Source organism: Gordionus sp. m RMFG-2023, chromosome 2 (assembly GCF_954871325.1).
Source record: "Gordionus sp. m RMFG-2023 chromosome 2, tfGorSpeb1-WG-v2, whole genome shotgun sequence".
NCBI lineage: Eukaryota > Metazoa > Nematomorpha > Gordioida > Chordodea > Parachordodidae > Gordionus > Gordionus sp. m RMFG-2023.
The window spans coordinates 58,958,355-59,030,443 of NC_088776.1; the positions used below are offsets into that span (position 1 = coordinate 58,958,355).

Here is a 72,089-nt window from a genome sequence, read left to right on the forward strand (position 1 = left end):
TAATTAATTTTTGAGAACGTTATTTTCTAAATATAAAATAATCTAATTTTAACGAAAATGTATTCCATCATGTTTGGAATACCTACCCTGTTAATTTAGAAAAAAAATTTGTCACTTTGCGTTTTTTCCATAGATTTTTCATATGAAACATCGTTTTATAGAGATTACAAAAAAAATATATATTTAAGTGTATTGGGATAAATTTAATTAAATATTTATAGTTCTTTTGAAAATTTAACAATTCTATGTCCAAACACCTAACCCAATATCATAGAAAAAAAGGGGATAAAATACAATGATAGGAACACGGATTTAAAAAAAAACATTAAAAAAACTACTATTACAAATCTGCAAAAAAATAAACTTTTATAGCAGAAACATAATTTTATCAGGTAAATTTATGATAGTAAACTGGCTATTTGCATTTTGCCCTTTGTATCATTAATTTAAATTATTTTATCACTTTATTTTTATATAGCAGCAAATTTTGGAAATCCGTGCAATGCTAGCTCAGAATGCGTCACCAAATTTTGTTCCCAATTAGTTTGTAAGTGTGACCCGGCTTTCATGTATGAAGATAATATAACGTGTTTGCCAAGTTTATAAAACATTTTTAATTTCCCCTTCTATATAATTTGTTTCATTTTGTATTATTTAAAAATCGGACAAAAAAAAATAGCAACGGCTTTGCCCCCCTCAAATTCGAAAGGCGATGAAAAGCTCTAATTTATATTTATTTTTTTATGAATTTCAAAATATCTCATTACTTTTTTAATGGGGGTAGTAAAGCCATTATCGGGTTTAACAAATGTCTTAAGGATAATAAATTTGCAACCCTTGAAACATGAAAAATATATATTATAATAGATGGCATCTTGTGATAAAACGGCGATAAAAAGGTTAAAATGTTTTGTTCCGATGAAAAGCTATAAAAAAAATAAAGGATATCTTAGATATTATGGGACATTCCATGCGAAAATAAATCATTTAGCAAAAAAAAAGGAATAGTAATATTAGTACACTTCGGCCATTTTACCCTGGTTCAAGTATAAAATTACGAAATGATATATTTCGCCTAATATATCATAGCTTCTAAAGGATTGTAGGGCCCAGAGATCTAGGCTCTCTATTTATTTTGTAGGTCAGGAAATTGAGCTACTCAATGATTCATAATTTGTTCCCGTTTTTCTTTTATTTTTAGCTTTTAAGGTAAAAATACCAAATATTTACCATTTTACCCTGGTCCAATTATCACCCCCCCCCCTCATAAGCACTGAGAAGTAAAATTAATATTTGTAAAAAATATTAGTGTACGCTAATAAATACCCCCCCCCCCTACCTCCTTTTTTTTTTACAAGCACCCTGGGTATGGGGATTGTTTATTAAAGATTTCTTTTTAACATTATTTTATATTTGATATTAATGCTTATCATTCATTTAAACATTCAACCAATTATTTATTTTTACCACAGAAAAGTACTATAAAGACAGCTGTCAGAAAAATGAACAATGTTTATCAAATAATTGTACGGAAGGAAAGTGTGCTTGCCGTGATATTGAACACGAGGAAAATGGGGGTTGTGTTGTAGGTCAGATAAAATAATTTATTTTTGAAATACGTGCAAACTCTTGTTTTTACGAATAATACGAAAATAAGTCGTAAGAGACTCTAAATAACCTTAGAAGAGAAGAGAAGAGAAGAGAAGAGAAGAGAAGAGAAGAGAAGAGAAGAAGAAGAGAAGAGAAGAGAAGAGAAGAGAAGAGAAGAGAAGAGAAGAGAAGAAGAAGAGAAGAGAAGAGAAGAGAAGAAGAAGAGAAGAGAAGAGAAGAGAGAAGAGAAGAGAGGAAAGGAAAGGAAAGGAAAGGAAAGGAAAGGAAAGGAAAGGAAAGGAAAGGAAAGGAAAGCTCTTCTCTTCTCTTCTCTTCTCTTCTCTTCTCTTCTCTTCTCTCCTCTTCTCTTCTCTTCTCTTCTCTTCTTCTTCTCTTCTCTTCTCTTCTTCTTCTCTTCTCTTCTCTCTCTTCTCTTCTCTTCTCTTCTCTTCTCTTCTCTTCTCGGTTCTATCGCTCAGATCTCCGAGAAAATGTTTTAGTATACATTTGAAATTAATATTAATAGTTAATAGAGAAGTAAAAACGCTTGCTATGAAATCGAGTTTTTTTCAAAAATAAAATGGCTAAAAAATAGAGGAATCATATTAGAGATCTGCAAAGGTAGGCCCGGCCCGAACCCGGCTGATTTTATTTATCGAAAGTAGACGCCAAATAATATATATAGTCTTTTTTGAGTAATTATAAAAATTAATTTCTATATTTGAAAAATTTCGGATTCGGGCCGAGCCGGCTAAATCATATGCAAAAGCGATTTCGAATAATGTAAATTATACGAATAAAAAAAATGTAATGATTACGTATCAATTATTTGCAGCGGATTCGATGATTAGTTATTTTCTTCGTGTATTTGATTATTTTTTTTTTACTTATATTTAATATGTGAGGTCAATTAAGTTGACACTATTCCTTCCTTCCTTCCTTCCTTCCTTCCTTCCTTCCTTCCTTCCTTCCTTCCTTCCTTCCTTCCTTCCTTCCTTCCTTCCTTCCTTCCTTCCTTCCTTCCTTCCTTCCTTCCTTCCTTCCTTCCTTCCTTCCTTCCTTCCTTCCTTCCTTCCTTCCTTCCTTCCTTCCTTCCTTCCTTCCTTCCTTCCTTCCTTCCTTCTTTCCTTCCTTCCTTCCTTCCTTCTTTCCTTCCTTCCTTCCTTCCTTCCTTCCTTAATAATAAATACAGACACACCTTCCTATATAGGAATTATTTATTAATTTTTTTTTTACAAAACTTCCGGTTATATTTTTTTAAAGAGTTTCTTAGAAAACAAATTTTTTTTAAAAATTGATCCTCATCGTATTTTTATTCGAAATCGTAAGATAAGTGGTTCGCGACCCCCTGCAGTTCCGATTCGGATTGTAAAGCTCCCAATTCGATTTGCGACGACGTTAAAAAACGGTGCAAATGCGATAACGCAACCCACATGGAGGAGGGAAGATGCGCGCAAAGTTAAATGAAAAGAAGTTTCTTGATAAAATCTAAATTGCCGTAAACCGGAAGCGTATAATTCTTTAAAAAAGAGAAATTGTTTTGAGGAAAAAATAATAAACATATACTATATATTTTTCATATATTCCCAATGACATATATAATACCTAGACTGACGATTCATTCATTAAAATGCGTTTTTAAGCGTCGTTAAAAGGAAATCAGCTGGACCCGCCATTTTGGTAACACATATAGTACAATTATTCTCATGTTAAAAACTACTATTTAATTGATAACTTGTTGCTTCCTTATTATCTCGATGATCCGTTAATTCTTTAATAAAGTTCGCATCAGATATAGGAATAAATTAGGCTCTCGTTTAAAATTTTGATAAAGATTAGTGTAACCAAGATGGCGTCTCCAGCTGATTTGCATTGATGTACACTTTTAATGAATGAATCGTCAGTCTAGGTATTGTATATGTCATTGTATATTCCCCCCAAAAAAATAAACTATTTTTTTTTATCATTTAGAAAATTAAGTGAGCTACTGAGGAGTTTGGCAAATTAATTTCTAGGGTATCCATTTTAGAGGTTTGTAATGGCCGATTTTTTAACACCCTCGCCAACACCCGTCCATTCTCCGGATGGGTGTGGGGGGGGGGCAAGTAGAGTAGGGGTGCGAGCGGGTTAAAAAATATTTTTAAAAAACAAAGGGATGGCGTTATGCGGGTAAATTTTGAATATTTTTCATATCGCATTAAAACAAAATTTTTAGATGAATGCTTGGAAGAACAAATTTTTAAATTATTTTGGGCGGATTATCAGGGCCGGGCCACGAGTAAAATTTTGGCGGAGCAGGGAAAATACTAAATTCCCAGAATTTTGCCATTTACAGCCCACCAATTTGTGTATCTTACATCTGCAAAATAAAAAGAATTGTAAAATAGAAAAGTTCTGGAATTACATTTATTTGAGTAAGGTCTCGGCGAGAATGAAATAATATCATCTCGTTTGAGATTATCGGCAATTTTATATTTCGATCGGAGTTGATATACTTAGATGCTATTTAGAAAATTATACTTGTATCATACATTTTTGATAGATTTTCAAATTTCGACATTATGTAAGACCTATATTTTGTAGAAAAATACTATATCTGAATTTATATATCTTTTAAGGGCTCTGCATATCTTGTAAATTTTAAAATTTACATGTTGGAATTGTGTGATAGAAAAAAATGGATAGATTTAATTAAATTTTTAATTGATCACAAAGATAATCATGATAAATTTTGAAAAAAAAATTAAAGAGGAAATGTATTAGAATGAGAGATAAGACTCTTCTCTAGAATTTATTTGGACGTTTTAGCTAGATATTTTTAGGCTAAATTTTTTTTTTTTTGGCTAGAAAAATAAAATTAAATAGTTAATGTTTTTTTCTAAATGAAGTTGAGTAACAAATTTACGAATTTAAAATCAAATTTTTTTCTAAAAAAATTACCAAATAGACTAACTATAATTATATTCAAATCACTTAAACTCTTACATGTTTCTGGAAATAATTTTGCAATTTTTGAATGAGTAAAATAAAATATCATAAACATAATCTAGAAAAGGCTCTAGGTACACATTGCGATAGGGATGATGAGTGCCTAAATAACCGTTGCCTTAAAAAATTATGTACTTGCCCCTTCGGTACCTTTCTAACGGAAAATAAAGACTGCGTAAAAAGTAATATTTTATGTTTATTTACTGCACAAAACTTGTATAAAAAATATTATATCAAATCAATTCTCTGCTCTTAAAGAGGAGACAAGTCTGATTCATCATTTTCTTTCCTTAATCTCTGCAATGATTATCTTTCGCACATTACATTCCTCCGGTAATACCAAGTTTTTTTTAAAATCTTTTTTTTTGTGTATCACGTTTCTTCTCCTAATACGTATAATTGTGCGAATTTTTATCTTTACTTGGTTGTTACAGAATAATATTTTTTATAAAATCTATTCAAGTCTTCTCTCTATCTATATTTTGGTTCAAATAGTATACAATGAGAATGATATACCATAATTTAGAATATTAATTACCTAACACATTCAGTTCTAGGCTCTGTGTAAAATATGATAAACTTATAAGTCACAGTTCAGGAAAAATAAGTTCCTTAGTATGGCGCCTCCTCGTTCAACTTAAATCTTTTGGGTCCCTAACTCTGAGTTTTTGTCAGAAAAGAAATCTGGACATTATTTTTGAGGGTTTTTTTTTGATTTAAATAGGCTTAAAGGTGTATAACCTATTTCAAATTTTTACATCTAAAAATCACTATTCATAGTCAGAAATCTATTATTAACATACATGATTAGAATATTAATATATTTATAATTTTTAAATGAATATTTAGATATTATAAATCCACGAGGAATTCATTTAATTTTAAAATCATTGGATGAGGCCGATTTTTTTTGAAAAAAAAATCTGATTTGAACCTTAAATTTAAATAGGTTATTTCCCGCCCTTGTAGAGTATACCACCTATCCTATAAATTTTAGGTAACTTTTGCCATTAACTTTCTCTTTTGACAATTTTAAGTTAATATTTTTATATAAAATTAAGAAGTAACTTCCAACAAAGAACTTATATCGTTGTGAAATTCACAGTGCGGTGTATCAGATTTTTCAAATTTATAATCCCTCACTTCCCCTTCTCATTAATTGTTTTAAATAAATACCGCTTATATTACATAAATTTAATTAATTTTGAAATTTAAAAAAAAAAAAAAATTTATATTTAAAAAGTGTATATGATGTTTTTTTTCCGAAAATTTGACATTTCGCGATTTTTTAAAAATTTGAAGATTTTTTTTTTAAAAAATCTTTTTGGCATAATTTACCATCATTTATTCATAACGATAAGAAATCAGTTAGATTTTATTATACATTTTTTTAAAATTCATGCTTAGTTATAGTTACTTCTAAAAGCCGTTATAACCAAAATAAAACATTATGCAAGCTTTAAAGGTTTTGGCACATAGCTGGCGGAAATGCTCGGAGAATCTGTTTGTCGAAACTCGATGCTTTACATGCAATATTATTTTAGCTAAAATCTTGATAGGGCCGCCATTTTGAAAGATCAACGCAAATCGGGCTTTTTAACAACGCTAGTTTACTGCTTACCCCTCTCTGGCCCTAATAAACTTAGTTACGATCTCGTAAAATTTTTTTTATGTCTTTCCCAAAAAATCATTTAAACAATTTTGCGGTCTGAGTAAAAATCCAAAAATATCAATTTTTTCCCTTCCCACCCATATCTTGAAACTATTAGGATTAAATGCGTTTAATCTTTTGTTTTGTAAAGAGCGGCGTTTAGAAATGTTATATAGGACTTATCCAAATCACATCCGCTCGAAATCGGGTTTGTCGGTTCTGAAAAATATTTTTTTGTACACGGCCGGTTTATTTTAGACTGGGGTAGATTCGGACCTCTAATTTTTTTTTATATAAAAAAATCATGTAAAATTATCTTCGACTTAAAACTAAAAAAATTTTTTTTTATTAAACTTCAGGCCGTGTCCTAGGTAGACTTATTACTTAATAGTCGGCTATTTAGCCATCTTATAAGTATCGAGTAATTATCCAAAAACAGAAAAAAAACAAAAAAATAACAAAGCAACAAAACAAACTAAAAAAAACACACGGGAATAAAATACGATGAAGTAACAATGCCACCAAATACTTAAAATAACCCAAAATATGGGTGGGATCTCGATCAAATACTTAATTTAGTAATAAGCAATTAAGTATCCAAATTAAGCCGGCCCAGGACAAGGCCTCGGCGCTTATATATAAACAATCCAATACAAGATAAATAATAACGAGAGGAAATTTTTTTTTATTTTTTTTAGGTAAGGACATCGGTCAGGAGTGCTCGGACAGCGGAGAGTGTAATATTACCAACAAGCAAAGTTTTTGCGATGGCAAGTGCAAATGTAAAGATAGGTACGAAGTGGAAAAAGGAATTTACTGCGTGCCCGGTTTATTATATTTACACTTCGAAAAATAATTTAATCGTTGACTGACAGACATAAAGCTACTCACTTTGACAAACATTTTGTTCGCGTTACACCCCCCCCCCTTTTCCCACTGTAAACAAATTTTTTTTTTTTTTAGAAAAGCCATTTTCGATAATTTTTTATAAGCAAGGGACCCGGAACACAGGAGTTGCTGAAATGTTCCACAGATCGTTCCAGATCCAAATAAAAAAGACTCTAATTTTTATATATATTTTTGTATCAATTGAAAAAAATATCAATTTATATTTGCGCGGTGATGTCGATATAAGTTTGAAAGAGTTCGAAATAAAGATACTTTTTTAACACCTAATTTTGTAACTAAACTATGTATCGAAATTTAAAAAACTTTCATGTAGTTCCCTTTTTTCAAAATATTACATATTAATACTCTTAACTTATTAATGGGTGGAGATTATGAAGAAAATATCTTTAAAAAAAAAATTGAGCATTTCTTCAAAATGATGTGAATTACAAAAAAATTTTAAATAGTGTTATTAACAAGCCCCGATTAACATTTTAGCTCCCAAAAATAATGTTATAATTATAAGCGTCTTTGGCAAATCGAGGTCTAAACCTTTATGCTATTTTATATGAGAAAAATCTACAGGTTTAAATAATATTTATTTTGGCTAAAATCTTAATCACATATCCTCTTTAAAAAAATCCAAACTAATGGGGCTTTTTTTTAACAACTCTACTTATAAAAAAGATATTTTTTAAAAAAAAAATTTTCAGGCCCGACCCGGCCCGGCCCGGGTATATTTAAAAATTAAAAAATACGGCCCGGTTAGTTAAGGCTAGACCTGCACAGGTCTCCGACAATGATACAGTTATTAAAATAAGAAATTTTAAAGTAACATTTATCATATTTATAGTGTTAGGTCCTTATAGTGACATTTGTTTGTACTCGGGTAAACTCATGATACCTGAATTGCAGCACATTTTCATGAAATCGGAGGAGGAAGATTTTCAAAGACTAAAATTATTCGAACACGAGGTATATTTTAAAATTAAAAACACATGTATTTCATTTTTTTTCCTAAAAAAAAATATGTAATTTAAAGCTAGATTCTCTCTTTACTTCGCAATTCCGTGATACGTTTATGCACCATTATCTTGTCCAAACGTATGCAGTTTTCCCTTTTTTTTTCTTTTAAAATTTCATTTTAGTATTTATTATATGCCGACGCCGAGTAGTGTTGTTAAACGGCTCGTTTTGATCCGATTTTTTAAAAGCGGCTAGCTCAATATTTTATCCAGAAAAAAATATTACGCAAGCCTGAAGATTTTGCTAATAGAGGGCAACGAAGGTTTAGACATATATTATTGAAATCTCAAGACTTGGCCAATATATTTCTGGCTAAAATATTGAGTTACTAATGCCGAGAGATATTTAAAATTTAGTCATAGCTATTCACTTTTTAGTGAATAGCTAACCGCTATTTAGTCAAGGCGATTTTTAAAATATAGTTACCGCGTTTTTTTGGGATCAGATTTATATTTTGTGATTTTAAAAAAATAAATGATTCTAGATCTTTCGGTCAGGAAACTATGTACGAAATATTTCTTTACTTCAAATATCTCCCGAGCGAAGTTTCGAAAGAGATAGAAAGATTTTTCGTGGAAAAGGTCAGGATTCGTATCGACGAGAGTTCTCAAGATGTCTTGCTGTTTGGTAGAGAGGATGTCAGGGTGGTGTCAATCAAAGGTTTAAAAAAAAAATATAAACATGAGTAAAAATAAATGTATAAATATAATTATATATATAAAATGGATATAATTATTTGTAAAATATTTAGTAGAGGTTAGGGAAGGTGGAGGGGGGGGGGGGTGTAAGCCATATAGAAGTTTAGCAGTAGTGTTAGTAAACAGCTCGATTTGAGCCGATTAAATGGCTAACTCAATAGTATATCCAGAAAAATAGGCCTGAAGATTTTGCTCGTAGTTGGCGCAAAGTTTTAAACATCTATTAGTGAAAATCTCATGGCTTGGGTAATGTTTTTCTGGTTGAAATAATTAGTTAGCTGTTTCTAAATATCGGCTTAAATTAAGCCGTTTAACGATACTGTTTGTCAGGAAACAATGTTTTTTTTTTATGTCGAAGGCTTTTTTAAAGGTTGAGATAAGAAAATTATTTATGCGACTTTTATTTTGGTGTTACAAAATCGAGATAATTAAGCACAAATATTATGGCCTTTCCTAGACAAAATTGCTAAGCCTTGTGGAGCGAAATAGTTGTTTTTTTTGGCTATCCTCATAGTTTAGCCATTCTTTAGGAATAAAACCTCAAAGATGAATAAAAGCTATGAGTTGGAAAGTCTATTCCGCTGTTTTGAGATCGAACCTATCTGTTGTTAATAACTTGCAATATCAAATAAATTAATTTTTCTAAATTTTGGTGCCTTGTTGTAAATTTAAAATACGAGAAAAATTCAATTTAATGTGTGCAGTTGTTTCTGTATTGTTTTATAGTGTTCATAGGAGCCTTCTACCACGGGAGGGGGGGGGGGTGGTAAAGATCTAGAATGCCCAACAAAATTCTGGGAGGGGGTGGAGAGTAGTAGAACATTAAACGCAGGATCAATGTTATAGAAATTAGAGTGTTTTTTAGATTTTATTGAATTTCCTATGTCCTTATGGTGTATATAAAATTTATAGAATTTTTAAATCATAACACAACGCATTCTTTTTCCGTTTTTAGTACAGAAGGTTCGCTTTTTTTTATATGTTTCGAAAGCTTCCAGGGAAAAAAAAATATGATTTTATTTATATTTTATTAATTATAAAATTTTTATCCATTAATTCATATAAGATAGCTCAACTATTGCATCAGCAAGTATTAATTTAAGACATGCTTAGAAAGATAGTCATTTATATTTAGGTGGTAGTGTATAAATATATTTCAGTTTCTAAAAAAAACCCCTCCCAACCAATAACATGGTAACAAATTATCTTGAAATTTAAATATTTTATCCAATATTAAATTTTATAAACAGTTGTAATTATTTTAGGCTTGATTTCCAGGCGCGTACGCAGGAATTTGGTCTGGGGGGAATAAAATTTAAATTGTTAATAAAATATAAGATAAATTTATTAGGACTAATAATTTTCTAATACACAACTTTAAACTAATGCATTAAAAAATTATATATAAACAGGCATTGAAAACTACAAAATAAATGTGAATTGTAAAATATAAAGTGAATATAACCAACGATATGAATCTTAAATGACCAAAATTGAATTTGAATTTTTGACTTTTAAAATATATAAAGTATAAAATTTAAATGTTGGAATATAAATTAATACACAAAAAGTTTCTCTTAGGAATAATTGTATTTTGTATGTTTTGAGCTAATTTTTTAATTATCTATCCTTTGCTTGGCGTTAAATGCCTATGAATATTCAAAAGATCCAAATCATTCAATCTACTTTCAGATGTTGTATTTCATAGGTATGTTTTTCACAGACTCGTGGGCCCGGCCCCCTTGCCGGACCGTATTTTAATTTTTTTTAATATACCCGGGCTGGGCCCGTAATTTTTTTAAAAAAACACCCGTGCTGGGCCTGAAAATTTTTTAGAAAAAATATCCGGGCCGAGCTGTATATTTTAAAACCAAATATTTGAAATCGCCATTATTAGCTATAAATATCAAAAATAAATATAATTTATTTTAAAAAATTTGGGCTAAGCCAGCCGGGCCAGGCCTGAAAATTTTTTTAAAAAAAAACCCGGGCTGGAAAAAATTTTAAAATAAAATCTGGGCCTAGTCCTGCAAATGGTACCTCTGCAAGGCTCTGTTATTCTTCTTAAAAAAGTGAATGTTCTCTCATTAGTTTACTAAAGAGCTAATAATATATATATATAACTATTTTAATACATTGGGAGTATAATCTAAAATGTGTTTGAAATAATGCAAAGCATCCATAGCATTTTTTGGGACTGTATCAACTATAGTTAATCTTTTAATCATAGTTATTCAGCTATGATAAAAATCTAACGCATATTTATATTTTTTTTCTATCACCATATGAAAAAGGTTGGGAGAGGGGACATTTGTAATACTCTTCTACTGATCCTATATTAATGTTTTAACGATGAGCTTGCCTTGCTGCAAGTCGAGGGGAACAAATATTAAACACGTATAGCTCTGCCTTTGACTCAACAATAACATATAAAATATGAAATTCTTCATCAACATTAGCTCTAATTTCCTTGATTGCTAATAAAATGCTCTCCGCTATTCTCATCTTCTTAATCAAGTGAATGTTATGTTTTTGAAAAGTATTCCATAAAATAGTTGTATAATTAAATAATATATTCTAATGAGAAAAATTTGGAATAAGTGTTGAATCCAATAAATTCCTTGCTTCTGAGGAAATATTTCTTTCAAGCCATTGTGATATTTCAGTAATAGCATTAATAATCGGCTCTTCTAACTCCATAAAAGCTGTTACTGCCTGATGGCGGAGACTCGATCTCGTTTGACAAGCTTGCAATTTCTTTTTTCTTTCTCCCTGTTGGACAAGGAGTTTCAGAGATAATTATTATTTGACTAGAAATTTAGATAAATATTACGCCACTAAAATTTGAAAATAATAGGTAAATTACGCCAAGGAAAACTTGAAATCGAAATTAATTGATAAAATAACTTAGTAGATGAATGTGATAAATAAATGTAATTAAATATATATATGAGATAGGAATAAATATTAAGAAATATAAATTAATATTAACAATAATATATTTGAAAAATATAAACCGGCATCTGCATCTTTTGGATTTGGAAGGGGATTTGTCCCCCTGCCCCCCTCGCTGCGTACGCCAATGTTGATTTCAAATGTGTTTTATGATCTTAAAAATCACATAATAGTCTACTAAAATAAATATAAGGTAATAACATTTTGTTAACGCAAAAAATGAAATTAAAGCAATGAAAACGAATAAAAATCTTGTAATAAATTAAATAAAAATTTTGATATTATTTTTCGGAAAGAATCAGAAACCGCCAACTTTTCATTATTTATTCTAAGTTCAATTGTCGGAAGGTGTTTGGGAACATTGTATTCCATGTTCTTGATTTACTTTAAATCTATCGAATCTGCTTCATCCTTGACAGTGATTTCTACTTAGAGAGGTCACCAGCGTCTACATGACAGGATTTTTACTGGATGCAAACTCCTTCAAAAACCTTTGCCTACCCCCCCTAATAAAAGTATTAATTTTTACAGCAATAAATTTTGTCCTATTTCATCTCAAAATTTAATAAATAACCCCCCAAAAAATACCCTACCCCCATTAAAACAGCTTACCCCATACCCCCTCAAAAAATAGGATGCAACTGTTCCTACCCCCTCCGCTCATGTAGACACTGGAGGTCACCATTAAAATTGGAAGGGGTAGGTAGTTATCATGATGATATTGTCATTTGTATAACATTGGAGGGCTATCTTCCTTGTATCAATCGCTAATAATTAGTTTCAAGTGAAAAGTGATTTTTCTGGAGGAGGGAGGGGTTACCATTTCATTGGGGAACTCCTCAACTTGAGCGTTGAATTGTTTTGAGATTTCTTTGTATATCTGTAAATAAAATTATTTTTTTATTTTATATGTTTTTCGTAGCCCCCCTCTTCCCCTCCCTGCAAATATCTATATGAAGGAAAAAAAATATATGATAAATATATTTGGAAATGTAAAATTATCCTATAAAATTTGTGAGATTCATAAATTACTTCAATAAATCCAGAAGCCAATTTATCCCGCATACATCTATTACCAAACTCATTATTTAACCTAAATAAAACTATACATATATATCAGGACGATGTGGAAGGGTATTGATGATGCATCAAGAAGAGCGAAACAATAATCTCATAATAGCTATAGGTGCTGGTACCGTGATATTAATAGTTCTTGTAGGTATAATTGTCACTCTTCAATACAAAAGTAATTTTTTTTTAAAGATTTCTCCCATACTTTTTGCATTATTATTATCTTTAAAAAAAAGAAAAGTATATTACTTTAAAACAGATGATAATGATATATATATGTACTCAGATAGCAATTCTAAAAAAAAATCAAATTTCATAAACAAACAACCAAATTTTATTAAAATGGAATAAGAACCCAATTTTATTTAATACAAATGTCGTTAAAAAAAATTTAAAATCCTATTTAACCGGAAATGGATTCTAGTATGTGTAGAGTATTTACCTTATAAATTTCAGCCAATTTCAGCCATAGATATTTTAGTATTTTTTTTAAATTATATGAAAAATCCATATAAAAATTAATATAAATTAGAAGTATAGTTCTAAATTTCATGGCAAAATTGGCTCAAATTTATAGGGTAAATACTCTACACATGCTAGAATACATTTCCGGTTAAATTGGATTTTAAAATTTTTTAAATCGCCTTCGGTAAAAGATTTAAAATGAAGAGATTTCTCCCCATACGACATATATATATTAACATAATCACATTGTTGATTCCGATATTCTATAAATCAATCACACCCCGTAGCCAAGAACCACCTAGATGGCTTTAAAAATTTTTTTTGGTTCCTTGCTGGATTCGAACCGACATCTATCGGGTAGGTGATATCAGAGACCTGCAGAGGCACCATTTGCACGGCCCGGCCCGGTTTTAAATTTTTTAGGCCCGGCCCGGCCGGATATTTTTTTAAAAATTTTTTACGGCCCGGCCCGGATTTAAAAATTTAAGGCCCGGCCCGGATATTTTTTAAAAAATTTCAGGCCCGGCTCGGAATTTTTTAAAATTATATTCGACCTGGTATATACAAAAATTCACCCATGAGGTATTTTCCATATTTTTCAGCGAGTATTATCGCTTATTATTTACAAAATACATGAAAAAAGTTAATATTTTGAGAATATTATATACGAATTTATAAAAATTATAAAACTGTTATTTGTAAAAATGGATATTTTGAGCATATACTATATTTTTTGCATTTATAAAATTAAAACTAATATTCATAAAAATGGTAATAATATTTTGAGCATATACTATATTTTATATTGCATTTAAAAAAAATTAAAACTAATATTTAATTTATAAAAATGGAAAATATTTTGAGAATATAATATATTGTATTTAATTTACTATTTAATTTATAAAATAAAAATAAATCGCTATTTAAAAAAATGCATGTATAATAAATAGTATTTTGAAAATATAATCTAATTGCACAATATTAATATAATTTATTTTATAATTTTTAAATATTTTATAATACATTTATAGGAAGGTTTTTAAGGTGTAAAAAAAATTATTAATTTTCATGGATTTACCATCACATTTATGTCTTTTTAGATGTGATGTACCATGTTTATAATTATAAGATAATATACTTGAACAATTCTTACATTGTACGTAGCCAATGTTTTTTTTATTTTCATCTATGATGATGTTAAATTTAGCCCATATTTCAGATTTTAAATTATTATTTGTATTTCTAAAAGAATAAATATTATTTTTAATTTTATTAATTATATCATCAGTATTTTGTGCCATGATATTCTTTTATTTGATTGTTTTGGTAAATATTCTAAAAATTTAGATATGAATTATAAAAAATATATATTAATAATACTTGAATATTGGGGCTTATTTAAGATATTCCTTTATTTGATTGTTTTGGTAAAATATGTTGTAAAAATTTAGATATGAATTATAAAAAAATATATTAATACTTTGAATAAATTTGCAGGAAATTAATAATTAGATCGATCTGTGGGTGTTAGGTAGTGTTAACCATCACCCAATATTATATTAATCATAACTATAATATAATATAATCTTATAACCATTAACTCATAATGTAAAAATTTTTATAAAAAATATTAAGGCCCGGCCCGGCGGATATATTTAAAAAACAATTCTTTAGGCCCGGCCCGGATATATTTTAGAAAAATTTATATTACGGCCCGGGCCGGGGTATACTTAAAAGATCTCTGAATGATACGGATACACTTACCGACTAAACGACAGATGCAATTTTTTTTTAAAAAAAATACAATTTTATTTTGTATTTATAAGGATAAAATTATGGACGCTATATAAAATTTTTGATAAAAACACATAAAAAATCAATACAACGTTATACATCATTAACCTTTTTAAAATTAAAATTCTATAATTTTTTTCAGGTAAATGTCTTTATTTTTTTTTCGAAAAAGTATTCGTGACAATCAGAGATAGTATTGTTAAAAAGCCCGATTCGCCATTTTTAAAAAAAATCACCCGATTAAGATATTAGCCAAAGATTTGGCAAAAATAGAGGTCAATTACATATAATAATACCTAGACTGAACGATGCATTCATTAAAAGTGTACATCAATGAAAACAGCTGGGGAAGCCATTTTGATTACCAATATGATTATTAAAAATATTTAAAAGAGAGGTCTGAACGCAAATTTTATTAAAAAATTGCCTGATCATCGAGATAAATAAGGAAGCATGTTATCAATTTAATAGTAGTTTTTTTTTAACATGAGAATAATTACTATATTGGTTACCAATATAGCGGGTCCAGCTGATTTGCATTCAACGACGCTTTCAAATGCCTTATTATGAATGAATCGTCAGTCTAGGTATTATCATATGTCATTGATAGAGGTCCAAACCGTTCTGCCATATATGAGGAAAGATCTCCGGGCTTACATTATTTATATTAAAGTTCTCAAATCGAATCGACCGGAAATAGGGATGTTTAAAAACCCTAATTCAGAGGCTAAAATAAAATAATTCAAATACGTTAAAATACTACTGTCACTCACCAATTGTTCCTAAAAGTAAAGAATGAATTTTTTTTTCTATCAGGAACATAATAATTTATTAATAAATAATTTAGGTACAACAAAATTCGATTCTTTCATCCCCTGGAAACAAGCAGAATTCGTGAGGGCGGCGAGAATTCCTAAAGACATAACAAAATTAAGAGACATCTTAAGTCATTATGATCCACTGCGCAAATTTCATACTGGTCATTTTTCTTTTTATCATTGTACTCTAATTTTGATATACTTTTTAAATAATATTGTCATTTGAGGTAAGAGATACTCCGTGAAAATATTTTGTGGAAGGGAATTTTTAAGCCCCGGATCATAATGATTTTTTTTTATTGAAGGGAAAAGATATTCATATGTCTAGTAGTTCGAGAAAAAATTGCGTACTTCTGGCAAGGCCCATACAAATATTTTGAACGAGTTGTCAGCCCAAGAGTATTTTCTCTCGGGCGCTAACCTCTAATAGTCAGATGAATAAAAAATTTTCAAAAATTCCAGCCTAACCTGGATTTTGTGCCTAAAAAAGTAAATTAAAGCCTGGCCCAGCCATATTCATTTTACTGTTTTGAGACTAAAATTATTATTTTATTTTTTTAAAAAAATATGCAAGCATTTTAATAATTATCGCAAATACTTTTTTTAAAAAAAATTGTTCGCGAACAGATAATACGGATCCGAAAGAGATGAAGATTCAATACTTGAACTTCTTTTACAACCATTACTACGACTTTGATTACAACTATACCTACGACACCAAATACAGGTACATGGAATCCGTAGTTCCTAGCGTTATGGCGGACCCATCCTGGAGACTGTTTCAGGCCAACGAATTCGGCGAAGAGACCGATTATGCAGATTATGACGGACAATACGACGCAAGATACGAGGGAGGGCAATACGACGGAAAATATGAATATGATAAAGCCGGACCATATTATGTGAATGATAAAGCTGGTGCATATTACACGAAATAAACATGATAGATCAAAATACGCGTGGAAATTTATCATAAATGGAACTGTCTATTAGTCGATGTTAGAATATTTTCGAAAAGAAAACGTACATAAAAAAAATCAAATTGTGTTAATTATTTTTATATATGGATCTAGACTTTGAATAACTTTTCAAAACTTATTGATAAGTGACGTATTTTTTTATATATTTCTTTTTGAAGTAAAATTTGGAATAAATCAAAAAAAATAATAAATTCGTGACTTTATAAAATAATTAAACAGAGATTTACCGATAATATATTATTAAGCGATGCCGAGACTCATTCTATTACTATCCGATATCCGGTGGATATCGCCGAAACTACCAGTATACAGCAGATACTGCCCCAGCATCCGGCCGATATCACCGAGATGAAATACAGATACAAGAAAGTTAGAAACAAGGTGCCGTCAATTTTTCCAACTTTGAATCAGCATGTGTAGAAAACCTACTCTACGATTTTTAGAAAATTTTGCTATAACTTTTGAAACTAATAGAATTTATAACAGTCTTAAAATGACTCAAAAGTTACGGGTAAAATTGTGCGAAATTCATAGGGTAGGTATTCTAAACTAGATTTTTGCACTAGTTGTAGGACTTGGTTCGTACCTTTTACAAAGGCCATAATTTTTTGAAAATTTACACGGCCCGGTGCTATAATTATTTTTAAAATTATACGAAATCTCAGGCCAGGTTGTTATAAGATTTACGAATAGTCCGCCCCGACATGTTAAATTTTGTTTGGAGGAATTTTCCGGCATCTCATATGTGTATCTAATTTTTTTTCCCCCCAATGTCAATTAATAATAACTCTTATATCTCTTCTCAACGGCAATTCATTTCTACAACAACCGTTTTTGTATCTGTATAAGTGTATTTTGTAATTGCATATCATAAATAAATTGTATAATTTTTTGTGAATTTAATTATATTATTTATAGATTTCGTATTTTAATTGGACATCTCTGAGAATACTAAGAAATAAGCATGCTGTGTAATCTATTTTCAAATAGTAAAAATCATACATTTAACTTGAAATCCATAAAAAAAAATGTTAATGCCCGGGCCTATTAAAATACGAAAAATCAGAGATTCACTAGCCCATGACTGATATTTTATGTGTAAATTGTCCGGGCCAGACCCACGTGCTATTGAATGGGACAAGACTTTGCAAAATATCAAATATGGGGTCTTTCTCGGTTTTTTAGTACTATCAGATGCATAATCTGAAGGGTGAGAATGTTGCCTGCTGCTATCAATGGCGGTTGCTACGTTTATCCAGCTTTGCCATAATCATTATTACCTTAAGGAGAAAGGCATTGGACGCAGGAGATGTATCGTGCAAAAAAATCTTATTATAGAATATTATAACGACATTTATATATATATAATATATAAGTAAATCCTTATTTTTAATTGACAGGGAGAATAGCTGAAAAACAAGTAATGAGGCCAAGTGTGGCGTAAAATAAAATCCCTGTCAATATTAAAATTAGAGAAGGAGATACCCCAGAGAAATCAAACTCGACTTTGGGAGCATAGTTAGATTATTGCGCAATTATTGTTAAACCTAGATTTTTTTGGCCTAAAATTATCAACTCTTTAAAAAATATTGCTAATTTGAAGAGAGCATAAACTAAGTGGCCCCAGGGCTTATTAGATTTTCTTATGACATATATGTAGAAACTTAACCGCATTCGCCGATTTTTTTTAGCTATTAACAATACGTAGGAGATAAGAGTAGCTGCGCCGAAGCAACGCCTAAGGATGTTTGATACCACTTAAGAGAGGACATAATATTTTAGCCCAGCAAAAAACAGGATATGTGCTAGGTTTAGTTTTATTTATATAAATAGGCTGTGACTATTCGGATGGCCATGACAGCTATATGCCTTTGTCTAAAACCGTATTTTCCATGGCATAAAGCATTTTGGATCTTAGACGAGGTTCTGAAGAGTTTAAAACTCTGTTAAAGACATAGGAAAAAAAATGGTAACAATAAATAAACCCTCTAAAAGTAAAATAAAATACGTTTGTTAGAATCATTTTCTGTAAATTCCAATATAGAGCCTATTTGCGGTTCCTATAAAATTAAAAAGGGTGGTTATAAATTCTGGTTCCTAGATTTTTATTCCTGTTCCAAACTAATTTTTTATATATGTATCAGTGCCAGATAATGGCTTTTTACTTGGCAACATTGGGGTATCGGTGCAACTTTGATACGTTATCTATGCCTGATTATTATTATACAGTTTTCGTTTTGTATTGGCCAATATTTTAAAGTCTGGGCTTAATAAAAGCGCCATTAAGGGTAGCAAATCATCCTATTCTTTCCTATTTCTATTTCTATAAAATATTGTATATGACATATTGTATAGTCATTTCTTGGGAGGGGATTGTCAACTATTTTATTCCCGAATTCATAAGAGAAAAGAATCAAACTACACTTTATAATAGATAATTTTAATAATATTTAACGTATATTAGACATTTCAAACATAAAATTTATAATTTTCTTTTGATTTTCAGAATTAATTGTATAAAAACGTAAAAAGAATCACATTTTCTTTATTTAGTATCATTCTGTTGATTAGATTAAAGTTTATATTATGTAGATTTTCGATAAAATGGGTAATACATATATCCTCTTTTTTTTTATTGGTTGAGCAATTTATCGTCATTGTTCATAGTACAAATCTGATTAGCAATTTGATTCGCTCTCAAATGACACCATATGATCGGTCTATAACAGGCTAAAGAGGAAAGTGCCGCTAAGGCCCCAGCTTCTGGGCTTATAACGGTCGGGCATGTCATGCCTAAATTTTATAAATATACTCTATAATTATATTTTTTAAATAATTTTAAAAAAGGAAAGCCTACTTAAAATGTTTACAAATTGAGCAGTTAAACGTTTAGCGTTGTACTTTTCTACAAAAAACTTCGTTGTTTAAATTGAAATGGTATATTTTAAAAATATAAAAAAATGGCAACTATTTTGTTAATGCACAAAAAAAGGATTATCAATTAAAAAGTTGCCAATTGAAATTTGCGGCCAAAATTTGCAAGCACTTATTATTGAATTTTAATTCCAAAATCTATAAATTAACATTAAGTTATTTAATACGTATTTAAAAAATCCATATACCGGATGGCGTTCTTAGAGAAGACCAAATGTCCATGATTAAATCGTTGGAGCCGGCTGGGAAAGGTGGGCAGTTAATGACGGGAAAGGGAGTATTTCCTGCTATAACAGGTCCTAAGCCATTGCTCCCACCAGCGCAAGCAATTATTATAAGGGGCACCTGAAGCGCTAATAAATATAAACAAGACGAAATGTGAATGTTTAAAAAAAAATCATTACATATATTAGATCATAAAAATACTTCTTAACGCTCATAATTAATACAATTTTTTTTAAGCTATATTAAATGTCAATATGTATAATATACAGTGGGGATAATTTATTTAGGGTCTCGCGTCAGGCCTGTTTTCGGTGCTCTCGACAATATTTTAGGTTAGAATCCGTCAGGCGGAACCCGTCCCTGCAGGTTTATAATTTTAACTTTTATAAATAGGAGGCGTAAGGCAGATAATTAATTATCTCAAACCTAGGTGTGGCATATAGGATAAATTACCTTCGTATTCTTTCAGTATGGTGAGTACCTCGGCAGTTCCCTTATGAGCCGACGCCATTCTAACGTCCACCCTACTGACAGGATTCCAATTTTCTACGGGACGTTTGTCGATGTCCGAGTGCAATGCTTTGGAAATTTTGGATTTTATAGCGTGAGCATGAGTTAAATCGGTGGGACTAGCGATCATTATCAATATGACGGGCATTGGCTCTGTTTTGAAAGTCTGTTGAAGGGACTATGTACATGAAAATTTTAATTATAGAACGCATGAGCAATTCCAAACATTGATCCTGGAGACCATCTTAAAAATGGATGGAACTCGGTATGAAGGTTAAATAGATTGTATTATACAAATCCAGATTTTAATGCCCTAGCTCAAATATTACCCGAGTTATGGGCCTTCAAAGTTCGATGAGAACCTTTTTTTTACTTTTAACGAATCTTAAAATACTCAAATACTTTTTTGGTCTATAGCAACAAATTATCGATCATTTTTTAGCCCTCAAGATTCTCCTTAAGAAAATGAATAAAAAATTATTTAAAAAATATCTTCAGTGTCGTTGTAATTTCCGTTAAAACAAAAAAAAAAATTATTTTGAAAAGTGTCCCATTTAAAAAACGATGAAACCCGTGAAATATGTTTATTGCCAATATATTTATATATTTAAGCAAAAATATTATTGGAGAAAATAAGAATTTTAAATTTAATTTAGTTTTAGGAATAAAAAAAAATCAATTCTAAAGGGCGCTAATAGACAAAGATAATTATAATACATTTTATATTGGGGTACAAAAAATGGTATTTTCAAAAAAAGTCTAGTGTATACAATAATTCTATATAAAATATTGTCATTATCTTTAAAAATAGCGCCCTCTATAATTGTTTAATTTATTCCAAAAATTATAAATAAAAATACTAAATAAAAATTTAAATTTTTAATTTTCTCCATTAATATTTTTACTTCAATATTTAAATATATTGGTTATTAGACATATTTGACAAGTTACATCGTTTCAAACATCCTTTTATAATTTAGTTATTTTTTATTCCTAAAATTATAAAAAAAATCTAAATAAAATTTCAATTCTTTTTTCATCGTTTTATATTAGGCCCTTCTCGAAATAATCTTTCTGTTTCACCGGAAATACAACGACACTGAAGATATTTTTTAAAATAATTTTCGCGTTTTTCTGAAGAAGAATTTTGAGGGCAACAAAATGATATATAATTTGTTACTTTAAACCAAAAAATATTTTGAATGATTTGATATTCGTTAAAAGAGGAAAAAGCTCTAAAGGTCTATAACTCGGGATATATTTGAGCTAGAGCATTAAAATTTTGATTTGCATAAAATATACAATCTATTTAATCCTCATGTACCAAATTTCATTTATTTTTAAAAATGGTCGTCGCGTCGGAATATCGCGCTATATTGGTCGATTTGTCATGGGTTATCCATATAGGGTAGTTCCGCAGAACCAGCCGAGCCCCAGTGACAACGTAACCAATAAAATATAGGCACACCATATGACAGAAAACTATTAATATTATATCTCCTTATCAACTTCTTTTTTTGGCATGATTAAATATCGCAAAATATGAAAAATAATTTTTTTTTAAAAAATCAAGAGGTTGGAAAATATTTACAATTATATTTCTTTCTTATAATATTTTGTAATAAATAGAATTGAGTTATAATAAAAATAATTATCCTAAAAAACTCATTACAACTAAAGCTATGTGCTTTATATAACCATTCCCTATGCTATTAGAGCATATTATGAGGCGCACTGAGTAAGCTAATATAAAATATGCGTTAGAACCAAAACAAGACCTTTAAAAAAAATTTAAGCTTAAATGTATCCTCACAATTTTCCACCATTAGCAATAAATAACATTAATAATAGCTGTTAATAATTATTTAAACATATAAATGATTATTACCATCAATGTATCCAAGACCCATTGGTAATTGGCTTTTACCATTTTGAGCTTGGTATCGTCGACGCTAGAAAGATCGCGGTAAACCTGTTTGTCGACCATGAGAGTTTTATCGCCTTGAGGCCAGAGTCTCCAGGAATCGTTGTCTATAACGTCCGCTAATAGAATTTCGCCTTATATTTTTTTCCCCAATTATATATTATTTAATTTTATAAGCGTTTTATTCAGAAATTACGAGATATCTCTCCATCGCATTTAATTAATTTTATATTCTTCTTCATCTTTAATGGACTCACGGCGGGGTTAGTGCTACAACAATCAGGTCGAGAAATAGTAATATTCAATTGAGCGAAATAAATATTATCGGTAAGATCAAAAAAGGCATGTCAATCGTTTTTGACGCGAGACGAGAAGGACATAACTATAGATGAATTAATGGCTAAAAAAATTCAGCAATTCGGTTCCATTATGCGTAGGCCGAATAAAATCTGTCAGACATGGAAGCACGAAGTCCAATTCCATTCTAATATCTTCAAAGTTGTACTGTATTTTCAATGAGATAAAGGCCTCGGAGATAATTATTAGGGTTTAGTAGATTTTTGACCATCAATGAACGGCTAAAAGTAGAGCAATTATTCAACTATAATCATTGCTATACTTGGACTTTACCAGCGTAGAAAGAGATAGTGGCATATTGAATCGGGTCAATAGGAGGCAAGTCTAATAGTTAATAAAAGGTGTTTAGATGTAATTCCACCTCACCACAAGAAAATAAATTCTTCAGTTGTGATAAATGCTATTATAAGATATTATTATATATCATATATTTTATATTACAGTTTATTTTGGATTACATAATCATGATTATCCGCCCAAAGGTGAGCGTATGGTTAATTATATGAAGGCCCATCCTCCATATAATTATGGCGATTTTTTTCCTCAAGGATACCAACAAACCTTGTAACCTAAATATAAAGTTATATAAGGGTGGAACTACACCCGGGCTGTATATGTATATGTTTAGCAATGAAGGAAGTAGAATATAAGAATATAAAAGGTCCTCCCTTTCAAAAAAATAATTATAAAATTCAAGGAAATAAATTTAATAATTATTTTTTAATTAAATAGATTTGATTAGAGATACGTAGTAGATATTAAATTAGTATACGTGTTTTTATATTAACTATTTTAAATTTATTCTGTAAGTATTAGATAATATTAATTACTCTAATGATAATAAATAGATTTAAGGGTCAATAATAATTTATATTATGATTTATATATAATTAATAAATCAAAGAAATATAAGAAAATATTTAAGATATAACTTAAATAATAAAATTACCTTACCATCAACAATTATTTGTTAGATGGTCATAAATTAGGTCCATAATCTTCTCGAATAGTAAAGGGATGGATAATTGGTTGAGGACCAAAATTTTCATAATTGATCGGTATTTTGAATTAGCTTTATTTAGTTTAGCTATCATATCTAGTTTTGTTGACCTTTTATTATCAAGGATAACTCCAAAATATCTCATGTAAGTAACTTCAGTAATATCAAAATCGTCTATTATTAACTTATCATGAGTTAATGTACTGCAACTTCACTAATATCACCATCATCTATCATTAATTTACCAGGAGTTATTGTGCTGACAATGTTAGTACCTTCGTTTTTTGAACATTTAGATATAAGTCGAAAAATCGAGCTACAATGATTAAAATATTGACTAGGTATTGAAGTTTGGGTATAGAGGTTTCAGTTAAATATATATCGTCGATAAAGACTAGAATATTCATATCTTCAACCTTTAATACTTCCGCACAAGAAGCTTTTGAGTTTTTTCAATAATAAAATTAGTGATGAAGTTAAAAAGTAGTGGGGGATAAAACACAGCCTTGTTTTAGTTCAATAGTGACCGGAATTTTGTGAGATTTAAGATTTACCGCCTGTATCAGTTATATTAAGAGCAGTAGAGCCCTAGGAATTATGATTATTAATTCCTAACCGTCCGATTTTACCATTAAATTAATCTGCAATTAACTAATTTTCTCGCTTAGGAGATTTGTTTAAATATTCTAAAAGGGTAGGAAAAAAGATTTTTCTTTCAAGGTAATTACAGGGATATATAAGTTTATGATGTTTAGGACTTTACATCTTGCAATCTGATGCTACATATTCTACTATTTAAAGGTTCAAAGTTAGAGACGTAATCAGCCAGATTATTTTTTATAATTATACAGACACCAGACCAATTTATATTTGTTTCCCCTTACCAAAATAATTGATAGCTATTACAAAAAATTTTACTAGTGTCAGTCCAATGTATTTCCTGAATATAAGCTGATGTCAACTTTTAGAATGTCTAAGAGAATCCTAAATTGTGCAAATTTATTATTTGGTAATCTAGCATTTAGTGAAATCATTTTTAAGTTGCCTGAGATCAAATTATTACAAACACGCACGAACTAATGATAATCTGAGCATCTTATTATACAAAAATGTTTAGCTTAAATAAAGTCCCCTCTATTATTAAATGAGATGTCAATACCCTCTACATCATATTTTCATCAAATGTACAGCCGGGGAATTAATTTATATTATAAATAAACTAAAAAACTATAAAGCATGTGGTCATGATGGTATCCACAGTAAATTTCTTAAAACAGATCCTCTATTTTGTGCTGAGATTCCTCTTCCAATTATGACATGAGTTTGGCATGACGGAACATGTTCGTCCGATTGGCTCACAGCAATTTAAATTAATTTCTCTGAAATAAAAAATCCTAAATATCTTAAAGACTGGAGAGGTATATCACTAAATTCAGTGGTATACAAAGTTTTTACTGATATTATTTTAAATAGATTAAAACCAGTCTCATTTAGAAAAGGTCATAATGATCTCGGGGCCATTATGGCTCTAAAAATCTAAATTGAAAGGGCTAAGGAAGAATCAACTTTTTAATGTAGCTTTTTAGACTTTAAAAGAGCATTAGATTCTATAATTCATTCTAGATTATGGACAGCTTTGAGAGAGATAGGAACTCCTACACATTTACTAAAACTGCTAATTAATTTATATCTAATTATTTTATTCAAATTATTCATGCTAATCTTAAATCTCTTAAAATTCCGGTCAATATTGGACTAAAACAAGACTGTGTTTTATCCCCCACTACTTTTTAATTTCATCACTAATTTTATTGTTGAAAAAGTCAACGCTTCTTGTGCAGCGGTATTAAAGGTTGAAGATATAAATATTCTAGCCTTTGTCAACGATATATGTTAAACTGCAACATCTATGCCCAAACTACAACACTTAGTAACATTTTTATTATCGAAGGCAAGTTTTTTTGGCTTATATCTAAATGTTGAAAAAACAAAAGTACTAACATCTGCCTATGCATCAGCCCATGATAAATTAATAATTAATAATTTTGATATTACTGAAATAACATACATGAGATATTTAGGAGTTATTCTCGATAATAAAGGTCAAACAAAATTAGATATAATAATTCAAATATCGTTTTCATATAAAAATTTGGTCCTCGATTTAATTATCCATCCCTTTAAAAATTCGGTTGTTCAAAATTCTAAAGCGTAATTTAAAAAGTGGATTAGATTGGTTACATCCAAATGTTAAAAATGAGATGGAATGATCTAATATGCGACAGAGGCAGCGCATGATGAGCATATTCAAGTGAGGGAATTCAAAATTTCACAACCTGTATCGGTACATTAATGAAATCAATTCAGGGTTGGAGAGATGGAATTATAAAATCCAGAACTGGCAGATATTCCTATTCAGTGGAAAGTAAAGATAGAACGATACCAAAGCATTCTGATCAACTGCGAAATCTAGATGTAGCGAAAGAAATGGAGAAGTCAGGGAGAGAGAAAGAAGAGACGGAAATAGTTAAAAATTGGAAAATGTAGAAGAACTACCTATAGAGGGGGAAAACGGCGAAACGGAAAAGACTGATGAAAATTCGGTTCCTCAGGATATGTCTTCATTACCTCGAAAACTATAAACAACAATGAGGCAGAAATCACAATGATCGAAGGAAGTCTACACATCTTCTAATTGAGGATTTTTTAAATCTTAAGTGTTGGGAAATGTGATAAATGCTATATAAGATATTCTTATATTTCATACATTTACACTTTATTTTGGATTACATTATCTTGATTATCATAAATTATATGATTGACCTTTATAATGAGATATGTGATGATGCCGAAATAAGGTTTACTTTATTCAGAAGTATCGAAGGTTTAATGCTATGCATCTGACAAAAACAAGCCAATGAGAAATATGAAAATTAATATGGCAATATCTCGGGTAAGTCATACTGCGCCCACTGCTCAAAAGATGAATATTAGTGATTCCACTCCTCAACCTTTCACTTCAATTTATCAGCCTTCTATTAGCAGGCACAATGAGTTTAACCGTTCGACACAATCCATTATTATCCCATAAGTCTCTGATGACTCAATAATTTAGAATTTGTTATGGGAGAATTATCTTCTGAAGGAGGTGTAATATAAATATCATATAATTTGTTTTATTTAATAAAGTTTATATAAGGCTATCTTAGATCTTAGCAAATTTTTTTATGTCTGTGTTTTAGCAGTTAGTATTTATTTGTAAATTTATTGCATATAGATAAAAAATTTTCTTGACAAATATAACTTAACCGTATGTGCATGATCCTAGCCTGTTAGGTTAGGGGTGGAGACATTGAAGATCTGTAATTTGAACGTCAATCATTTTATTAAAAATTATAAAAAGTGTCATCTCAATAGTACATATTTTTGATTTTGTAGAATAAAGCCGGGTGTAAACCGGGAAATAATTTTCTACTTTTTAAAAAAAAATATAAATAAATATACCGGTGGAAGAGTCTATCCCAAATTCTACCTTCATGTCGACCAAGGTTACGTTAAAATAAACGCGCCAAATTTTTTCCAAAATTTCGAAAACCAATATCGTTTGTTTTTTGATCGTGTTGTACATTAATCTTTTATGCCGACTTATTTCCTTCAATAAAAAAAACACATGTATTTGAAACATTTTTGGGGGTAGGAGATGGGGGGGGGGAGATCTAAATGCAACAATTATTAATTAGAATAGGCTTGTCTATTCTAAAAAACAAATATGAATCGAATAGTGAATTCCTTGTATTCGATTTGTTTAACTGAACTATTCGGGCGAATATTAAAATAATCGAATAATTTACTATTAGGACGAATATTAAAATTTACTCTTTGTATTCGATTCTTTAAAATAATAATTTAATGATATAAAGAACATGCAATCAAGTTATTTCTTTGTAAGACACGCGATTTTTTTTTAAAGAGCAATTTAGTGAGTATATCCAACTGAAAAAAAAGAAACCTTTCACAAAATATCGATGTCACCTATCAGGCTGATAGATTGTCAACAAATCACTCTTTTTATTCGAATTTTACTTATTCGGAATCGAATAATCAGAAATGAAAAGAAAATATCAATTCATTTCTTTTTATCAGGATGATTTCTCAAACTCAAAATGAATGTTTATTTGTATACAATTTCTCATTCATATCCCGACGATCCTCGCAGAACGCTCGCACGGTGTCTAGGGACACTTATTTTGGGGAAGAGGGCGCGGGGAGGAATTAGCACGCCTTTTAAAATATCAATTTTGAAAAACAAATTTATTTTTCTAAAGTCAAAATAAAAATTTCAGAGTTTAAAAATGCTATTCAAAGATTTTGATCCCTGATCAATAAATTTTTTTTCTCTTCAAGCACTGAAAAAAATTTGTCAGTCCCAAATTTTTATAATAAAATTTTTTTTTAAATAAATTATATAAATAATTTATAAATTAACTAGCAACGATGTAATTAATTAGTTATAAAATATAACTGTTATAATTAATTTTAACCAACACTAGCCATTAACTGATCCAGCTTTTGTAAAAAAAAAAAAAACCCCCACTCTGGGGGAATTCGTATTTGTTCTGAAAAAACCTATTTAATCCATTAAACTTTTTGGTCAAATTTTCCTCTAATATTTTTAGGATCATTCATTAATGCCATTCACCGCACTCATCCCAAAATACGATGCCATCATTATATAATGTAAAAAAAAAAAAATTTTACGGTTAACAAAACCTCTTTTTTTTTTAAAAAAAACCCCATCATAGTAATAATATTAGTGTTAATTAAACGGCAAGATTTAGCCAATTGTAAATTATGATTTTAGCCAAAATAACATTATCCAAAGCCTTGAGATATCGTTAATAAATGTCTAAACCTTTCTATGAGCAAAATCAGGCTTGAGTAATATTTTTTTTTGGCTAAAATATTGGGCTAGCTGTTTTTTTTAAAAAAAAATTGGGCTGTCTAGTAAATACTAATTTTATAATATTTATTTTTTTCTAACATTATTATCACAGCTACTGTGATCCTCAAAATATATAAAATTTACAAAAAAAATTGTATCGTATAATAAATATAATTTAAATTTTCAAATATAATTTAGCGATCAAATAGTAAAAGGGGGAAAAATAATAATAATAATATATAAAAATAAATTTATTATACGAAACTAGCTCTTGATGGTCAAATAATTTTTCGATTTAATTTTATCATTTTTTTTTTCAATATTAAGTTATTTTTATTTTTGATAAACTATATATTTTTAAACTTAAAGAATTACTTATATTTTATTGAATTGTATTTTTTAAAATATAGTTAATCTACAATATATTTTTAATATAATAATATATATTTAATTTATATATTTTATAAATGTTTAATTTCATTTCTTAAAATTTTTTTTTCCGTATACGAATTTTAATAGATTTTTTTTAGTAGTTCAAACCAAATAAAATTTTGGAATTTAAAAAAAAAAAATAGAAATCAATATTTAAAAATTAAAAAATTTCAACAAAATTACTTGTGCTCCATATTATATTTTATTTCAATCATTTTACTTTTTTTTTTCTAGTTGTCAAGAAATTATATTATTTTTTTTTGTTATGAGTTAGTGTCACGTTTTAATGTTGAGTTTTATTCTGGTTTTTTTCTTATGCCCGGATTATATTTCGATTACTATTCTCCCTACTTGTGAGAGTCTGCAATCAAGTTGTTTTCCAAGGGGATATTTATGTACTTATACTTGATCGCATCTATGAATGGCTGCAACAAATTTGTATAATATTGGATATGTTGATTCAGATCATGCCCCAAAAGTTTCACAAGTTTTTAAATTAAATTTAACAAAATTTTAAATGTTTTTTGGATAAAATTTCAAAAGTTTTTGAATTAAATTTTCTTTACATTTTAAATGCAAGGCCAAATTAAAAAAAAAAAAAATGGACGAGAATAAGAAGAAAAAAAACTAGATATAACATTTAAAAAATTACAAAAATAACAAAAAAAAATGCATAAAAAATAATGAAGAAATAAATGTCAAGGAGGGAAGGTGAGTCGAAAATTTCAATCTAGACCCTTATTTTAAGAGATAAAACTCAGGAGTTTAAAGCCTATAAAGCAGAAGAGCCAAATGCATAGGAATATTTGTTGACCTCCTGTTGAAGAACATCTTATTGAGATTTGAGGTAAAATATTTACAAAAAAATAAATTCTATGTCAAAATTTATTTGGCCACGTTCCCCACTCAATTTAGTGTAGCACCATCTAACCTTTTAAAGTAGCTGCAGGAAAGGTTTTGGGTTTGGGGTCCCAGAAAATTTGGGAATATGGTTGAGATGAATGATTTGTAAAGGATGAATAATTTGATGCGTTTTTTGTGCTATGTGTTTTTCATCATTTTAAACATTTAATCATTTTTTTTAATTTGTAAAATTTTTTTTTTTATAATATATAAGAAATATATAATCTTATAACTAACTGTAACAATTAAGTGAAGCTGTATTTTTAAAAATATTTACCAATCAAGATAATATAAAAATAGGGAGTAACATAATCGTGTTCCTAAAAGGGAACAATAGCTAAGTCATTTAAGAGAATTTTTGCTATATATTATTTTATTTTAAAAAAAACACAATTCTCATTCTTTGATGTTAGGGAAAGACTACATTTAATAATTACTTTAATCGAAGTTTGCTCCAAATTTTTGTCATCGGAATATGCCATAAAATCATTTGAACATATAATTTCTTCTTCACTAATTTGCGGATCACCTTTAGCATCATCCTAATTTTATGCATAAAATATTTAAAGTAAGTTGGTTTATTTTTTTAGGTTATAGAAAACATTTGATAAAAGAAAAATACTATTATTAATTATCATTTTCTTGTTTTTGCGATGCATAAATGTTTGGCCAACAAATAACTAGATTCAATTTGGTTTCTAAACTTGGTCTGAATATAATTTGACTATTTTTTTGGTTTGTAAAATGTTCTTTACTTAGATTATTGACCTTCAATAATGCGTAAAATATTTGGATTTGGGAACTGAAACCTGACACGCAGAAAGATAATTTTAAGACTGTCAATATTATATATTAGATTGAGGCAAATATTATCCCTTTTTTTTAAAATAAAAACCCAAACTAATTCAATATTAGTCGTTTTAGTTATTTTCTGATTGTATAAACATATTATCTTTTAATTATCTGAGAGTAGCTAAATGTGTGATATTTTTTTCTTATTTGCAACAAGATAAAATTTAATATTTAATGAAGTATATACAGAATCAGGCAAACATTGCCCATTTTTAAATGGATGGATAACTTTTGGGGAATAAAAATAAGAACTATAAACTTAGATGATGCGGCAAATATTGCCTTGACCATGAGAAACAGAAAATTTCAAATTTGCCAATCATAGATTATAGATAGTAATTTATTTTGCCTAGAAAATAATAAAATGATAAAATATTAATTGAATAACATATTCCTCAATAGAAATATTGATTAAAGCACAAAAATATTATTAAGAATTATTGTGTTTAAAAAAAATATAGTGTATTAAAAATGAAGGAAAAGATATAATTGAGCATATTACAAATTTATAATGCAAAATTAAATTTTCTTTAGCTTTTCAATGATTTCAAAAGTACTTGTCAACTCTCTATGTATATTAAGGGATACCCCATTAAATGTATTTATATTAGCGCTTCTTGGTAGTTTGTCCATAAAAATATTATACAATTCTAAAGATTTTGCTTGTAGATGGTATAAAATATTTAGACATTTATTAGCAAAATCTTGATGATAAAGCATTATTTTGCTGTCTTTAAAATCAGTTCAAATTGAGCCATTTAACAATACTACTTCTCAGGTATGTTTCTTGTTAGAAGAAAATGTTCTTCATTGGAGCACTAATGGTAGAGTATAAATAATCGTTTATTAGAGTGAAGGAATTATGTGAAGCATCTATATCGAACATTATCAACTATTTAATTTTTTTTACAATAATTTGTGTCAGCTAAAAATGAATCATGTGATGCTTTAACTTCCTCCCAATATAAATCTACTTAATTTTTACTCTATCATTATTTAAATAGATTTGGAAGAATTCTGCAGTAATAAAATTTACAGATTTGTGAGTGCTGCCTGGCAAGAACCTTCATTCATTTGAGTTATAAAAAAAAATAAGAGGGAGATATACTTATTTTAGAGTATTCTTTGACTGGGTAATATAGTGGAACAATGGGCCTAACAAATAAAATTTATAAAACTCTGTTGACTCAGCAATGATATAATATCTTAAATTTGTCATTGCCCTAATTTCTTTAGGTTCCAATATAATTTTTTCAGCTATTCTAATGGTCTCAATAAATCTATCACTTTTTTGAAATATTTTACTTTAGTTTTACAGTGAAAAATTAACATATAATTAGGTGTAAAATTTTTAAAATGAAAAAAAAAATATAATACTGAGGAAATTTTTGAATTCGATATTAATTCCTAGAATAAATTAGTAATGTAATTTATGCTGTGAATGTCATAATTAAATGCATATTAGAATCTGCAGATACTATTTGCATGCAAAGTTTTTTGGTCCAATCCAGGTTTTATATTTTCAGAACTGGTCTAGATTTTTTAAAAATATATTATATTTATTTATAATTTTTATAGCTAATGGTGATTTAATATTTGCTTTTAAAATATATGGCCAGCTGGGTATTTTTTAAAAGAAATTTACAGGTCTGGCCTCGGTATTTAAAAAAAAATTTTAGGCCTGTCCATGGTATGTTTAAAATTAAAATATGGCCTGGCATCTGAACTTTAGGCTTTGAAAGGGAGATTTGTCCCATTTTCTGCCCTCCCCTGCTGTGTACATGCCTAGTATGGAATATGTATTTAATAAAATAAGAAATAAGCAATTATTTTTCTAATTATTTTTATTATATTGATTGATTAGGAAAACTTTAAAGAATGTCTCCATCTTGAGATCGCTAAAGATATATCCTTCAGGAACATGTGGATGACGTTTTAGGTAGGAACCAGTGGCTATTCTTCTTACTACCCATTCAATAGGTATCATCTTACATTTCTTTGCTATAAAACTATTTTGCTCAATTTGTCGAACAAAGTGAGTTGCAACACCTATCATTAAGAAGAATCAAAAATAAATTCATCTTGATGTTTATAATTTGATAAATAATGGTAGAACAAAATTGATAGATATTTATATAATAAAGGTTAACTAGATTTATATTTCTCAATAAGTTAAAATATAATGTCAGGCTTTTGCAGCATAAATAAATATAAGGGTTAAAGATTTTGAAATAGAATGACAATATATTAAAATTATAAAAAATATCATAACAAAATAACCTAAAGAATTCAGTAATTGGAAAATTAAACAATTAGTTGAATTAGATATTGATGCTTTTCCTTCAATGATATCACTTCGCAATGCATTGTTAGCTGTTATTCTATCTTTACTCGTAATATATATCAATGATGATAGTAGATGTTCATTTGATTTTGTTCCATCCTCTTGAATTACATTATATATAATCTTTGTCTTACCTTCAGCTAATTTATCACCAGCAGAATACTTATTTTCATATTGATTCAATGTTAGTTCTTCTAAGGTTATAATTTTTGTTAAAAATTATTAGATAATATAATATTTTTACTCATTTTTAGCAAACAAACACCAACCTAATTGTGATGATTTAAATTTTAAATATAAGGAATGCTGCTAGTATGTTAGATCTTGCTATATTTTGACCGGTTTATAAATATTTACAAAAAAAACTAAATATATAAAACCACTTACTAAATATTAAACTAAAAATTTTTAGAGTAATCCTCACATTACATTTATATTTTAAATTAATTTTCTTTGTCATTTACATGATCTGGAAACTGGCCTTAGATCAGTTACGCAATGCCAATACTTACCTAGCCTGATTATCTTTAATTAAAATGTATTTTTAAGGGTCGTTGAATGCAAATAAGATAGTCGTATGTCATTTTGGCTTCTTATTTCTAAAATATTTTACAAATAGATGAAACTCAGTTATATATTTTTAGTTTTCATAAAATGCAATATAATGAATTTTAAATAGCGTTGTTATGTGGCTAAATTTGTTTATATTTATAAAAACGATTATCAATATTCTAGAAAACATTGCCTAAGCCTCGAATATTTGCTACTAGACGTAAAATCCATAGATCCATGAGTTAAATCCTCCGGCTTGCGTAATATTTTTCTGGATAAAATGTTTAGTTAGCTGTTTTTTTAAATTTATTAATTCCTTATTGTAATTAATAACAATTCAACTATTCAAAAAAAGAACTAATAATTATAATTACATATACATTTATGATCCCTTTTCTTAAATTTATTAATTTTTTTATGAAAAGGTCTTAATCATTCATTCATATTATTTTTTTACATAAAACTGTTAATAATTGAAATCATTTATTCATAGTTATCATTAATTGAAGAAGAGTAATTCTAAATTTTTTTGTAACTTAGCTTCTATAATTGCTCATATAATATGATCTCACATTGACTAAAATATAAAAAAGAATTGTTAATATTCAGTCCAAATTTTTTCGAATAAAAGATAAACCTACAAGAGTCAAAATTTAATAATCAAATGTTTGTAAGATATTAATAATGAATTTATATTATTGATTGACAGAGTACTGTAATAAATAACATAAGTAATTTTGTTTAACAATTTGAAATATATAGTGCAAGCATCGATGAACGATGAAGAAAATCGGTGCAATTAAAAATATTAATTTGATATCCCTTCTATATATTTTTTCCTATGTTATTAACAATTATAGTAATCATCTACGGTATTCTTGTCATATATTAGTTGTGATATAAATGATAAAAAATTATATTAAAATATAAAAATACAAGCTTATCACTAACTCAGTAATCAACAATGGTTACAAGTGGAAATCTACAGAAAATTGTTTATAAACTTAAACATGCTAAAAAAAATAAATAAAAGATATTTTAGGATCTAAATAAACCGTTCCTTGTTTTACTACAATATAAATTATATGTATGATGCCTTTATAGGTATTATTAAGCATAAGTCTTAGCTTTTATTTTAAAAGTTCAAAATTATTAACTTTTAAGTAGAACTGAATTTTCACAATAATACTGTAAATTATTATTCCGTGACAATTGCCTTAGATAAATAGAAAAAAGGATTAAAATTATGCGGAGCTAGCACTAATATTATTTTGCACAGAATAATCATTATTTGCAAAGTTCTTCACGGTATCTTTGTGCACTTCTTTTAAAGATTATAATTAGTTGATTTGATTTAATAGAAGATTCTCTAATTTTTATATTTTCATTGCAAAGCAAACGCAACCTTTTTAGCTGGTATTTTAATTTATATTCTAAGCTTAGATGGGTTCAAACAATATATAAACTACAATTTTTGATGGTCTCGCAACCTCAATGATACATTTAATATGCTCATATAGTCAATTTCACGCATCTTTTATTCTAGCACCTCACTTTTAACTTGTGTATTATGTATAATTTCAAATGATCGAATTAATAAATAAAAGCCTTATAAGAAGAAAAAAGGGTGTTCTTTTACATATAAGTTTTTTCAGTATGTTATTATCACATCTATTGCATGTATATAACTATATTTTTATCTATGTTATGTTTTTTTTAATATTTATATTATAGATATTTTATATATACCATATGATATACTCCTTAAAATAGATTTTTAATTTTTAATTTCTCTAAATATGAAAGTTTTTTGCCTCGCAAATGCTCTTTTCTAAACAAACGATGACATTTGTCCGAATAATTGGAAACTCTAAAAGTGTCTGATTTTGCAATTCCTTTTAAATCAGATGCCAATAATCGGCTATGCCAATCGGTACATTCAAAATTGACACCTCTTGAGAATATAAACCATTCTCTGAGACCACCGTACGCAATTGGAGTCTTCTTCTTCTTAATTAAATTTTTCCCTTTATTTTCGTTTTAAATATTTTAGAATACATAAAAGTTTAAGTGACCTTTTATCGCTAGATTTTCTTTCACAGCATATTTATCAAAGCTTTTTATAAAAAAATTCTTAGGAACAAAATACTTTTAAATTCTGGCGCCCTTGATCATTATGGTTATTATTGTATAATTAGTGCTTATCTAGATCAATTTTATTATATTCAAAATAAAATGGTACTCCAACATTCCAATTCGGTACCTTTCTCTCATTCTATAACTGTTAAATGTCTTTTTTGTTCATCATGCATCAGAGTCCACTATATAGTCTTCTAGTGCGAATTCATGGTTTTGATAAATACAAAAACAGCTAATTATAATTACGTTATTTTTAAATCACACACATATTTGCATCATCATTACTCATTATTATTTGATAAACAAACCTGCAATTTTTTTTTCAGATCTTTTGAAGTTATTTATAATTAGAAATTATTTGGTTGTTTAAGATAATTAACAATAATGATTATAATTTTTTTTTACAAAAATGGGCACATTTTTAGATTTTGATGCAATAAATTAATATTTTCTATCCCTGTATCATTAACAAAATGAATTATATAGTTTAGTATAATCTAACATAGCGAAAAATCTTTATATACGAAATTAGTTTTGAATTATATTGATAGTATAATTTAATTATAATCTATTTCTAATAGGCATATAATATTTTTACCCTATTATATTTTTTGTTTTAATAGCTTTTGCCTGAGAAATACAAAATAAAGTTATTATATTTTTAAATTTTTTAAGCTTATCTTTATTTATTTTATAAAAAAATTTTTAGGAAAAGGAGGCGATGAGGTGTAAGGGCATATATAAATAACAGAACTTTGTAGAAGTTCCAAGAAAGGAACCTTGGAAGGGACGAAAATGGAATGATAATTCCGAAAACGTTCAAAATGAATATGTAATTTTTTTTTAAAAATCCAGTTTGCTTCACATAACATTATTATTATCCATAATTTAGTATTAAAAACCTTATAAAAAAAATTCAAATTAAAAAATAATTTCAACCTAACTGTTCTGTTTATAAAGTTAATATCATATTATAAATGAAAGGTGTTAAAATTTCAATGAACTTTATTTTAAGCCAGTGTCGAAATGTGTTTTTAGACAATCAAATTTTTATTTAACACCCTATCGCATTCATGTAAAGGATAATCTTTAGAGATAATTTTAAATAATGCTTTGATCTAATAAATGATCTAAAATTATAAAGATCAATAAATAAAATTTGTAAATTAATAAAATAGAACATTAAAATTAGATATCTCTTCAGGAAACACACTCAAGAATATTTCACAATAGGGAAAGGAGCATATTTTTTGGCCGGAATGGAATAGGAACATAAAAATGCTTTTGTTTTGAATTCCTTGTTTTATATACTTTTAACATGATTAGTTCATCATATTCTCTACCATGCCCCTACGAGTATAAATTTCCGATATAAATATGGTGGCATTCATTTTTTTTAAAAGATAAATTGAAAAGGGAGATAGTTTAGATTAAAATAGAGTTTGAAATTAATTTGAGAAGGTTGTTAATTGAGTGCTAACGATTTTTAAGTTTTTTCTCAAAAAAATATTTTAGTTGTAAAAATAAATTATTTTAAGTATATATTTATTAAATAAAATCTAATCAAAAAAAATCATATTTTATTCAATTCGTGTCGATAATAAAGTAAATTTTTAAATTTAAAACTAAAAAATATTCTAATTATCGATTTATAAACGGGAGACAGAAAATATACCACAAAGTTTCATATAGTGCATATTTAGGTAGTTGTTAATCAATAAATATAAATTTAGTTCAATGTAAATGTATCACAGATTTGTTATATGAATAATATAAGTATTAAGATAACTTTTACATTTCCTCGTTATCCCTCACATATTTTTCTAATTTTTCCTCATCTAATTCATCCAATTCATCTTCTTCTATATCGTTTTTTTCGTTTTCAGTATCGTTATTTTCGTCTTCCAAATCGTTTTCAGCATCCTCTGTGTCATGATAATCATTAACATAATCTTCAAATGGCCTTTTATTATCTGTCCATACATCGTAGTTCAAATCATCCTTTTCTTCGTCATAAAGTTTATTGTCATAAAGTTTATTATCTTCCTCGTTGTGAAATGAATCGTTGACCTCATAGCCAGCAGAACTGATTGAGTCGGGCGAGCTAACAGTATAAGGTTTAGAAGGGTCATATCCCATGTCGGAATAATTAAACATTTTAAAATCCTGATCATAAACGTGCCGAATTTTTTTGTACAATTCGGGATCTAATGCTCTAAATATGGATTTGGTATCGCCGATCTTGCGAAACGAATGATTGGGTCTAAGATCGGCCGGAAACGGCATAAGTTTACTAAATTCAAGCATGTCAAAAAGCACCTGTCCATCTATATTCATATTTTCGAGTTTACCCACAAAATCGTAAGGTATGTTACAAGGTTGGCAAATGTTGTAGGAAGGTTGCCAATGGGCGTTCATTGACCTGCCCGGAAAATATTTCTCGTGTTCTACTATGTAAGATAGAAATTGGGAAAATGTTAACGGATGATCGTCCTCCTCGTTCCCTTCTTCTTCCTCTTCTGAATCTTCTTCTTCCTTCCCTCCTTTCCCTTCATCACTTATATTACTGGACCATGGGGGCCTAATCCATGCTTCCTCGAGTGATCCATTTGTGAGAACTTTAAATTTACCGCCATAATTCGTATTTGTTGTCTCTGAATTGTCTATACTAGAATTGATCCCCTCTTTACTTTGATTACTCGCTGTCAAATGTTTTAGCCTCATAATATTCTTGATTTCTTCGTGCACTGCGTTAACGACGTAATTGTTGGAACCTAAGATTTTATCGATGTAGGCAGAGTGAAGTCTCTCAAAGGGATGACGTGTAAATATGAACTTGGGATACTTATGAATTATGTCCAGCGTGTTTTTTTGTTTATGGTAATCTATTTTATTTAAATATTTTTTTTATCTATACACAAAATAAAAAAATAAAAAAATAAAAAATTTAAGTTTGTTATTAACCAGTGAAAGCCATATCAACGAAAAAATAATTGTTATTTAGAACTTAATTTTAATTTTATTATATTTATAAAAAAAAACTAAACTGAGGGTCTTAGAATTTTTCGTGAATAGCCAAGGAAGTTGCGTTACCATTGACATGTTGTAAATCCCTTTATTAATTCCCATCAGAATTTTTCTCCAGAAGGTAGTTCCGCATTTAGGTATCATGCACCAAATAATTTTAATATTTTCGTGCACGAATACAAAACTCATATCGATATCGTCAAAAACATTTTCGGGGGATGTAATATTCGTTGGAATAGAGTTGCAAATGTTACGAATCTGTTGGTTTTGGGCTATATACCTCACAGGGAGACCACGTTTATCAAATTTTCCTTCCTCTGTTCTCTTTATAACATGATTGGGGCTAACAATGTCGGCCGCAGTGTTGTAACCCATGTCTTCGTTTAAGAACGAATCATTTAAAAACCCGGTTGTCTTTAATTGAATTTGATGTTGGCGTTCAGAAACGTTATTTGTGCTATCGTTGTAATTATTATCTATAAATTCGAGAGAATTTAAATCGTGGTCTATTTTAAAATGAGGTAAACCATGTAAATGGGATGTCAATTTTTTCAGCGGATTCCATATTGAGTGATTTTGAATTTGAGTTAGAATTTTGTCTGAAATCTTATTGAGGCTAATTATATAGCAATAATTTAATTTAAATTTAAATTATAAAAATTATTTGTTAAATGGGTATGAGCCCATTTATATTTTACTAAAAAAAATATCTTTTGTTCGATCGCCATTAGGATCTATTCTGAGACTTGCAGAGGTACAATTTGCATGTCCTAACCAGGGCTTTTTTTTTAAATTTAGGCCCGGATTGGGTATGTTTAAAAATATTATAATATGGCCCGGCCCGTGTACCCGGGTGGCCAGGTATAGGACCAGGCCGGGCCTGCTGGTCTCTTAAATATATATTAAAAACAGAGTTTGAAAACCCAAAATTTTGATTTTAAAAATCCTTTTAAATCATAAAATTGTAAAAAAAATTAAACGGTTTTCAGTTTAAAAAATATGATTGCGATATGAAACTATATCAAAATCAACTATATATATAGAATTTTACAAAAGTTAAAAAAAGAACTAAAGAAAGAGGGAACATGTCACCCTAGAAAGGAGTGAATGCTTAGAAAAATGGATCGGCAGATTTCTAGATCCCTCGTTGGGGGAAATCTGTCTTCCTTTTTTCTTCCTAAGGTTTTGACAAGATTGAGGGCCTCCTTTCTAAACATTCATCGTGTGTTAGTGACTACAGGTATAAAGACTGTGTTTGTGAGGCGAGTATATGTATTTTTATTTCAAGGACCTCTGCCTTTTCGATCATAGAATGAGAGTGTTAGTCTTCGGCAAAATCAATGCAAATATAATCCCTGGTCAGTGGGAGATTGTTTCCATGGGAAATATTTTTTAAAGATAAATTTTTTTGATTATAACATAAGAAATCACAAAAAATTTGCACTCAAAAAAAAAGATTTTTGTTAAAAACAAAAAATATTTGGAATTTTTTGATAAAATTTGGTATCTCAAATCGGCAAACACTCGGAAAAACCTCGAGAGGGGTTTTTTCTTCGATAAAGACTTGCGATAGCAATCCTCAAGGCCAATTACATAACCTTCAATGGTAATCTACTAGCCAAAGAGCTAGCCTAGACCCTTTTTATACCATCCCCCCCGGTCTTCATTGTTATTTTTAAATTTTTCGTACATATTCCTTTTGTCCCATTTTAATATAGATTTTATTTATTCATTATCTGTTATATATAATTAAATTTTAAAAATGAAATTAATAGATAGCAGGAGACTAAATTTTTTCAATAAAATAAAAAAAATTGAGCAATAAAAAAAATTCTTTATAAAAAGATCATTATTTTTTTTAAAAAAAATCGTTAACCATCGAAGATCTCTGAATTTTATTTTGAAGAGCATTTCAAACTCTTAATTAAAAATTATGGCTCAATAGCTACCAACTTAACCAAATCTTTTTAATTGAATTGAAAAACGATAATTTTACTAGTTTATTTTCGTGTCCTGTGTGTCGTTAGAGAATTCTTTCAAAATTGGATCGAAGCTTTTGGGTCTAAATTTGTTAATTTCTAAAACTTTTTTATTAGAATCCAAGTATTTATCAGTAGATGTCGGGATACGGGTATGTCCTATGTTGAGAATAAACGTGGTGTCTCGCGTTTGATCTTGCGTCAAGTGATTCATGGCTAATCCTCTGAGTTTAGCCGCTTTCTTAGAATGCGATAAAGTGTCATCTCTTGGATGATCCTGATTCTCGATTGACGAGATATATGAATAAGGGATAGAGGGCTGAATATTCCCTAGATCCGGGGTATATGTAGTATTATGCCAAATAAAAAAAAACAACGATAACCATATTAGGATTATGCAGGAGAAAAATTTTAGAAGTTTATCAGTAGATCTTTTTAACATTATAAACCGTGAGAAAATTTTTTTATTTTTTTACCTATCTATTTTTTTTAAAAAATATTTCGTATTTCCATAAGAATAAGTTCCTACAACAAGATGCATGCATTTTAAGAAAAAAAATGGTTTAATTATTATGTATATCATCATAAATCATCATTCTTTCCCGTTTTCAAAACTATCCAGCAAGTTTATATAAAAGTTTTCACACTATTAACTCGAGTTGTTTTAATGGGAATAATATATATAATGCTACCGAGGTGTCGCATCTTTTGACCATTTTAAAAAGTATATAATATTTAAAATATAAATAAGGAAATATAGATAATATTTTTTTTTAAATAAATAAAAAATTTATATCTAAAATGATTGAATTTCATTTTTTCGACAATTTAAAATGTCATTATCTTTAAGAATACATTTAATTTTTGTTTGAAAAAATATGCTTATATATAAAATACGTAATTTATAAGTTCAAATGCCTTTTACTTAATTATTCATCTTCAAAAAAAAAATAAACATAGAAACTTTTAAAGACATTTAAATTATTTTTGTATTAAAAAAAAAATTATTATTATTTAATTCCTTAATTCACAAACATAATTAACAGCATATCAAAATAAAAAAAATGTAAATTAAACAAAGCTAAAAATTTAATAAAATTTAATATATATATAAACTTGGATTTTCGGAAAAGTATGTTCGCGGCGAAGTTAGCCAAAACAATTCGTTTTTTGGGGGGTCGGGGTAAGCCTGAGCCAATTTTATATAGCTGAAATCAAGTCTGCAAAGATAATTTGGATAAAGCTGAGCCAATTTTATATGGTTAAAGTTTGAATCCATTTTATAAGGTTGAGACTAAACCAATTTTACATAGTTAAAAGAACAAGACAGCGGTTTTTTTTTACTCAAGGTTCTGTTTTTTCGCTCAAACGATGCCAAATTCATCTCTCCGTAAAATAGAAAAGCTTTTAATAATGAGCGATGCGATAAAACTAGTTCGAAAGCTATGATGAAATGTGATGCGATGAATTTGGCGTAACTTTAAGCCAATCTCGCGCACTTTAAACGAGACCCCTATAATGCTAAGAATAATTTTTTTTTAGCTTGGCTTAGTTTAAATATGACGTTTATGATATGATAACTTTCCGAATTTAATTTTTTTTTTTTTAAATTCAATCATCCAAATGATTTATTTTTTTTGATTTTATTATTCCCATTCAAAAAAAAAATTGAAAAGAGGGGTTTTATATTTTTAGGCCTGGTTCAGCCCAATTTTTTTTTTAAAATATTTAATTTTAAATATTTGGCCCGGCCCAGATATTTTTTTTAAATAAAAAATTTAAGCCCGGACCTGGTATTACGGCCCGGCCCTCTGAGATTTATCAATCCACTGTGTCAACCTTGAGGCACCTTCTTACGTTTTTTTTTAAACATATAAAAAAAATTTTTTATTCATTTTAAATTTATTCTTATTTCTATTTATTTATTTAAAAATAAAAAATGTTGATTTATTTGAATTATATTTAATATATCATTTAGCAATCAAGAGTTGGGAAAAATAATAATATATATTTTAAAAAAAAGAAGAATACCATGTATGTTGAACTAAGAGGGAAAAGGGAATATTTCGAAGAAACACTTGTAATTCCCTTTTAGGATTTCAAATCAAATTTTTTGTTTGAGGGAGAGGGACTCGTTTTTAACCCCCGACCTTAATGAAATTTTTTTTATACCCGATTGATTTAAAAATTTTAGGGATTGGGAACCGCAGTTTCCCAAAACACTAAAAATTAGAAGGATATAAATAAAAGAATTTAAAATGGACCTATATTTATTGCATTTTTTGGATTTCTCGGAGTTCCAAGAGGTTAGAGTTTCTATCAGCGGGAAGTGAGGTAACACATAACACATCCTTGACAATAGTATATGAATGTGTAGTAAGCGGAAATCGTGGAGTAGCTCTATGGAAATTAAGAGGAGCAGTGTTAATTATGATACATGCAGGTCATCAAGGTGTTGAACGTATGAAACAATGGGGAAGAGAGTATTATGAAGAGATTTTAAATATAAGCCGAAGTTGTGTAATGCCTAATTCTTGGGCTAGTATGCCTCATAGGGATAAAGAAAGTGTTTGGCCTAAGGCTACTCAATCTTGGGACAGGATCCATATAGATTTTTTTTGATTTTGAAAAATACAATTTTTTTTCTCGAAATTTTCACTATTCCTTTCTTTTTTTTTGGGGGGGGGGGGGGGGGGGGGGGGGGTTTGAAATAAAAATAAAGATTAATAAAAAATAATAATTAAAGAAAGTAAAAAAGTGGTCATAAAATTAGTTTCAAATATAAGAAGAAGTTATATTTAAAGTGAGGAACGGCAACATTATATAGATATATTTGAGGGTTAAGAATAAAATATAATTAAATAGTGTGACAGAAAAATTGTGTTGAGATTGGGTATAAGTATATAGATATATTTAAGGGTTAAGATTAAAAAAATAAATTAAATAGTGTGAAGAAAAACTGTGTGGAGATTAGAATAAGGATATTAAAATTATTATATTTAAAGTGGATAACCACAACAATCCCCAGTCAAGTCTTTTGCCACCGAGCCAAGTTGTTATAGACATGCCATCAAGACGCTTACCGTCTTTATTTAGGAGAGTGAACGACTCCAAATTTGATATCGTTTATATTGTATCTTATTTTATAATTGAAATTGTAAACACAATATTTAAAAAATAAAATTATGATAATTCTCTCCCCTCTCTTATGAATCAAATTATTTATCATTATACAAAACTCATATTTTAAATATTATAATTTTTACAAATTTTCATCTAAAAAAATTTATAAATGCTTACTTACCCTTCTAAAATTATATTATCATTAAAATTACGGTAAATCTTATTTATAATTCATAATTTCTTATTATAAACAAAAATTGAAAATCTCTATCGATTGCCAACGCTGGCCAAAATCGCAATGGACTATTTCCCACAGCGGGCTACATTAGTAGCATGTGATAAAATATGAAAAAAATGGAATAAAATGAATCCAAAGTTGGTTCAATCTCCAATGATACTTCTCGAATCATGGATTAAAAAAAATGGAATTATTTTTGATTTTTTTTAAAAAAGATAAATAAAATATTTTTTATATATTTTAAAACCAAATATCTATCACATTATATATATCAAGAACTCATTAAATATGCAAATTGATTTATATTATATTCAATAAATTTGGTATTGACTTAATATTATTTTGAAAACATAGGGTAGTTAGTTGTATTGTATAATATAATAAAAAAATGATTTGATTATATATAATTAAAATATTGACAATTTAACATATTTCATTTTTAATAAATTCAATGCACTATAAAAATTTAATAGCTTAACAAAAAAAAACATATGGGATCAGACCGAACTGGACCGACGGTCCCACGGTCTGGCATCCAGACATAACGCGACTGTCTAATTTCATTTTAGAAATAAGAACGGATAGGAGCGAACCGTTTGCAAACATATGAAGCTATATAAAACAAAGAAATTAAATTTTAAGAAAAACATAATTGGGTTCCTAAAAAGAAACTAAAAATGTTTATATATATGTGGGTTCGAATCCAGCAAGGACTAGTTTTTAATCTAACCCCGCGCCCATGGATAACTTTTGGAATCATAATTTTTCAATAGTAATTTATATGCATTAAAAATGGCCACTGATAACTTTTAAAATCATATTTTTAATTTTTAATATTTGCTCTTTCGTATTTTATCACTAACTCATTTGTTTCATATGTTATTATATCATATTATAGTTTTAAAAAATCAATTTTTTCTTACCATTTTCGCGCCAAAATTTTAATTCATATTTTCGGTTATCAAAACTTGCTAAAAATATAAGTAATAATTTTATTATTAAATATATATATATATATTAATATTTTTATATAAAAATTATCATCTTTTTAAACATTTTAGGTGCTGGAATTTGAGCATAATGCCATTTGGCATCAATGGTCATTTCTTATGCATTAAAATATTTTTTTATCAATAAATGGGAATTTTAGTCAAATTATTTAGGATATTTAGATTTAGATTAAAACGGAAGTGGGGAGGAGGGGGGGGGGTAATCAGATTATATTTTGATAATAGTTTACTGTATTGATTATTTAATGTCTATTAGTTTTCTTGGATATATGGAGAGGTCCTAATAAATATTTTATATATATAACATGTAATAATATGAGATACTTCTTAATTACTTTGCATTTAGATATGACTACACTTATCCCCGAGGGTGATATTTCTGAAGCTGATATAGAGAGAAGACAATTATTATCCTTTGCTAGGAGATGATTTGCCAACCTCATCTTATATTACAAATGAACTAGGTCTTGAATTGGAGGATATAATCGAAGATACTACTATAACTAAAATAAAAGATAACTCTCTTTGGTCTAATAAGACATTGGAAACATGAATACAGAATTTACTCCTATGGTGGAAATTCCTGAACCAGATTCAACTCTAACCTATTTTCGTAAAATTTTGGACAACCAAATGATCAGCAATTTTGTATCAGAAACAAATATTTATTCCTTCCAATGTTGTGGAAAATCTATAAATACTGATAGCAATGAAATTGAAAAATTTATTTGAATGCATTTGTATACTAGCTTAGTTAAGATGCCTTTTATACGGCAGTATTGGTCGGTTGAGACATCTATTCCACAAGTATCAGAAACTATGTCCCGCAATCGTTTTCTTTAGATCCAAAAATTTTTCCACATTAATAATAACAAAAATATGGTAAATAGAGAAGATAAAGGTTACGACAAATTATTCAAAATTCAACCTTTCATATGCCAGCTAAAAAAAATTTCAAAAAAATTCAACTCGAAGAGAAGTTAGCTGTAGACGAATTCATAATTCCTTTCAAGGGGCGCTCTAAATTAAGGCAATACATTAAATCAAAGACCCATAAATGGGGGATAAAAGTGTTTGCCCTATGTGGCTCTTCTGGATTTATGTATGATTTTAAAATATACTAGGGAAAGTCTACTAATAATATAAAATCATATTTAGGTATCAGTGGAGATATCGTACTTGGCCTGTCTGAAATAATACCATCAAATAAAAACCATAAATTATATATGGATAATTTTTTCTCCTCATACCAATTATTTATGATTCTTAAAAAAAAGGATACTTGGTGTTCGGAACGGTAAGGTCTAACCAATTATCATGATGCACACTTAAAAACGATAAGGCTTTAAAAAAGGAAGAATGAAGCGCTGTAGATTATAAAAGTGAAAAAAACGGTATTATTATCTGCAAATGGCAGGACAACAAAGCTGTTATTACAATATCTAATTTTATAGGTGTTTTACCTACGACCAAAATTAAACGATGGTCTGTATCGGACAAAACCTTTATAAATGTAGAAATGCCCGCTATAATTAAAAACTATAATGAGGCAATGGGTGGAGTAAATCTTCACGATATGCTGGTGGAGTTATATAGGACAGATATTAAATGAATTCCATTTATTGGATTCTTGTGTAATAAATGCATGGCTCCTTTATAGACGCCATATGAAAGCAAATAATATCAAATTTATGACATTATTGGCATTTAAATCTCAAATAGCAAAAGGGATGATGCTAACAGGAAAGGATTATAACAATAAGACTGGAAGACCTTCCAGTATAATTGTAAAGAGAAGAAAAGCCATAAATATTGTCCCCATATCGGATATAAGATATGACCAAGTAGGTCATTTCCCAAAAGCCCGTAACAATTAAACAAAGGTGGAAGTATTGCGTAGATGCATATTCAAGAATTATGTGTCAAAAGTGTAATATTTATTTATGTTTAAATAATAAACGAAATTGTTATTTGTTATTTGTCATTTCATATGAAATAAAATATTTTTTTAAATGAACTTGCATTTTGCCCATTGATGACATTTCTAATCAATGAATATTTTTTGATAATACTCGAAATAAGTTTTTTTGATAAAAATGTGTTATTTGTGTCTATAATAATTATCTCTTAAAAAAAAAATTTTTCATCGAGAGAAAAGAAGTAGGGCGCGAAAGGGCTAAAAAGCCAACTTTGTAGTCCTGTGTTGCTGGGGGATGATGGGGGAAAATCGCCTGATTCCACCTTTACATTTTAATAAAATTTTGGTCTATGGTGTTAGCAAATGTTCTGATAGGATTTTATTACTAACATATAGAGAAAATCATGTATGGTCTAAAAAAATATATACTTATCTTCTCACTAATTAAAGAAAAAGTTTAAAAAAAAATTAATAAAAATTTTGGCTCCCAGAACTGTAATTGTATAGTGAGATTTGGGTTACATCTAGTGTAACTTATTGTAAGAAAAATGAATCATAAACAAATGATTTTAAAAAAAAAACTTAAAGGCTTTTTTATTCGAAGGAAAAGTTTGCTCGTACAGCTTAATATTTTGCATTTGCAAGTTAAAAAAAATAGATTTCTGTCCTAATAGTAGATTCCAGGTTTGGTCATTGCTTATATACTGAATAATTAGAAAGAAAAAAAGTTATTTATTTAAGGTAAGGTTGTATTCCAAATAGTTTATTTTAGCGATTACATACTATCAATGTTTACATTAAAATCGCTTCAAGTTGCAATTGAGCTTATGTACGATAAGGTAAATTATTGAGCGATGTAAAAAGTGAACTTCAAAAAAGCTCTCTTCACGAGGGTTAATCTATTCGCTTCAATTTGTATACTAAATCATTTCAATGTGCAAGATACGAAACATTTGGCAGAAATGAATACGAGGCATGCTTAAGGATTTTAGGCTTTTTCAATTTAAAAGTGTTCTGCTTCATGAAATATAGTTTTTTTTAAAGTAATTTTGGATAAAAATAAGTTAGCTTCCTAAAAACTTAATGTGATAAAAATTTAGTCCTACTTATATGTGCCTAACTAATAATATAATTTCATTATTCCTTATTTTCAACAACTGCAAATCATTAATTAATACATATTATTTGAAGAACCCGTCAATAATTAAATTCATCAATGATGAGAAGTGGATTACATTTTAATTCATTTTTTTTCCTGTTGAAATTCGTAATTATTTTTTGAATCAATTCGTGGTTTACTATGAGCCAATTTTTAAAAAATACATTAGGATTAAATATTATTTTGGAGTCTGTTAATGAGTGCTCATATCGTTAGGATAGGTACATTTCCGACTAAAATCAAGGTAATAATTAGTGAGTTTTTGGAGAAAGTAACTTACTATTGTAACTAGTTGACTAGAAGTAACTTTTATTATCCCCATTTACTGGTAACATAATATGCAACCAATAGAAATTGCCCCTCATTTAATCAACAGTTGTTTTTTTTAAAAACATAATATATTTTTTTTAAATAATAAACGCCAACTAACGGATTATTATTTATACAATTTTTTTAAATTATAAATAAATTTTAGATGATAGAAAACCAAGAGACAGGGATTTGATGCTAAAAACAGAATTTATTAATAATTATATATAAAATTCTACCTAGGATGACAATTTGAATGATAAAATGATAATTGAAATAAAAGATAAATTTCAAAAGATTAAAAAACATAGATGGGAAAAGTTGTAAACAGGACTATAAAAAAAAGTATTTTAAAAGAAATATAAAGATTTAAATCAGAGTCTACAAAATCAAACATATATTTTTTTAATCCAAATTAAAATAATCTTTAAAATAAATATAATATGTTTTTTAAAAAAATCTTACTTTAAAAAAAATCCCTTTTTTAATAACTAATTTGAATTCATATTAAGGGGGTTGGGATGATATATTACGTTAGCAGATGTGTTATTAAATTATCGCAATGCGACACATTCGGTGACAAAAATGTCATCTGCAGTTAGATAATTAGGTAGGAAATTGAGATGTAAATGGAGTTTATTAGAGAACAATGACTATGATGTTAAGCCTGATTTAAAAGAATCATTTGTAGAAAATTAACTTTAGGTAACTCTGTTTGTGAAAGTGCGCCTAAATCAAGATTGACATGTAGGGACTGTCATTGGGTGGATCAGTAATGTCGTGTGGGAAATCAAGTTAGTCCTTAAAGTCATCGTCTACATGAGCGGGAGGGGTAGGAACAGTTTGCATCCTATTTTTTGAGGGGGAAGGGGTAAGATGCTTTAATGGGGTAGGATAAATTTTTTGGGGAATTATCTATTAAATTTTGAGATAAAATAGGACAAAATTTATTGCTGTAAAAATTAATATTTTTATTATAGTATTATTATAGCACAATTCATCGACCAAATCTATAGAATGCAAACATAAACATTGTTTTCCAAATAAACTATCCTTTTAAATGTAATTTAAAAGGTTTAGATATTTTAGCAAGCTCATAATGCCATAATAATTAATTCATTGTAGATAATGGAGGTTTTAATTGAATTTATTATTTAAAAAATAAATTTTTATATTCAAAAAATATCGATAGTTGGTAGTAGAGATAGATTAATATAAGTTACCTTTATAAATTCTTTGAAAAGAGTATCAATAAATAAATAGGTTAAAATAACGATAAAAAAAAACACAGTCGCCGGAGGTGGCGATTTTTTAGGGGGGTAGGCAAAGGTTTTTGAAGGGGGTTTGCATCCAGTGAAAATCCTATCATGTAGACGCTGCTTAAAGTTATGATTGAGCACATCGATCAAATTAACGATATTTGATAAACTTATTAAGTAAATATTCAATTACTAGCCAATAAATTGTCGGTTATTTATTTTTTTAACTACAATTTTTTTTAATTTATGCGTACCTGTTAATTTTACTATTATATATAATTTCATTTAGTCCCTACCCCATTATAATGTATTTAGATTGTAGTCCAAAAATAAGGAAACAACAAAATTATAATAATGCACTTTTTCCCCAATATCTCTAGTCCCTTCATTTCTATAATATATCTACTCCCTTCATTTCTATAATATATCTACTCCCTTACCCAATATATTCAGTTACTTCCCCATTATAACGTTATTTCACATTCTAAAATAATGTTATATTTTAATTTAAAAAAAATTTTTTTTTTAATTGATGCATGTAGTTACTTGTTTATTTAAATGTTTTTATGTTCTGAGGTGTCAAGTTAATATTATGTTGAATTTATTTTATTAAGAATATATTTGACTTTATGTGTTTACTTAAATGTTTTTATGTTCTGAGTCGTCAATTTAATATTAGATCATATTATGTTCAATTTATTTTTATTAGGTATATACTTAACTGTTGTATGATATTTTGATATATAAAAATCGTGATTATAAAAAATTAACTTTTGGATAAAAAAAAATTGCTTTTAAAAAAAAAATAAAGTCATTTTTATAACCTATTATTTCTTTTATATCAATTAGAACTCAACCAACTCTTACCTTTCTCAGTCAATACTACCCAACATAAGCTTATCCCTAATTCTCGTTCAACCTGATTTATTTGTTCATATCAGTGGCCCCTACACTTTCTGAGCGAATGAAGCAGAGTACCCCCCTGAAAAGTACCCCCTTGAAAAGTACCCCCCCCCCTTCGAAAAAATTATAATTATTTTATGACACCCATAAATTTCAATTTATTGCAATCATTTTTTTAATATATAATATAAATAAAATGCAAAAAATATATACTTTATAAATATTATTTTTAAATTAATAATTTAGATAAATTAGGGGAAGAGAAAGCGAAAGAATTTATAATTTCATCAATATGGTTAAATTATTGAGAAATGAATCTTTCATGGTACTACGAAGTCTTGTTTTAATTAATTTAATTTTACTCCTGACTCTTTCGACATTACACGAGGTTGTAGGAATGGTTAATATTTATATAAAATTCTTAAATTAGGGAAAGCAGAAAAATTTAAAAGTAGACGATAAGGTAAAATAAATGAATAGTTTTTCCAATCTGAATCGTAAGTCCCTGAATTATCATCATCATTAGAAGAAGCTAAATAATGTATTGGTAAAAATATTTAAATTAAACAAATTTACGATTCTCAGAATCTGTCAAACCTTTAGATTTCATGAGTAATAATTATATTCCCCATTTTGGCCTTCTTATAAATATTTCTAAACTTCAACATTTCTTCGAAAATTTGAATTCACACATATACTGGATATCTTCTTTAATAATTGATTTTTCTGCCATTCCCTTTGGCGTAAAAAATGAATTTTATCATCGAATCATCATTAAATCTTTCGTTAAACTGCATATGTTATATTCATTAAAATCTATTAAAGCTAAATTAATATTTATTACCAGTAGAGAGATAATAGGAATTTCTTGTTCTACTTTATCAAATCTCTGCTATGTGTCTGCCTATAAAAATATATTGCAGAGATAAAAATAAGAGAATTAAATAATATCAGGTTCACTAATTTAATGATCATTATCAGAATCATCAGATACTATATTTTCTTCTAACACATTTTCTTTATTATTAGGACACTTTTAAAAGATAATTATATTAATTAAAAATATTTATTATACCAACAGCATTGAATTCCCAATTTTTACTTCTTTTTTCGTATAAATAATTAAATATTTAATAAAAAAATTACTTTGCTATTTGTCCAATTTTGAGTAACATTCTTAATAGCTACTATTTTAAAGCTTTTCTTTATATCGTTAAAATTAAGCACACCATGTCTTTTTCTAATGTGATCTATCCATTTATCATCTCTTATATTATAGTGCGCACAAATTGAACATTTCAACGCTGCGTTTCAAAACGCAAATAATGCATTTTAATTGCATTCGTTTAAATTGAGTACTTTGCGTTTTGTATTTTAAAATATTGATATTCGTTTTAAAACGCTGCGTTGAAACGTTCAATTTGTACGCGCTATTATGCAATTTGCAATTTTTAATTAGGCATTTGTATTTTTTTTGGTTAATATATTTAGGCATATTTTAAAATTGGAAAAATAATTTATGACAAGAAATCTCGGATAACAACCTAATTTACTGAACATCGACCAAAATTTCCGTCAATAATATATTAAATTAAATATTAAGTTGGGGAAGGGGGGTCTTATTATTACATTTATAAACCAGAAATCACTTGATCATGATGGATGTAACAAAATAGTAAAAGAATTAAATAATAAAGAAAATTTTTAAAAAAAGTACCCCCACTCAAATTTACTGAAGCAGTTGCTTGGACCCCTACCCACGTTGTGGGGGCCATCTGGTTCGGAACAATTCTTTTCCAATTAATACTATTATACCTCAAGCTAATCCCTACAATTAGCGCTGTTAAGCGACCCGTTTTGAGCCGATTTTTAAAAATGGATAACTTAATATTTTAGCCAGAAAAAATATTTTTAAGTCTCGAGATTTGGCTAATTGATGTCTATGTGCCATCTATCAGCAAAATCTTCATGCTTGCAAAATATTATTCTAGATAAAATATTGAATTAGCCGTTTTTAAAAATCGGCTCAAATCAAGCCGTTTAACAACACTACCGAGACCGACAATAAGGTTATTTTTTTTAAATTTTATATTTTTATAGATATAATAAACAAAGAAAAATATTTTATTGTTTTATTATATCTATTATAATAATCCACAAAAAACGTCAATCAAATTTAATCAATAGTGTTCTTTTAAAAAATATTTGCCCAATGATGATCATCATATAGCAGTTATAAGCCAATAGTAATTCCCATGTGATTTATAATATGGCGAATCAAATGCATAACTACCATCATTCCAGAGTTATGTGATACTATATGGAAAACATTAAATAGATATTCAGTTCCAACTTAAGAACATAGTGAGAAGGTATTAAATTTAGATATTAATATATTTTTAGATTGCCCAAGATTATTTGGAGAATGGATTTCCAAACTGCCTTGGCTCATTAGATGGTAAGCACATAAAAATAAAAAGTCCTGCAAAATATAAAACCCATTTTTACAATTATAGATATTTTAAATAATCAATTGCTTGGTTTACTGATAGCAATTACAATTTATATTTATAGATGTGAAATAAAGTAATGGTGGCACTTTCAGATATAGTAGTTTATATCAAAGTAAAATTTTAATATTAATAAATAATTTTTAATCATTTTAGAGTTAGAAAATCAAACTCTTTCTATTCTTCCTCCAAAATCTATGCCAATTAATATCATTCCATATGTAATTACATTAAAAATCCAATAAAATAGTATGTGCATTGAATGCACTGAATACACACCTAATATTATACCTATTCTTGAATATTTAGGGATCAGTATAACTTTAAAAGCATCAAGTACCAATTCAAGAGGAATAAGAGATTTATTTAAATACTATTTTAATTCTTGAATTTATGTATAATTTAAAATTATATAACATTATATTGGCAAGCAGAATTTTCTCCTTTATTTGATTATGAATCAGAAATTTTCCTATCTTATGATGTGTTATTTAAAAATTTATATTTATTTGGGGTTATTCTAAAATTTTCCATATATTTAGTAATTTTAATTTATGTGCACAATTAAAAAATCTTTTAAACTAAATTTTAATTCATTTGTATTTGTAATTTGTAATCTAAAAATTTATTCTTGCTAGATGAGAGTTTGTGTTACCAAGGTGTGCTTTGTGCTTTCCATTATTAAAAACCCTCAAGGAAGGATCTATTTCACAATCTATTAGAAATTTAAATTTTATACAACTATATATCTCTTAATTAGATAATTTTTATGCATAAGTAAATATTTGCATCTCTTATCTTTTCTAAAAATTTGACCTTTCTACATGCATTATATAGTTTTGTATATTTTCTCATAACTTCCTAATTGGAGAATGTATGTTATTCATAATTATTATAACATTCTTGATTAATTGTATAACCTTTTTGTTTTACTTATATATAATTTGACTATCATTGATTAACCTCTTATTATTTGTTAACTTAAAATTATATTTTTTCTATTGTAATTTAATAACAATGTCTTAAATTTAATTTTATATTTTAAAACTAAGTAATAAATATTTTGGAAGGGTGGTGGTTTGTTTAAAATTTAAATAAGGATGAACATATTTTCAGCATGGTACTTTAATATGTATTCATAAATTTCATATAAATACCACGAGCTAACCAGTAGAATGATAGGTAAATCAGATATTTCCCCTTCATTTGATGATAATTTTGAAAAAAAATGGCAACAAAAAATATGTACATATAAGACACATATAATATAAACCCCTTACATGAGACCTCTTTTTCTGGATACAAGGAAAAATATTCTGGGTTTTCCTGGGCTTGGAAAATATTTTTCACAATTAATATGGATTTGGACGTAGCTTGGGAAACAGATTTCAAAATTATTATAGTCTTAGATTCCTGAAAATTTTTTAATTTTAATAATGGGCTAGAAATTGGCCTGAAAATTTTTTTTGAAGACATGGCCAGACCTGATCAAAAACCAAGGCTCATGAGACTTTCAAATTCTGATTGTATTTTTAAATGCATTGTGACATTTATTTTATTTCAATTCTCAACTACCAAAATCATTATGGTCTTTGGCGGGTTTGAGAAAATTTTCAGTGCGTGGACCTGGCTTGGGAATTTTTTTAATATTAGGCATAGGTGTAATATTTAACCCAGAATATTTACATGGCCCTCAGGTAAAAGCTAATTTAAATATATTTTTATTCAAAAAAATAGTATTCACTCTTAGTCTTAATGGGTTGGCCTTCTGAAGTAGGGGTGAGCTGGGTTAAAATAGAATAAATAATAGATATGGTTTTTAGGGATTTACCTATCTCCAGGTTTGGAAAAAAAATTTGAAAATTACTGGGTTGGCCAGGCTTGAGAATTTTTTTGTAAAATTATTATGGGTTGGGCTGGGCTTGGAAAATATTTTTATAAATTATATTGGGCTGGGCTTGGGGAAAATTTTTCAAAATTATTATGAGCTTAGACGCATGAGAAATTTTTTGTTATTAACCACTGGTCAGACATTGGCCTAAAGCAAATTTTTTGCAAGCCTCTCGGCCAGATCAAAAAACCAAGGCCCATGAAAATCTGATTTTGATTGTATTTTTAAATTCATTATGATTATTTAAATATTTTATTTCAATTCTCAACTACCAAAATTATTATGATCTTTCATTGGGCTTGGAAGAATTTTTCAAAATAATTATGGCTTTGTACTTTGCCTGGAAATTTTTTTTAATGTTAAATATAGGTATAAGTGTGCGGTATTATCAAGTAAAAGCTTTAAATTTATTTTTACTTAAACCCTAGTATTTACACTTAGTTTTAATGGATTGAACATGGCCTGAAAGGGGGAGGGGGTAAAAAGGGTTATTATTTTCAAATAACAGGTAACAACTATCGTAAAAGTAAGAAAATTCTCATTCCCCGTCATTTTTGACGGGTTAACTACTAGTATTATATATAAAAATGTAATTTTTTTTTTGAAAAAAAGAAAAAGTAAAATAAAACCAAAAGTAAATAATATTTTTAAAAATAAGAACTTATAGAATTATACAATAAAAAATAACGTTATAAATATATATATTCTTTCTTGCGTAGAATGTGCACGGTAATTTTAATAAATAAGAATTTATGAATGAAAGACCACATTATTGATGATTTCTTTAAATAAAAGATCGCTAAGCGACAAATTAACTATACTTAGGGATCAACGATACGCTATCTACCTTTTACAAGAAACTCATCTTTAACGGAAGTACGAAACCTCCTAGCTATAGCTTATTGCATCTCGAATACTAAACACATATGGGTAAGGATGGCGATTTTTAGGGTCAAACTGGCCATAAAACCAGGTAGGCATTTTACCCACGAGGCCGCGAGAAAATGCCAATTTTTGGCCGATCAGATAAAAATATCAAAAAATAGGCCGATTAGAAAAAAATAAATATTATTATGTTCACATTATTTTCTCTTATCATTTATTTATTTTTAATGATATCTATATGATTTGAATATCATATTCCTTGACAATTGCCATGTCGTTTACTATAATTTAATACATAAAATACCAGTAACGTCATTTGACGCTATAAATCATTACCACGTTTTTTTCTTTGTTTTTTTTTCAAATGAATTAAAAACACTTTCGTTTGAGTAGAGTGAAAGATAAGTTTTGATTAATCCACTATATTACATTTTCATACATTGATTTATTGTAGAAATAATATAGCCAACATTTCTAGTTCTTTATTCATTGAAATCAAATAAAATCAGGTCGGTAAATCAGATTAAAGGATAGATGCTTGGATGAAACACAATAATTCATCTGTCCAAAATAAGTTGAGAAAGCTGCAAAAAATAGGTTAGATAAGATGGTGGGCATGTTAAAAAGCCCTTAGAGGATATATGGTAAAGGGAGCTTGCTCCCAATAACGATAAATGCACTTCAATTTATAATTGATAATAAATCTTTTAAGCCAAAAACTTGATAATTTATGTAAATTTAAGACTCTAAGTACAGCTATAATATATTTGGAAATTTTTGAAATAATTGGGCCACTGTCATATCCAAACTAAAAAATTAGGTACTTAGTCAGCATGGAAAATGAGAGAAGATGCTAAGTCTTCTGTATCATCGATTATTACATCATTTCAAAATAAAGCAATAAAATGGCTTCTAATTTAAATGAAACACTTTAATATTTAAAGCTCCCGGACAGTATCAGGGTACAGAATGCTCTGGCAAAAAATCGAATAGGACGAGCGAAGAGAATATAAAGTGACAAATGCCGAGATAAACGTCCTCAAAAATCGATTCATATTAATAGGTTCGGAGTATTTCGTCCTATAATTAATCAAATTATAAACAGCTTGTCCGAACGCCTCTCTGTGAATTGAGAGCTTATTTTGAATGTGCAATATTTGCATCTTAAACATTTTGATGAAATAAGTAAAGATATATATATTAACGAATAATGTTGATTTGGATTTGGTAGCAGAATTAAATAAAACGGACGATGATCGTATGTACAAGCGAGGAGTCAAAGGAAGAAGATGGAATATTACAATATGATAATAACTCAGAGTGTGATAATAAGTGTAACAAGTGTTTAACATGCGTGTATGAAATTTTTAAAAGATGCAATATGCATACAATTGACACTAATTTATTTTTGGTATATGAATAATTTTAACTTTGTCATTTATGCAGGATAATTGCGAGAAAACATTCAGTAAATTAAAAATTATAAAAATAAGCTGAGATCTAATATTGACCAAGAAAAATTAGAAACGTTTTTAATGTGTCAGTTGAATGAACCATTAGCGCAGATTGAACTAGTAGATATTCTTGTGTATTTGCGCAAAGGTTCAAAGTTAATGAGAGATTTATTAACGTAAAAATTATATATGTCCTTAATTCTTTTATTTGAATTTTATTAGTATCTATTTACAATATGATCGGTGCCTGATTTTATAAGTGCAGCAATTTTATACGCTGTAATATTATAACTGCAATAATTTTATATGTGTAAAATTGATATATTGAGTATGTATTGTTTTATATTTAACATGTGATGTATGATTTGATTTTATAGTGCAATTAATAAAAATCATGTAAATCGAATAAGCCATATAAGGGAACCCGGTCGAGGACCGAGCAAAAGCGGGCTGAAGACCTGCAAAATAAGGAAATGTGGGCGAAGCTCCATATAAATGAGGCCTCTATAAAAAAATGCCCCCCCCCAGGCAATTTTGATACATAATAAATTAATTTTGTAAGTTTTAACCCAATTTCCAGTAGCATATGCTGCCTTACCTTAAATATGGGTTACAAGAATGTACATTTATTTAACATATAGGTGTCAAATACGTGTATTGAAAAGGAAAATTAATTTATAATTTTATAAATATACAGTTAATTTGAATATATAATTTGTTAAGATAATATTGGAAGGTTTAAATTGTAATCAAATTAAATGACAATTATATTAAATTATAGATGATATGTAAATTTTAGTATATTAATAGAGAGATCGAAAATTTAATAATTTAAGAAAAAGAAATGGGAAAGTTTTATGATTTTTACTTTATATTTTTACGATTTAGACAGGCGCTACGCGCTAACTTTTTTGGTAGCTATAGCTAATAGCGGCTACTTTTTTTGTAATTATTTAATTTTTTAGAAATATAATGAAGGTAAGTGTAAACATAAAAATTTAAATATAATATCATAATTAATTATAATTTTTATGATTTATTATTTAATTTTGAAATTAAAATATATTTCAATTTGTAATTTATATTTTCATTTGTATTATAAACCTAAATAATGTGTTAATAATTTAGTCATCGCCTATGGATATCCAAATCGTTGAAAGTGATTCAGACAATGATATTAATGAAATGGAAGATACCAGGAAAGAAAATGTTCTTATTAGCTATAATACAAATTTCCCATTCCCTAGATTTGAAATTTTTTAAATAAATATATAACCAAAACTGGTTTCAAATTTATTTGTATAAAATGTAAAAAAAAAGTATTTCCTCAAATCAATCCAGTAGCTATAACCTCAAGAAACATTTAAAGGTAATTTTTACATTCTAATAATATTTATTTTATAAGACTGTTCATGAGTTTTAAGGAAATGGTTAAACATCTAAATAATTTTGGTATAGGCGACTCTACATCTAAAAAGACATTCAATTCAAACCAAATTAATTTATAATGCAAATGACAATATTTCTCAGAAATTGGCTGATAAAGTTATTGTTGATTTTATAATTTATAAAGTTCAGCCAATGTCCTTAGTTGATAATCCATCATTTACCATAATAATTAAAATTCTCTCCCCTGATTCAACAATTTTATGCCGCCAGACACTAATGAATAAAATAGCAGATAACTTTAAAATGATGAAAGATGCTCTAATAGTAGAGTTATCAGAGATATCATATACATGTACCACGGGAGATAGTTGAACACATAACAGAAGGTAAATCTTATTTATATTTATATATTCATCTGATTAAATATTTTTGAGCTTATTTGGGAATCACAGGTCATTGGCTAGACCCTAGAACTTTAAAAGAAGATCTGTGGCATTAGCTCAAAATGATAATAGGAGGCCAGAAATACGATGTACTTGCAAATAAAATTATTGATAATCTATCTTATATCAAAAATATGTATATAAGATTAAATACGCCCTTACTCTCAAGTGCTAGTGTCGAGAGATTATTTCATAAGGCAAAACTTATACTTTCTGATCGTTGCTCTAGATTTGAGGATGATAATATTGAAATGATTTTATTATTAAAATGCAACAAATTACCATAAATAGTTATTTTTATTACATAAATTTTTTTATAATCAAAACTAACTATATTTTAATATTTATAAATGTTGATTTTTATATATTTACTATACAATAACATTATAAGCAAAAAATAAAAATTTGTTTGCAAATTATTTTTATAAAAAGTAGCTTAAAAAGTAGCTAAAGCTACTTTTAAAAAATAGTAGCTAATAGCGGGCTACTTTTTTTGACAAATAGCGATAGCGGTAGAGCGCTTCTTTTAAAAGTAGAGTTTTTTTTAGCTTATTTATATTATTTTAGAATGATATTGATAACTATATATTTTAATTAATTAGTTTGTCAACTTCAACTTTGATTATAATAATCACAAATGTTATAAATATTTCATTTCTTATTAAAAAAAATATCACGCTTATCTTATAAAATAGTAAAAGAGGTATAATAATTAAAAGGCCCAATTTTATCTAATTTTAATCAGAATTAGCAAGGTTGTGATATTTATAATTTAAAATATGAAGAAAAATAGAACATTACATGATTTCTAGGACAAACCGCCTTAGGCCAGGCAAAAAGGCCTATTAACGACTGGTGACGAAACTCCCCAGTTTTTTATAGCTGGGGCTAGAGGTCAGCAATAGGCGGGTTTTTAGCCCACAAGCCTGCCCATGGCCTCTGTTAAATATAATTGAATATTATAATTTTTGTTTAAAAGGTCTAAAATTGAATATTATAATTTTTGTTTAAAAGGTCTAAAATTGAATATTGTATTTTTTAGTTTAAAAGGTCAGTGATAAGAAAAAGTAAAATGAAATTGTAAAGGACATATATATTTTGTTTATATGTAAATACGCTATTATAAAAAATGTATATAAAGACAAGAATTTTGTATATAGATAGTCATAATAAAATTAAATTTAAAAATCAAAAAAAAAGAGTTAACAAATTAATTTAATCTTTTTATACTTTTTTAGTACCTGCCTTCCGTGTGTTTATCATGGTGGCAGCTTATTTATTAATGATAACATTGCCTTTGGAAACCATTATAAAGAGATATTTTGACAATATTAAAAGAGATTTCTCTTATAAATTACATGATTCCATGACAATTATTATAATACGTTATGACAGACTTGAGGACATGCAAGAGGCATATGAACTAATAAATGGAAAAGAATACTTCGACACTACTGGACGATTATTTATACTGAAGGCTCATAGATATCAAAGAGACTTATAAAAATATCAATTATAGTCGTATTATATTTTCACAAACATATATGATAAATATAATTATAAATTAAACTTTTACAACCGGACAATTCGAACATAGCGTATTTGAAAGAATTCAGTGAAGTAGTACAAGATAAAAATGAAACATTCAGTAATTGGGTAACCAGATTATGTTTATTAAGTAATAAATGCAAATTTAGTAATTATGATAGAGCAATAGAGAGAATAAAAATATATTCAACCAATAAAGCTATACGTCAGAAAATTTCACATGTAGAAAGTTCAGATATTCATGAAATAATAAAAATAGGAAAGGGGATTGAGGATGATGAAGCTTATGACAAAATAATTAATAAAATTGATAATATAAAAATAGAAGATACATCTGAAATAAAACAAATAGAAATGCGGAAGGTTAGTCAAGAGGATACGGATAGAAGGATGATGAAATACGATGATCGATATAGAGGAGTAGATGCACAAACGAATTACGTTCATAGAAATCAATGGAAGCCTAGATACCACAGTTATCAGAGATATAATTATCCAGAGAATAATTTCAATCCTCGTTTTCAAAACAATTTTAATCCTCGATATCAAAACAATTTTAATCCAAGATATACGAATAATTACGAGCCAAGATATCGAAATAATTATAATCCTAGAGTTAATAGTGGGTATAATGGATCGAGATCGTATAGTAATTTTATAAGATTCAACAATAAAAACAATTATAATAATAACTACAATAATTATAGATATAATAATAATGATAATTACAAATATAATGAAAATAATTATAGAGATTATAGATATCAAAACGAATTAAGATACATCCTAAGATATAACAATAATCGTGATAATAGTCAGACAAGCAATAATAGATATAGAATCAATAATAATAATAATAATAATACAGGATATTCGAATAATATAAATACCGTCGATATAGAAGAAATAAAGGAGGAAAATAATGATAAAAAGGATCATAGTTTATTTAGCATTGATGTGAATAATATGGAGGATGATGCTTACAAAGTTACGATATACCTTAACGATATGCCGGTAGTAATGCAGATAGATACCGGGTCGCGCTTTTCAATATTACCGATTAAGATTGCTAGAAAGATAGGAATCAAAGTCTTAAATAAATCGGATACGAAACTTACTGGCTATGATGGGAAAAGTATTAAAGTGCTAGGAATCGTTAAAATAAAAGTGAGATATGATGACAAAACTCAAAACTTAGATGCGTATGTAGTCGAAAGTGACAAGAATGCACTACTAGGAAGAACATGGATAAAAGTTTTTGGTAACATACTCAATAAATTCGTGAATCTAATCGAGGAAAATAATAATGATACGATAGACAAATTAATAAAAGAATGTAGTTCAAGAATCAATAAAAAACCTATATATCGTAATGATGTTAAATTACATTTGACACAAGATGCTAAACCAAAGATTATACCACCAAGACGCGTACCATATAAAAGACTTGATTTAATAACAAAAGAATTACAAAAATGGATTGATGATAAGATAATAGAACCGGTAGATGAAGTACGATGGGCAAGTCCACTCACTCCAGTTTATAAAAGTGATGGATCATTGAGACTATGTGCTGATTTAAAAAATACGATAAACCCTGTATTAGAGGACTTTAAATATCCGATACCACGTATTAATGATTTAATTTCGAAATTATCAAAAGGAAAAAAATTTACAAAGATTGACTTCAAAAACGCGTTTCTACAAATACCAATACATAAAGAATCCAGAGATTTGCTTACAATATCAACGCACAAAGGTTATTTTAGATTCACGAGATTACCATTTGGTTTAAAAACATCATCAGCAATTTTTCAATGCACCATGGAGAAAATTTTCGGAGATATGAAAGATGTCATATTTTATATAGATGATTTATTAATAACGGGTGATAATGATGAAATACATCTGAACAACATAAAAAAAGTTTTTGATAGAATAACAAAATATGGGCTTACATCAAATTTCAACAAGAGTGTGTTTGTGAAGAAGGAGATTAGATTTTTGGGACACGATATAGATGAAAATGGTATACATCCTAATGAAGACAAAATTAAAGCTATTACTAACATGCCAAAACCAACAACAAAAGAGGAATTAGCGACATTTTTAGGCATGGCCAGTTATTATATAAAGTTTTTGTGCAACTTTGCAGACTTAGCTGATCCTTTGTACAAGATGGTTAACAAGGAAAAATGGATATGGGAAGATGTGCACCAAAAGAGTTTTGATGATTTGAAAGCGTTGATTAGCAGTCCGCCGACTTTAAATTTTTACAATCCAGAATTGCCTATAGGAATTGCTACTGACGCTTCAAAAAAAGGATTAGGGGCAGTATTATTTCACATGGAAGGTGATGGTAAAGAGAAACCTATTGCATTCGCATCAAGAACTTTGTTAAAAGCTGAAACAAATTATACAAATATCGAGAGAGAAGCTTTGTCTATAATATTTGCGGTAAAAAAATTTCAGGAATATTTAATTGGGACAAAATTTATGATAATAACAGATCACAAACCACTAATATATTTATTTTCAAAAACACTCAAAGATAATACTTCAATATCAATGCGTTTACAGAAATGGAATTTAGCAATGGGAGCTTATGATTATACAATAATACATAGACCGGGGAAACAAAACTTGGTGCCTGATTGTTTATCAAGATTACCATTGACAAATACAGATAATACTATAAAAAATATAGATGATAAAGAAATTGACAAATTATGGGACATACCAATAAACTTCAATCAATTAGTTAAAGAAACAAAGAAGGATAAAGAACTAATGGATATAATTGATAATATTAGAAATAATGAACCAATAAAGAACAAAACATACAGAAACATGGAAATGGAATTGAGTTTGATAAAACATTGTCTATTTAAAGAAAACAGAATAATAATACCGCTGAACATGAGAAAAGAGATTTTACGCGAACTACATAAAGGACATTTAGGTGCAGGTAAAACGAAAATGTTGGCGAGAGATTATTTGTGGTGGCCTGGAATAAACACGGAGATAGATCTAGAGGTAAAAAATTGTGATTTATGTAATAGATATGCGGATAACCCTCACAAAATACAAAATCCATGGGAACCAGCAACAAAGATTTTCGAACGTGTACATATGGATTTTGCACAATTTGAAGACAACAATCTAATGGTATTTGTGGACGCGTATAGCAAATTTCCGATCATAAAACGAATGAAAAATATTACGACGGAATCAACTCTAAAAGAATTGATGAAAATTATAAGCTTATTCGGAATACCACACAAAATCGTGACGGACAATGGTACGAATTTTACTAGTCAATTATTTAAAAAGTTTTGTGAAGATTATGGCATAAAACACATACTTACAGCACCTCATCATCAACAATCGAATGGTCAATGTGAACGGATGATAAAAACTATGAAAATGAGTCTTAAAAGAAATATGGAAAGCAACACGAACATAGATTTGGATGTAGCTTTAGAGAAATTTTTGTTTAATTATAGAAATACGCCGAATGATACAACGAATATGATACCCAGTAAAGTAATGTTTTCAAGAACGATCAGGACCAAATGGGACTTAATCAAACCTGTGGAAGATAACGAGAATATGTTAAGAAGAAAAATATCAAAGAATAGAGAAATAGAAATAGGAGACAAGATTTGGTACAAGACGTTTAAAGAAAATATTTGGGATAAAGGAGTAATAGTACAAAAAGAAGGCAACTTGACATACAGAATAGACAATGGACATCATATTATCAGGAGACATTTGGATCAAATAAAAAAGAGAGCATCAATAAATAATACTGAAAAAATTTTTAGACAAACGATCTAAACGATATACTCTCGATGATAGGAAAGAACACTCAAGCTTTCGAAGGAAGAAATTTAAAAAGAAGAGGAAATGTTAAATATAATTGAATATTATAATTTTTGTTTAAAAGGTCTAAAATTGAATATTATAATTTTTGTTTAAAAGGTCTAAAATTGAATATTGTATTTTTTAGTTTAAAAGGTCAGTGATAAGAAAAAGTAAAATGAAATTGTAAAGGACATATATATTTTGTTTATATGTAAATACGCTATTATAAAAAATGTATATAAAGACAAGAATTTTGTATATAGATAGTCATAATAAAATTAAATTTAAAAATCAAAAAAAAGAGTTAACAAATTAATTTAATCTTTTTATACTATTTTAGTACCTGCCTTCCGTGTGTTTATCAGCCTCTAATTTAGAATTCTCTGACCGCCCGCCATTAGTCTCAAATTTTTTACCCGTCTTTAAAAAAATTTAACCCACGCATAAATATTTAAATAAGCTCATTCTTTCAATTTTTTGCATCTAAAAAAATGATTTAGTTTTAGCGATATATTCTTTAATAAAATATAAAAAATCATTTTTAAAAAAAATCATTTTTAAAAAAAATCAAATGACGCGTTTTAGAGGTATAGAGATATCGAAGCATGATGTCTTTCTTTGAGCTAACAGGTACATAAAATATTTAAAAAATTTCAAGCATATATAAATAAGATAAAAAATATTTGTATGAAATTCTGTTCTATTTGATATATTTTTATTTTTAATAAGAAATATAAACAAATTTTTGATTAAACAAGCCTCAATATTAGTGCACTATTAATAATGATTTTAAGAAAGTAAATTAAAATTATACAAAATCAATGTGCGATTTGAAAATACCGATTTCCAAATAGAATAAAACAAAATAAAAGAAAAGAAAATAATAAAATTAAATTATGCATAGTGGTTAAAATTTATAAATTTAATTATACAAAATTAATGTGTAATATGGTTATCCCAATTCCCAAATAGAATAAATCAGAAAATAATAAGATAAAGCATAATGGTTAAAAATTTTTTAAAAATATTTATAAGGTCAGTTATTATAATAAAATGTTAATTTTTATCTGAATCAAATATTCCAGCTACTGGCTAAACAAAATATAATAACATATATTTATATATAAATATTTTTTATAATATAAATTTTATAAAATTTTAATATTTTCCACTTTCCAAAATTAGATTTTAAAAACAAACCACAATAATTATATTTAATTATAAAGTTCAATATGATGATGAACCTTAGAAAAGTTGCGATTGTTATAATAATTATTTTTATACTTCTTCAAATTTTTTTTTAAAAACAAATAGGTAAAAATATATATTGTAACACATGTTAAATATTAAGACTTCACTGAAGATTTACCATTAAAAAATGACTATTGCCATTATCGTTATTTTTAAATATTTTGGATTTATTTTAAAGCAAATAAGTTAAAATATTATGAAAATTTCAGTGAAAATATACTATTGAAAATGGAATAATTGTTAATCGTATTTTAAATTCTCATTTTACCTCATTCTTCATATCGAATATATTTTTGGTTAAAGTTTTTCCTTCAGCTTAAATGATCCTGCTAATATCATTCGCTATTTATTTACCTTTATCAAGTTTCATGCCTTTTGGATAACTTATTTACATATATCATAATTTTTAAACTGTCATAACTAACCGAGATCATTACGAGTTTTAAAGGGATAACTAAAAAATCATGGTTTTAAATTAAGGAATAATAACACGTCTCTACGTTTTAATTATGATAAAGTCTTATTTTTAGACCCGCTTTACGCTCGTTTTTTTAAAGCTACATATCATTTTCAAGGATTACGAAAGGTGCTAGATTTTTTTTTTGATTTAACTTTTGCTGATTTTATAACTAAACTATTGCTAAATTTCAGAAATGAGGATGAATGGCTAGAAAATCTTTTTCTATATACACCTTCACGGTGCCCGACGATTCTTAACAATCCATAACCCACCAAATTAAGTATGTCATATTTATTATTGCCCTTTATCTTCAAGAAAACAGCTCTTTATCCCCGATACATACCTAAAAAACAATTTGATTTCCAAGAAAGTAGATAATCTTTATATAAGAAGCGCTTGCATGATAATATCTACTCATGATTCATTAAGTGAATAATCCTACGATACATATATACAGCAGAACAATTTTTCCTGAGGGTAGTAGGCCTTTAAGGTCAGTAGGCTAGGGGTAGTATAAATTTATTGGGGTGTCTATTAAATCTTTAGATGAAAGGGGGCAAAATTTATTGTTGTAATAATTAATACTTTTATTTAAGACCTATGATATTACTTAAAATCGACAAAATTTATATATTGCACACAATTACAGACATTATTTTCCAAATAAAAATAATATCTGGATAATTTTTCGTTATCCTTCTAAATTTAACTATAAACGGTTTAACAAAAAATTCTATTAGCAAACTCATATTTATTCCAAATAATATACAATAATAATGCATTCATTGTAAATGAGAAGGTTTTTATTTAAATAATTCACTTTACAATATTTTGATAGTTGGTAGTAGAGCATTAATAATTTAAGTCACTCCTTTTAAAATTTATAAATGGAGGTAGGTATAAGTTTTTGAGCGGGAAAGGGGGCTTGTATTCCACGAATATCCTTTCATTTAGACACTGGGTATATCAAGCTCTACCAAAAATATCCAACCTTATAAAATGGCCTAATACACCCAAACAAATAAAATATCTCAATATCCCAATATCCCTCCAACCTCATTCCATATATGTATCTCAATTCATTCCAGAAAAATGAGAAAGACTATCCTTTCCTTTCATCGAGATTTGACAGGTCATAAATATACGTTTTATATTCCTTCAGGATATTTCCTCTCTTCTCATGTCCTATTCTAACAACCAACCTTTTTATAAAAAATTTAATAGATAATAAAACTTAGTTTCGTTTCTCCAATTTTTGCTGCTACGCTAATTTTACTTCAAAAGCCCTATGATGATATTCCGACCATTGGTTCTTTTCGACGCCTATTGCTAAAATCATATCTATAAGGAACATGAAGCATCATGTCATTTCAGACTTTTCCAACTAGGTATTGGAATTTATGGTGGCTTTTAAGTTGATCTACATCTTACAGGAATACAGTGAGAAAATCAACTTATAAATTAATCTTTAAGAATTCACTAATGGTTACAATATCCTTTCCCAGCATTCCTAGCTAATTTCCTTATGTACCCTTTGTCCTGGTTACACAAATTTATTTTCATTTATGGTACCATACGCTATCTGAATTGCAATTCTCTACATATAAAATTTAACTTATCGAGGGTCAAAAGGGTGATATACTTATATTCTTATTTCAGTCTGCATCTCAATAATATAGTAATTACATATTGTTCTTAATTATACTATTGAAGTCAATCAATCTGTGAACTTAATCATGATAATTATCTTCCTTTCTAAATGGCTCTGATCATTAGTTTCTGGAAGCTATTCCCTTATTTGGATTTTCAACTAAATCAAAATGATATCACCTAAGCCATATATATACGTTTTGTTTGATAACCCAACTTTACACTTGCTCAATGTACAGTATTTATGACGGAAATGGAAACATAACTTTATTGTAGCACTTGAAAATGACATATAGTTAGACAAATCTTATGTAATTAAAAGCTTTGAGATAAACTCAAATGCTCTCAATTTAGAACATCTAGGTCTTTTAAAAGCTTTGAGATAAACTCAAATGCTCTCAGTTCTAGATCCTCTAGGTCTTTTAAGATTTAATGGAAAACGTCCTAATAGGATTTCTCCAGTTCCTTGGAATAATGATAAAATCCTGATCTGATTTTTCGATTCTATTTTTAATATACAATATACATAATTAATCATTTATTAATTTATTACATTTCCTTCAAACAATTTAAAGTTAGATTTCTTCAATAAACCTCTTTGTAGGTTTACGGTTTCTTGATGAGCAACGTAATGTGGTATTTGTATTTGTGTTTGTATTTGCTTCATTCACTGGCACAACCATTTCTGTAACTTCCAAAGAACTTTCATGATTTGGGATAACTAAACGATTTCTTAACTGATCTGCATGCTTTCGTAATGTTTTCCCGGAAGATTCAACAATATAAGAATAAAGTCCTATTCTTTTTTTAATTACTCCCTCTCTCCAACCATTGGTATTTTCATTATTTAACCATTTAGGTTGTGAGATTTCAAATTCTCTTTCCTTTGAATGTAAATCATGATGAAGGCTTTGTTTATCATTAGCCCTTACTATTTCGTGTTCGGCATTTGGTCGGATCCAATCCAGACTTGTTTTCAATTGCCTCCCAAACATAATTTTAGCAGGAGATCTCCCTGTGGAACTATGCTCTCCCAATCGGTAGGTTGTTAAAACCTGTGTCATAGCTTCTTCGGGATCGCTAATTGAATCTCTCGTTGCATAATACCGACCTTTCAAAGTTCGTACTGTACGTTCAGCTAATCCATTAGTTTTTGGATGATAGGGTGCCGAACGTATATGACGTATGTTATTTAAATCACAATACCTACGGAATTCCCCTGATAAAAAAAGTGGTCCTTTGTCTGACACACTGTACTTGGGTATTCCAAACCTAGAAAACCATTTATTTAGTCGTTTTATCATAGCATCAGCAGAGGTATTCTGCATTAGATCAACTTCTAACCATGGTCTATTTTTCTGGCATCCAGAACATATTTTGATAAAATTTTCTATATCAACATCACATCTGGGCCACCAACAATACAATCTAAAAATAGATTTCATTACATTTTCCCCAGGATGTCCCCAGTGAATCATTCCTAACACTGCATTTCTTAATTTATTAGGAATAACGAATCTCCCATTCCATTCTATAATATTACGATTGACAGAAAGCTCTTCCCGTCGATTATAAAAATTAACTATTTCTTTATCTTTATGACGATCAAAGTTTCGCCAACTTTGCTGAATATGTATTGCTACTTTTTTTAATATTAAATCTTGCTTCGACTCTTTTCGCAGAATATTTTCTGACAATTGCATATCATCCAAATTAATACTTCGAATATCCAAAGCATGTTTAGAATCTTGATTCTCTTCCGAAATTTCTTGGTGTTTATTAATCAAATCTCGAATTCTAGAATCTAGTGTTATGCAACATTTTTCTTTTTCAATATTGTTGACCAAATTGCGTACTTGTTTAATCATAACCTGACGAGGCATTTCTAAATTGAATGCTATAATCCATGGTAATCCGAAAAGAGGCACCCCAGTTGTATTCATTATTACCACTATTAGAGTCCTTGTCTGTGATCCAATCCTAACATTGACTTGGGTCTCGCCCTTGACGTCTAACGGATGATCACCATATGCAGTCAATGGACTGGTTGGCCTAATTTTTGGTCGCCCAATACTTGTCCATATATCAATTCCTATCAATGACGCTTGTGCACCAGTGTCAAAATCAAATTCAACATCTAACCCATTTATCTCTGCAGTTAGTTTTGCTCGATTCTCTCGATTTTGTTGAATCTTCCAAATATTATGAATAGAATCACTTGATGACACTCTTATATAATTTAAATTCTTTGATTTACAGCAAACTGCAAAATGACCAATTTTTTTATATTTATTACATGCCGCATTTGTAGCCGGACATCTCACTTCTCGGTTATGAATAAAACCACATTTATAACATTTAAGTTTATTATAATCTTTATCATTATTATATTTGTAGTTATTATACTCTTTATCAAATGTATTATTATACTTGACTTTATTATAGCCTTTATCAATTGTAGTCGTCGTTTTTATTGGATGTTTATAATTATTATCATTATCATTTCTTTTGTTATTAACATTTATCTTATTAACAACTGGCATATTTTTATTTGCCATTTCTTTATCTGCTCGCTCAGAAGCTAATGCCAGATCAAGAATAAATTGAAAAGTCAGTACATTATTATCTCTATCAAGACCGTCGGGATATAGAGCTCTAAGATCTCTTTCCAATCCCGGTATTTCCATGCCAACCATAAACTGATCACGTAAACGCTCGTCAATATCATTAAGATAATGACAACGCTTTCCAATTGTTCTAATTTTATTTGCAAATTCAGTTATGGTTTCAGTTGTTCTCCGTAATCTAACGAAATCAAATCTAGAAGCAAAAGCTGTTGACGTCGGTTTAAATAGTTTAAAACATATTGACTTAATTTCCTTAAAAGATAAAGTTTCGATCGAATCAGGATAACAAAAACGGTCCACCAACTCAATATTCTTATTGCCAAAAAATGTTAAAAATATATCTTTATATTGACATTCAGATGGGCTTACGTTTTTTAACCGAAAACTGGCTTCCCATTGAGAAAAATATCTGTGAATAGAAGTATCCAACTCGAATTTATCAAATTTAATCGTAGATAAATCCGCTATTTTTTTTGAATCTCCATTTAAGGAATTATTTTCTCCATTTAAGGAATTATTATCTCCATTTAAGGAATTATTTTCTCCATTTATCGTCGCCATTTGTAGTAATACCAACTACTAATTTATAAACAATACGACTACTAATTTATATTTAAATTTATTTTTGATATCAAATATTTATTTCTATTTTTCGAATGTTCGATTCTATTTTTAATATACAATATACATAATTAATCATTTATTAATTTATTACAGTCCCCTCTTATTAGACCTGGAATATCCTAGAGAAAAAATAATAATTCAGAACTTCTAAATATTCTGAAATTTCTCAAGAGCACATATTCATACGCCTAATTTCTACCAAATTAAAATTGAATATCGCCTTACCCTAAAGAACTATGTTTTTACTTTGGTAAACCAACCGATAAAGTGTAGGTTTTTTCTTAGCCATTGCTTCTCACAAGGTTAATTGCATCAGCTTCTAGGATAACTTTATACCAAAGTATGATTATTTTTCATATTTTTTGTTATTTTTCATATTTTTTTTTTATGAATTACACATAATTTTAAATTATATATAAATTAATTTAATATTATAAAATTAAAAACTTGGTACTATTGAGTTATTTTTGACAATAAAAAAATATGGCAAATATTATTAATTATTTTTCATATAAAATTCTCTTCCA

General features: G+C 28.1%; 2 protein-coding genes across 5 annotated transcripts; both read right to left on the reverse strand.

Moving 5' to 3' along the window:
* Positions 1-19,457: 19,457 nt before the first annotated feature.
* On the reverse strand, positions 19,458-33,610 carry LOC135923368 (bifunctional phosphoribosylaminoimidazole carboxylase/phosphoribosylaminoimidazole succinocarboxamide synthetase-like). The gene is made up of 9 exons (XM_065458066.1): positions 33,592-33,610; positions 33,284-33,541; positions 32,874-33,052; positions 30,589-30,693; positions 27,379-27,526; positions 22,482-22,651; positions 20,537-20,771; positions 20,047-20,211; positions 19,458-19,717 (listed from the first exon to the last, which is right to left on the reverse strand). The coding sequence occupies exons 1-9, from the start codon at positions 33,593-33,595 to the stop codon at positions 19,557-19,559; spliced, it is 1,425 nt and encodes a 474-aa protein (XP_065314138.1). The 5' UTR covers positions 33,596-33,610; the 3' UTR covers positions 19,458-19,556.
* Positions 33,611-37,702: 4,092 nt separating this feature from the next.
* On the reverse strand, positions 37,703-51,600 carry LOC135923215 (uncharacterized). 4 transcript variants are annotated; one of them, XM_065457852.1, is made up of 9 exons: positions 51,561-51,600; positions 49,502-49,680; positions 44,058-44,181; positions 43,309-43,712; positions 42,161-42,264; positions 41,737-41,760; positions 41,062-41,374; positions 39,086-39,681; positions 37,703-38,923 (listed from the first exon to the last, which is right to left on the reverse strand). In XM_065457852.1, exons 4-9 carry the CDS (start codon positions 43,392-43,394, stop codon positions 37,830-37,832), a joined length of 2,217 nt encoding a protein of 738 aa, XP_065313924.1. In that variant the 5' UTR covers positions 43,395-43,712; positions 44,058-44,181; positions 49,502-49,680; positions 51,561-51,600; the 3' UTR covers positions 37,703-37,829. The 4 variants fall into 4 exon arrangements, with proteins under 4 accessions (XP_065313924.1, XP_065313926.1, XP_065313925.1 ...); XM_065457854.1 differs by lacking the exon at positions 51,561-51,600 and having other exon boundaries at positions 42,161-42,338; positions 49,502-49,724; XM_065457853.1 differs by lacking the exons at positions 49,502-49,680; positions 51,561-51,600 and having other exon boundaries at positions 44,058-44,552.
* Positions 51,601-72,089: the final 20,489 nt, after the last annotated feature.

Excerpts from the sequence above, each read along its gene's own strand:
- LOC135923368 (XM_065458066.1), bottom strand. Across the intron at positions 22,652-27,378 it reads TGGGATAGACTCTTCCACCG|GCGAAATTCTATTAGCGGAC; the intron begins GTATATTTATTT and ends AAAAAATATAAG. Across the intron at positions 19,718-20,046 it reads TTCTCTAAGAACGCCATCCG|GCATGACATGCCCGACCGTT; the intron begins GTATATGGATTT and ends TATAAAATTTAG.
- LOC135923215 (XM_065457852.1), bottom strand. The coding sequence starts at position 43,394 with ATGTGTTATGTGTTACCTCACTTCCCGCTGATAGAAACTCTAACCTCT. Across the intron at positions 41,761-42,160 it reads ATACTTTTCCGAAAATCCAA|ATGGTCAAAAGATGCGACAC; the intron begins GTTTATATATAT and ends ATACTTTTTAAA. Across the intron at positions 38,924-39,085 it reads GAAAAATTCTAAGACCCTCA|ATTACCATAAACAAAAAAAC; the intron begins GTTTAGTTTTTT and ends TAAATAAAATAG.